Here is a 68004-nt window from a genome sequence, read left to right as displayed (position 1 = left end):
GTGCTGACTCTCACACTGACTCGTGGACCTTCGGGGTGTTTGTGAGGCCTCTCAGAGCCGGTGTGGAGGGCAGGGGCGGGCAGGCAGCTTTGTTTTCTGACCCACACCCTGAGAAAGAGCCTATTTAGCCGGTTAGGGGGAGCCCGTCTGAAGGCGGCCCGGGGTTTGCAGACACCCGGGAGGTAAGCGTTTCTTCCCAATGTTGAATTAGACATCTTTCCTCTTGGTTTCTGGACAGCACACGGGAGGCTGACCGTCTGCCAAGGGTGTTGTGGGCGGGGGGTCGGACGGTGTCCTTCGTACCCTTCCTGTCCAGAAATGCTGTCACTGGTGTTTTGTTTGGCTGCCAAGGGGAGTCCATCTCTCCAATCCTGGAGTCCTGATGTTCAGTGCCGGCTCGTTCCATGTCACTGATGGTTTTGTCATCGGGCTTTGAAGGATGGGGCTGTCTTGTGATCACAGAGATATTTTTATTGTCTTAGGGCCTAACAAATCAGAGATGCCTTCCCTTCGGGGGCCCTCCAGTCACAGCCCACTTTATGGGCCTGAAGTCCCCCTAACACCCGTCGTGCTGTGATGACTTCCCCTTCGTCCTGGGAAACGCACGGGGGGAGCACACCGTGGCTTTGTTTATTGTTCCTAAGTACAGTGCATTAAAATTTATATGCACCTTTCCAAGAGAAGATAAATCATACATATTACGAGAAGGGGTGAAAGCACAGTGATCGTGACATTTCTGAGGGAAGGGTTCTTTGTTTTCCGCTTGCTGCATAACGTGTCTAGCAGAGCAGGCAGGCCTGTCCATTCAGCTCGTCTCAGATGTTGAGTTATGATCAGGAGTCTCCAGCTTGCAGCTCCCGCTACCACGAAGATAATTCAAGGGTGAGAACCCTTCCCCGTTGTGTCTGTGGGGCTTGGCAGGAAGGGCAGGGCATCTCCAGCCAAGATCTGGAAACCACGCATATAGCCATTGATTCCTGGAGGGAAAAAAAGGGGAGAGTAAAATAACTCTTTGATTCTTTCATGCCTGTTGGAGTCTTGAGAATCTCTTGTCTTTGACTTTAGTACCAGGCAGGTGGGCCCAACCTGGGAAGGATTAGATAAGCCTCCTTTCTCCCATCTAAAGGAGGATTAGATTAGATAAATCTAATCTTATCAAATTTAGATTGGCACAAGATGCCAAGACACAGAGACCAGCCAAAAGGACTTGAACTGTCTCTTTTTAAATTGTTTTTTCTTACTGGACACAGTGCTAAGCAATATTCAGGCACTGCCCATACCACCTCTGGCCCTGTGCAGAAGGTGGGATTCTTCAATTGTCCAAATAGTCCTGGAGCCCAGAGCTGGGTGCCCGTTGCCCACAGCAGAGCCATGGAGAGTAAGCGGTGGGCCGTGGGTGCGGGCAGAGCTGGTCTGACCCCGTGTATGCTTTCCCAGGGGCAGAAAATCTGGACCAGCCCCATCAGCCAATGGTAACTTCCTTTGTTATTTAATGACTCCGTGCCTCAGTTTCCTCCTCTGTAAATTGGAGATAAAAATAGACTGTCCTTTCCAGGGATGTTATGAGGATTCCATGAGTTAATAATGCTCTTGGAACAGTTTCTGGGCCAGAGTAAGTACTTAATCAATACTAATTATTCATGATATTATTATTACCTTATTTGGATCACTGAGGAGTAAATTTCTCCCTATACCTTTTTTTTTTTTTTTTTTAGACAATGCGAGCACAAGGGGAAGGGGCCGGGAGGGGCAGAGGGAGAGGGAGAGAGAGAGAATCCCAGAGCAGGCTCCATTCCCAGCACGGAGCCTAATGTGGCGCTCGATCTTACAACCTTGAGATCACGATCTGAGCCAAAATCAAGTGTCTGATGCTTAACTGACTGAGCGACCCAGGCACCCCCTCCCTATACTTTAATAGAAATGTTTAAATATGAAACAACTTGAATTCTGAATGAAGATGAATGGGAAATTCATCTAATGGGAAATTCAAAGATATCTTAAGTGTCTTCCCTTGTTGTAGGTATATAGCCTGTTTTCTGGATTGGGATGCCTAGAGCCTTATATACTTTGCTTAAGAATGATAGATAATGCTCACAAAGTCTCTTAATCCCATGGGCTTCCCATGAGAAGGACACAGGTACATAGTGACAGTGAATCTCAACTCCGTGACGGGTTCTTCCCAAGAGACTCCTGAAATGCTCATTTTGTAGTGGGGATGACTTCCAGCAAGACTGACTATAAAAAGAATTTCCTTTCCCATTGACTTGTATTATAAAATCAGAGATACGATCACATGGAAAAAAATATCCCAACTGCTTTGGCAAAAATGCTTTACTAAGGAAGGAGTAGCTGATGTGCTTGTTTTATTCCACAATGAAATTGTAAGCTCTGTAAGAGAAGGGACTCCTATTTGTAGCTCAGAGAGAGTTAGTACAGGACCTTCGAATGTGGTAGGCACAGGAAATGCTGTTGACGTGCATTGGCCAGGTTTTTATAGCAGAAAGAGAATTTTTGGAAACTTAAAAAGAGCTGTGAAATTCTTTTTGAAATCAGAATATTTAAAAAAATTAGTATATAAAGAGACAAAAGAGAAGTACCTAGATCAGAGGGAAGGAGAGGAGCCTGTCTTGGCCCTGGCTCTCTGACACGGCCCTGGAGGTACCCTTAGTGCTTTAGGGGTACAAGGGTATAGCCTCTGAGATGCTGGGATCCCCATCCCCTGTGATTCAAGATGAGGCTCCTTTGGCCAGGACACCAAGCGACACAACTCAGTTTATACAGCTCATGCCGGCAAAGGGAGGAATAGAACTTGGGCTTGTAACTGTTCTGGAAGACTCCAGGATCGCCCCTCTGCTTTCTCTGTATGACAGGAATTTCTCCTATTTTGATTTACTCGGGAGACTTGTAGGATCAACCTCAACTGGCTCCTTTCATTTCCTAGAAAAGGAAATTGACTACAATACCACCATTAACCAGTAGATGTCACTATGTGCCATGTTATTGTGCAGCCGGTGTTCCACCTGACTGTACTTGAATTTTAGAACTCTGGGTCTGCAGACTCCTGGGAGTCCCTGGATCTCTTGTGGGTGGGGCTGGGGGCTGGAGAGCTCTAGAGAGCTAAGAGAGTTTTCAAAATTGTGTTTTAATCATGCTGAGAAGTTTTAAAGAGTTATTTAACCAGGTATAATGGCAAAACTCTTAGTTTTAATTCATTTTCATCGAAGAAAACGGGTGTCCTTAAACTGAACTAACTCCTGGGATGAGAAGTGGAGTTAGTGGGGCTCAGGGTGGTCCCCACATTCTCTGCCATCAGCAGAGTCCCCCTTCTTTGCTTCACAGAGTAGGCTTTACATGATTACAGAGCGTGGGACAGAACCGGGTTTGAACTCCAGCTCTGTGGCTGGCCGTGTGGTCTGGGGGACCTCGCGCTCAGGTAGCTTTGGATTCTTCAACTGCAACGCAAGGACACTGACTCCACGGTGCTGTGAGGGCGAGGTGAGCCAACAGGTGAAGTGAAAACACAAAGACCGACTGTCATTAAATTAGCTAGGATTATTTCATTCGCTACAGGCATTTTGACACTTGATCCTAGCCGAAAGGCCGAGAAGCGACAGGTTTTTTTTAAAGAGCTAAGATCGTTTGAAAACTACTGAAGAGTCCAAGCTTTCATTCCAAAATGTGGCCACCGGGGCGTAAGAGGTCTGGTTGGGTTCTCTGGTGAAGTGTCACAGTTCCATAACAATACGATGATTTATGCAAAACAAGACATGTTCCCGCTAATCTCTTACAGGTGTGGCCCTCCCTGCGGAGGGTGGGGTGGGGGGGAGGCTGGATATGTCACCATCTGAATTTGTAAAACTAATGAAACACAAAACAATCCTTCACCCGATGATTTACCTGCCCAACTGTTCAGTTTATTTTTAAATTTTATCTTTATTCGTTCTGTTTTCAAAAGTAATCCACAAGTTTGCAAAATTTCAACAAGCTGTGGTCTGGTTGAGGCCGTGAGAACCTCTCCCCCGCCTCCCACCACACTCCCACGGGCGGAGGGGGGACCAAGGAGAGGCCAGAGGATGAGTGCAGCCCTGTGCCCTCAGCGAACCAAAACCATCGCCTAAGCCTAGGCCCCTGATGTGACGGCGTTGCCCCCAGGAAGGGGTGGGCCCACCCCCACCGTCCATCCTCACATGATTCCTTCAGTTCATAGGCAGCCTACCTACCCACCCCTGTTTCCCCTCCACAGCCAAGGTCACTGGGCCCCAGGCTCGCTGTGGATGAGGTTTCTGCCTCCCCACCTGCTGCTCCTGTCTCTGGGGTAAGCTGAGAGCCAAGCCCGAAATCCCTATGGGCAGAGGCTCCCTTAACCCACCAGGAACCCTTCAAGTTCCCAGGGATGGAAGTCGCTTCCCTTGGCAACTGCCCAGTGCCGTTGCTGCTCAGAATCTCCGCAGCATCCCCTGCCCGGGGAGCCCCCCAGAGATATCTCCAGGTCCACCCTCTCTGCCTTCCTGGAAGGAAGCCCTGGAAGACCCCGGGCCATGATCTGCATCTTAGAACCATAAAGACCGGGGTCGAAGGGCACTACAGCCCTGATTCCCAGCCGGCCTGCTGCAGCCTCCAACCCCATGGTGAGCGGGCCCCAGAGGCCTGGCTGTTCCAGATCCTTCTCATGCCCCTGTGGCTCTGAGGCACCTTGCAGACACAGTCCACACAGGGCTAGGTCCCCGTGAGGGTCTCTCTCCAGCAGTTTCCCGGGCTTCTCCTGACCCCCTGGATTGAGGCTATAGAGAAATCCTGGAGACCTCATCGGTTTATCAGGCACAAGAGGATACGGGGGGTCGTTGTAGATGGTCAGTCAATACCCATTAGCTGCTCAGAGACTGCCCAGGCACCTCTCAAACTGTAGTGTGCGTTAGATTGGCTGGGGGTGCTTTACCCCCATAGCTCTACCCCGAAAGACTCTGGCTCAGCAGGGCGAGGACTGTGCATTTTCAGCAAGTACCCCTGGAGACTCTGACTCAGTTGGTTCTGGGACACCCCATGCCAGAGCTGCTCTGAGAGGCTGGGGAGTCCCTGCTGTTTGGGAAGGTGGTTGGGTGGCTCCCAGGCCCGGGGCGGTGGGGGGGTGGTGGTGTGGGCATGGGGTCTGGGAGGAGTTAGCCTTCCCGGGCAGCCTCTTGGGCTCACCTCCAGCGTCACTGCCTTCTCAGCCCGGGCCAAGTGGAAGATTCTTGGCTTAATAGAGAGAAGGTCAGGCTCTCCAACTGAGATGCAGAGAGTCATTTATATTAAATTGCATTAAATTAATCATTTCCCAACTGCCTTGAACTGAGGCCCTTTCCTTCCTCTTATATTGTACCTCCTCTTCAGAGCAGTGAAAGCCTCCTGTATTAGTCGGGGTTCTCCAAAGAAACAGGACAATCGGAGATACACGGATATATGCAGAGATTTGTTACAAGATTCGGCTCATGCGATCATGGAGGCCAAGAAGTCCCCCAGTCTGCTGTCTGCATGCTGGAGAGCCGGGAGGCTGTCGTTCACTCCCTGTCTGAAGGCTGGGAGCGCTATCCACACAGCCGCGCACCCCATCCGCCTGGTCCTTCTGCCTCCAGTGAAGGGGGGATGTTTTCCATCATCAATTGTTTACGAACTGAATACTTCCCATGCCGAATGTATTGACTATAAAAATAGCACCTGACCCTGAGTTGTTCACAATCTTTTCTCAGCCAGGCAGTGCAGGTGCTGAGGCTGATGGGTCAGATTAACGTGCCCTTGGATTAGTTTCCAGTTGGCACTCGCCACGCTAAAGATGTTCTAGCTGCACCCAGAAGTGGGCAACTCTTCTCCAGCAGTGATGCGCCCTCCACACTCCTGCTGTTTGTTCTCTGTGATGGGAGTCTGAGGTCACCCATCAATCCCGATCCCCGAGGCCTCAGCCCTCTCGCCCGTAGGCTGGGGCTGCCCGGCGTGTGCTCTTGCACCCCTGTGCTCTCCTCGAGGGCGCCTGGTAGTGTGGGGGCTCCCTGGCTCCCAGACCTGGGCTTGAGTGCTATTTACTCCACCTCAACGGGACTCATGTCAATTCAACCGAGTCTTAGTTTAGTCTCTCCTGCTAATTAGCCACACTTTCATCTCACATGTATTCTCTTCTAAGTTCACAATACATTAACTACATCTGCAAAGACCCTATTTCTGAATAAGGATGCATTCTGAGGTTCTGGGTTGACAGGAGTTTGGGGGGTGCTACCCCACGCACGGTGCCCTCCCACCAGAGCCTGTACGTCGTCCACACACGTGTCTGATCTCAGCCCGTCTGTTGTCCCTTATATACTTTATCAAGACAAATGGCTGATATAAATATTTTTTGAAAACTAAACATCAAGATTGATAGATTTTATCAAATTTTATCTTAAAATTCATGGGCCATGAATCTGGCCAAATGTCTACAAGTTTGATTGAATACTGCTGAAAGACAGCCCACAGTATAAATCCAAAAAGTAGGTGGCATAAATCCAGGAGAGTCTTCTTCCACATTTTGGGCCTAAGGATCAATGTTGCACATTAGTTAATGGTTGCTTTTTATTCATCTTTGCCTGTGCACATCTTTGAAATGCATATTTTATACTATTTAGGTGTTTATAAACTGTTCTTCCTTAAGTGTATGGGTGAGTGCCAGGGGTGGGGGCGGGGCGGTGTAAAGGAACCTAAGAGGAAGTGAAAGGTATTTACATTTGAGAAGTAAAACTCCGTAACAAAAGAATTTTTTGTTGGTACATTTGATTACTTGAAAATACAAGGTTCATACATAGAAAATTAATATATACTTGTTGCAAAAGACTTGGAAAACCATATCAACAGGAAGAGAAAAGAAAATGCTCTTGTACTCCCAACCATCAGGAGTAACCAGTGTTAATACTTGGGGTGTGCTTTCCAGTCTTTTTTTTGCAACCGTCGTAAATAGTGAATATGTAAATACGAAGGGTAAAGGAAAGAGATCCATGTTGACACACATGCATTCGTAGGATGGCAGCGTCTTCCGCCTTCACGAGGACAATAGAATTCATCTCAAGGAATATTTATTTTAATTTAGAGACATTCCTAACGGTGTGTATAGGGTGTGAATGGTGGGCACCTCCCACCTCTCCTCCCTTCCAGGGCGTGGAAAGAAGAGGCGATGCTGAAAGAGTAACGCATGGCAAGTTTGAGCTGGCAGCTGAAGAGATGGGGACGCCCGAGGGCCCGGCGTGCAGAGTGACAGGGAACAGGGGGCCGGCGGGGGAAAGCTCTGCCAGCATAGAAAACGGTAGAACCTCCAGAGGAGCACGGCTGGTGAGGAATTCCCCATTGCGGGCAACATCTGTTGTTAAATGGGAAGTGGTTCTCTGCCCTGGGCCGTAATGTCTGCCATGACTCAATATTTCAGTAAAAGTGTGCTATTAACAGCACCCTTGGGTTGTGTTGCTTTGGTTGAAATGAAGCACGGAATAAAGTAGAGAGGCAAGAGAGCAAAGGAGCGGGGGCACAGAGGCCGGGGGAGGACCTTGTGGGTAACCAGAGTATACTGGGCATGTAGAATTTTGTGCCATTTTTGTTTAGCAAAAAATGTATCAACAACATAGCCTCACATCACTGGTAGTCTTCCACGTCCCCGTGGCCGCCAGCCTGATATACACAGCACTTTTCAAATACTAGCATTTCTGGTGGGACAGTTGAAGGGGTGGCAGGACTCAGGGCAATACTTGACGAGTTAGCAATAATTACAGTCCAGTTGCAAATGTGGTGGAACAGTGTCTACGGTTTCTCTCCCCCGGAGTCTAGATAGAGACCCTGCGGCTAGGTACATATGTGATGCCGTAATGAGCATCTCTGTACCGGCTGGTTGCCCACATCCCTAATTATTTCCTTTAAAACCCCAGACATGGAGTTACAAGGGTCCGAGGAGCATTTCAGAACGTGGACTAGCATTATCAATTGTCTTTCCCAAAAGTGGTATCAATGTTACTTCAACCAGCCAATTTTCCTTCCCAAGACTGGGTGATGTCCTTAGTTCATTTTCCCCCATAGTGTATAGTTTAAAAATAGCCTTATTTTTATTTTTGTTTTTTGGTCACTACTTGTGAGGTTGGATGCTATTTTGCCCATCAACATTTTACTTCTATGAATTGTCTGTTTCCATCCTTTGCTTATTTTTCCTATTAGGGTGAGCATCTTTTTCTTAATGACTTCCGTCATCTCATAAAATAAGAATGTACCTTGGGGCACCTGGGTGGCCCAGTCGGTCAAGTGTCCAACTTTTGGTTTCGGCTCAGGGCATGATCTCAGGGTATGAGATCAAGCCCTATGTCAGGCTCTGTGCTGAGCGTGGAGCCTGCTTAGGATTCTCTCTCTCCCTCTCTCTTTGCCCCTCCCCACCCTGCTTGCACTCTCTCTCTCTCTCTCTCTCTCAAAAAAATAATAAAAGAATGTACCTCTACTGGTTAATTATTGCATGCACTTTGTCCTGATTTAGCATTTGCCTTTAATTTTAGTTATGGTATTTTGGGACTGAGAGATGTTTTAAATTTTCCTGCAGTCAAAATTGTCTATCTTTTCCTTTATGGATTTGGTGTTATCGTTTAAGAATCTTCCAAACCCAAGATTACAAGTTTTTGTCTAGCTCCTTTATGGTTTCATTTTTTAAATGTTCAACTCTTTAATCCACTGGGAATTTATTTTGATATAAAATATGAAGTGGCGCTTTAGCTTAACTACTCTAAGGGCTAGCTGATGATCTCAGCACCCATTATTAGATAACCAGCTCTCTCCACTGATTGTAAATGCCACCTCTACGTTATGCTGGATTACACTAAATGCTCAGGTGTATGTTGGTCTGTGCCAGAGGCATCCCAATACTCCTTCTCCTCTTCATGTTTAGTAATGGAACTTCCTAATTTAGCTGGGCACGTGGTTCCCCCAAATCAAAACTATGGTCCCCAGCCTCCTTTGCTGGTAAGTATGGTCAGGTAGCTATGGGAGATATAAGGGAATGTTGTATGTAACTTTCAGGACTTGTCCTTAATGACAAGGACCATGCTCTTCTTGATGTCTTTTCCTCCTTTCTGACAAATGTACTGCGATGAAGAGAATTCTCGCAGCCTTCTTGGACCATGAGTACAAGTTACTTGTTGAACATTATTGCAAAATAGAAGTTTCGGTGCCAAAGGATGACTTTCTATCAGCTGTGGATTGTTTACCTTATTTGGTTTTGTTGTTGTTGTTGTTGTTGTTATCTTACATTGTTTAATTGCTTATTCTAGTAAATGAGAGAAAAATAAACTTCCATACTGTTTAAACCATTCTTAGGCTGTTTTATTGGTCATTGCAGATGAACTAAATTCTAACTGATGGGGTTTCTTATTAAGTTCCCTTAGTATCTGCATATTCATGTAACAGCATTATGCCATTTGATTTCAACATTGTAACACATTTGAGCAGGTGACAATGCAGATACCTGTCTTCGAATATTTTCTTGGTGATTCTCATTTGTTATTCTTCGTGTTATACTTTATGATAATTATGTCAATTTGCAAACAAAGAAATTCCCTTGGGGTTTTGATTGAAATTGCATTAAATTTATGAGTTAATATAAGAGGACTGACATTTTTACAATATTGAATTTTATCACTCAGGAATATGATGTGTCTCTCTCAAATCTTTTTTATATTCCTCAATATAGGTTTATAGTATTTCCTTATATCAGTTCTATATACTTTTTATATTTATTATCAAGCATCTTTTTTATTGTTTATATTGTTAACAGAATTTATCCCTGTAAATTCTTACACTAAAACATAGCTGATTTTTGTAAATTCATATTGTGTAAGAGAGCAGACAAAAGTAGATTTAAAGAAAGAACCGCTACTCCTGCCTTCTAGCCCAATGTCGTAATTCATCTTCAGAGTTCATAAACCTGTGTATTTTTTTTTAAAGATTTTATTTATTTATTTGCGAGAGAGAGAGAGAGCACACAAGCACGGGGAGTGGCAGGCAGAGGGAGAAGCAGGCTCCCTGCTCTGGGGCTTGATCCCAGGACCCTGAGATCATGACCCAAGCCAAAAGCAGACGCTCCACAGACTGAGCCACCCAGGCGCCCCCATGGATCTGTGACTTAAGCAAATGCCTCAATGGGCATTTTTGCTTGAGGAAGTCACAGCCTCATATTTGGTTTGGCAAAACTCAAAAAGGCCTGAATGACATTATTATAAAGTGAGAAGAATTTTAAGTGTCAGCAAGCAGGCTGGGAGGTGGGGTGAGGCACCAAGAGCAGGAAGGTGAGAGGAGAGTGAGGGACATCTGGGGACGGAGGAGGACTGGAGGGAAAGAGGCTGAGATGCTCATGTAGACTGGCACCCAAAGTCAAGTTGCTAGTGTAGACTAGTGCCCAGGGTTGATACACTAGTGTAGACTGGCACCCAAAGTCAAGTTGCTAGTGTAGACTAGTGCCCAGGGTTGATACACTAGTGTAGACTGGCACCCAAAGTCAAGTTGCTAGTGTAGACTAGTGCCCAGGGTTGATACACTAGTGTAGACTGGCACCCAAAGATTATGGTCAGTGAGAAAGTCCCCATGTTGAGGAATAAAAGATGCATTTTAACGATAATGATGCTTATATTCAATGTTGTCACCTACACTGTTCTGCAATAAAGAAGTCTCTTTCTTAGTTGCTTTGGCTAACAGTCTGCTCTATACAACAGGTTTGGATTAAGTGTTTTGGTGAAGGAAGGAATAGGGCAGTGTCCAGGGTGGAGCTAAAGGATGATGGAAGAATAAAATTGTCATGAGAGGCGAGTTCAGGGCAAAGACTAAGAATCCAGTGAAATGTAGAAGTCACAGCAAGAGATAGGTAACTGGGAGAAATATAAATTCCTCTGAGAATCTCACTTAATTGGATGCTGGGTTTTCCACATGGGATGTAGGATCAAGCTATTTTGTTTAAATTAATGAGAAAGGTAATTCAAAAAGCCAGAACGACTCAGATACTCTGGTGGCAGAAATCTAGGCTACAACTGTACTTCATTACCTTATTATGTTACTGGTTTTCATTTCTTCTTTGCCTGATATTAAAAGATTAAATATACAAATGAACAACAGTCACATCATATATGACTGTAGCACTCTGACCCACAACCTTTGCAGCAACCAACCAGGGAAGTCCAACCAGAACCTCTGTAACAATCAGCTCAGGAATTGAGGACTTGCTCAATGACAGCCAGCTGCCCCAGTTTCTGCCCATGATTCCAACTCGGGACCAATCAGAGAAAACCAAATAGGCTCCCCAAACCAAACCTATAGGATGCACCTCATTAGCCTGCCCCCAGCCTCCTCATGCCAACAGCCTCCTATCTGAGCACACTTGCACCCTTCCCTGTTTCTGATTTAAAGCCTCCCTGTCCCCGACCTGCCTTTGAGTTTCCACCAAAGCAAGGGAAGGTGGCTAACTCCCCTGGGATAGCAAGCTCTGAGCAAAATAGCCTCTGTTTTCATTTGGGTGGTCTTTGTTTATTTCCACAACATTCTTGGATTTTACAGATAGGCAATTGTGTGAACGGCAATTAAGACTCCCTCCTTCCGGATAGCTGTACATTTATGTCTTTTCCGGTCTTATTGCATGGGGTTGAAACCACCACCACAGTGTCACCTGATGGGGGCAGTAGCTACCACGATTTCTTGCTCTTCACTGTATTGGGAATGTTTCTAAAGTTTTGCCTTTATTTTTATTTGTATTATTTTTTAAAGATTTATTTACTTGAGAGAGAGCGTGCGCTCACGCAGAGGGGAGGGGCAGAGGGAGAGGGAGAGAGAATCTCAAGCAGGCTCTCTGATGAGCGCAGAGCCCAAAAAGGGGCTCGATCCCATGACCCATGAGATCATGACCTGAGTGGAAATCATGAGTCGGACACTCAACAGACTGAGCCATCGAGGCTCCCCTAAAGTTTTGCCTTATATCCCACATTGCCTATTGGTTTGAAATGGATATTCCTTTTCCTATTAAATAAGTATATTTTCAGCTCTAGTTTACATAAGCTTTTCTTTTTTAATATCAGAAAGCAATGTTTATAGTGTCTATTGAGTTAATCTTTTAATTTTTCTCTTTATGGGCAATAACATATTAATAGATATTCTAATTTTGGTCCTTACTGTATTCTTATAAAAATAAACTTACACGATCACAGTGTGTTATTCTCTTAACACACTGCTGCATTTAATTGGCTAATATTTTATTCAGAATTTTTGTATCTATATTCATAAGTCAGGTTGGTCTGTAATTTTCTCTTTTTGGTGCTATTTTAGTCAGACTTTTGACTTGAAATCTATCTTATCCACTATTAATATTGTAGAGTCTACTTACTTTTTCTGCTAGCATTAACAACTGGCTGTTCGTTTGAGCTATATATTTTTCATCATATTAAGGGACTATGTCTAGACCTACCATCTTTGGAAGAGGTAGTTCTTTGGGAATGATTTACAATTTCTCCCATGCTTCTTAGTTTTCTCAGAACTACATTCTTTTGGGTCAATTTTGATAATTGTATTTCCCCATAAATTTGCCATTTTGTTAAGATTTTCAAATAAGCTGGCATAAAGTTTTACATAGAGTTTTTAAAAATTTACTCCGTATATGTGTGGTTATAACTTTTAGTTTAGATCGGTGGCTATTATCCCTAATTTGGTACATTTTGTTTTTCTTTTTTTTTTCTTCCCTCTATAGGTGCAGACTTTCGTTTATTTGTTTGTTTTGGATATTTATTTGGTATACAGTTAGGGTTTCTCCAAGACAAGGATTTGAGTTCAAGCAGGTTTTCTTTTTCTTTTCTTTTCTTTTCTTTTTTTTTTTTAAGTAAACTCTACGCCCAACATGGGGCTTGAACTCCCGACCCTGAGAACAAGGATCACATGTTCTACTGACTGAGCCTGCCAGGCGCCCCTGAGTTCCAGTAGTTTATTTGGTTGGTGCAGGGAAATACTGGAGGGGAACAGGCAGGTGACCCTGGGGAAGGAAAGCAGCCAAAAAAGATGAATTGTTCAGCCAGCCACCACCATGGGGACTGGAACGTGATCCTGGGAACTCTGGGGAGTAGAGCCTGTCTCAGGGGCATCCCACCCGAGGGATGGCGGCGGGGAGTGATTTACACACAACTCTGACAGTTATTGATTGAGGGCTACTGTGCGTGGGTGTGGGGTGTGTTGGGGGCGGCTTAGGCATGTGCGGAAAGGCCTCCCACAGTCTCAGAAAAAGCTGTCGTGTCCTGCAAGAGGATGCAGATCCTGACGCTGGGATTTCTCCAGAAGACACCAAAGGGATTGTGCCCTGGGTGAGAATCTTTGTCACTTCACAGGGCAGTATAACCTTTAGATATATTGTCACAACTGTTGTGTTTAACTTTCTGATGAATTTGTCTGGGTCCCTTGGTGTGGCATAATAAGAAAAAAATATCTGATCTTTGTCCCTGGTTCTTGGCATAAAGCTCCTAAAACCTCTGGATCTCTGCAGCTATGGGGTGATGGGGACATCTTTTGTTACTCATAAGGAGCCCCTTTCAACCACGTGTGTTTACAGTAATGAGATGATCCTAGAAAGCTTCAGGATGGGGGACTGGTCACCAGAAGCCTGGAACCTTCAGCACCTCCAGGCCCCCCACCCCACCCCCAACCTACAGGGAGTTGAGGGGGGTGGCTGGAGATTGAGTCAATCACCAATGGCCAATGACTGACCAATCATGCCTTCATAACAAAACCCCATAAAGCCCCTAAAGGATGGGATTCGGGAAGTTTCTGAGTTGGCAAAAACATCTGTGTGCTGGACAGGTGGCTCCGGGCCATCCCACGGGGACACAGGTTCCCAGATGGCAGGACTCCTCAGGACCTTGCCTCCGGCCGTCTTCATCTGGGTGTTCAGTTGTGAGCTTTACAATAAAAGAGAATCCGAAGCATATTAAAACTTTGAAGAGCTTATTTGTGCAAACATTGTTTGGAAGCGGTAAGAAGCGCTCTGCTGAAGACATACAGAGAAGGTGCAGAAGCATGAACTGGAAGTATGGATCGGCTGTAGCTTCAAGCTTGTTGGCTGTTTGTGTTTGTCCTTAGGCTTTGGTTTCCTAACCTGGAGACATTTATGAGCTTAGATTTGGGTTTGCTCACTAGGCCGCCGAAGGAGTCAGAGCTACCTCAGGCTAACTGCCTTTTTGTCTAGTTAACCAAACCTTAATAAATTGTAATTGCAAATATAGAATTTTCCGGATTCTGGGAGTTTTCTAGCAAATTATGAGACCTGGTTGGGGGCGGGCTTGTGGGAATTCCTGATTTTGCAGCCATGTTGGAGAGAAGTGTGAGTGAGCCGGGAACTGACTCTGAAGGGAGGAGAGAGGAACGGGACTGAGCCCTGCCCCGCGTGGGTCTGGTGCCGGCTCGCGCACTCAGTCTATGGTGCCAGCTCCGTGCACTGAGTCTATGCACCCAGTGTCAGAATCGAGGTGAAGCGTGAGGCGTGGCTGGGGGGGCACCCCACTGGTGCCAGAGAAGCAGAGAATCAGTTGGCGTGAGGACTAAAACCTCATACTTGGCAAAGATGGAAATTTACTTGTATGCGTTTGCTTACATTTAAGAAATACTTGCCATTTAGGCTGTAGACCCGTCCCTGCCCAGCCTCGTTGCTGATGGTGCCACACAGAACCCAGACGTGATTCATGTTGCTTCTTTGCTGCTGCTGATTTTTATTTATTGTAGCTGCTCCTGCTGGGCCTCCTGCTTGGCTCCTGGGGAAGCTGTCTCACTGGACTCCGGCTGCACCCTTCCTAGCCCTTCCCGGGGGCCTGCCCTTGTGTTGGCCCTTGCCTGCGCAAGGGCAGGGGAAGTTGCAGAGCTGGAGGAGGAGGGACGGTTGCGCTTCCTCGGGGAGGAGAGGTGAAAACCACCCTGTAGTCTTTCTCCAGGCTCTCAGTCCCACCTGAGCTTGTCTCACGTAGATGCACCGTTTCCGGCATGTGTTTGGCAGTCTTCTTTGGACATTGGTTAAAGGATAGTTTTTCAAACAGATAAAAGCCCTATTCTCATGCAAATATAAAATAAGCCATGTCAAAAATTTTATTCGTCCAACTCGTGAATTAATATGGGAACCAGTAAGGTGTTCAAATGGGTTCAAAGAACGTGTGAGAAGTAGATATAGTTACACAGATACAGATGCAGTTTAATAAGAAAGTATTAAGTCGAGATGCTGGATTCGGTTCAGAACGGGTTCAAGCGTTTCAGGGCAATAAGCTGCAACCTTCAGGGTTGTGCGCTCCACCTGACAACAGATTATTTATGGGATGAAGAACTTCAAGTTAGCTTCCTAAGTATTGTGAAATGACCCAGTCGATAGGCATCAAGCCCAGCGCCACACTGGGAGACTCTTAGAAATCTCTTTGACCTGAGTTACAGATCATTTTTGTGACATGCTCTTTTTCACTTTTCACTAATTATTTCTGGCCTGGGTGGAGATGGAGGACCTGCCCTAGTCCTTAAATATTCATGCTCTGCTGGGGCCACCTCCTGGGAGACTGTTCTCGTTTCTTTTACTAATGGATTATTGGCAGGCCCCATATTGTCTTGGCTAAACGAGGTGTCTTAAATTACAAAAGAAGCTTCTCCAAAATTTATTACAAATGTCTTATTCATTTAAAAATGCGAACACCAAAGCTCAGATACAGGAGAATTACATGATATACTTGTTTAATGAATAAATGTGAGAATATAGTGAGCCAGAGAGCACTTTGCATAGGAAGGGAGGTTGCACTTGCCATCCCATTCAGGGTTTTTACCGCCGGGAAGGGGATGAGAAGAGACACAGATCTGCTTGCGTCATTAATCTCAGCTTTCTTGTGTGAGTCGCGGTATGCTGAGTGTGACTGTGGTGTGGAAACACACATATATTTTTGAGCCACATGGTCCCTAAATGAAAGCCACCTACTTCAACTGGTACCATAAGTTCCAATCTAGAAGGGAAAAACCTAGCTCTCATGTTGGCTTTCTTAAGGGATTTTCTTGCGTAATTTTAACACTGCATTTCCTCTGCCTCATGCAATGTCTGCAGACGTTGTATTAATTGTTTTCTTGCTGTGTAACAAATTGTCACACATTTAGCAGCATGAGAAACACACGTTCATTAACTCACAGTTCCTGAGGGTCAGGAGCCTGGGCTGGTTCAGCAGAGTCTTCCGCTACAGTTTCCCCAGACAGCGGTTGAGGTATTAGCTGGGCTGTGCTTTCATCTGGGGGCTTGGCTGAGGGCACCTCTGCTTCTGAGCTCATTCAGGTTGTTGGCAGAATCAGTTCCCTTGGGGTCATAGTCTCCATGTCAGCTGGAGGGTATGCTCATTCTTTGCTGTGCGGACTTCCTTCGAACGGCTCTTACTTTGTCAGGCTCTTACTTCCTCTGACCTTAGGAAGGACCTAGGCCTTCTCTTAAGGACTTTCACCTGATTAAGTCAGGCCCACCCAAGACCATCTCTCTTTTTATTAACTCAAAGTCAAATGCTCTGGGACCTTCATTACATCTGCAGAATTCTTTCACCTTTGCCGTGTTCTCTGGCTGGAAGCAGGTCAAAGGTCCTGCTCATGCTCAAGGGGACATCACACAGAGCCTGCACACCAGGGGGCAGGAATCACGGGGGTCACTCTAAGGGTCTGTCTGCCACAGACCTTAACCGTCCCCCCCATTGCAGTCAGGTTCTGGTCACCAAAACCACCACCATGCTAGGTATTCTAGCAGAAAATATTTAATGTAAGAAATGGGTTAAATAGTTATTGGAGGACTAAAAATGCAAACCGACGGGGGGTAGCGAGGTAACAAGGGCAACGGGTTGCAGGCACAGGAAGGCTGAGGTCAGGCTTACCAGGTGGTGAGCTTGGAGGGCCACCGCTGCCATTGCTGGGCCTACCTGCCAGGAGGAGCAAGCCTGGGGAAGAACTGTGCTCTCCTCTGCCTTCCTGCCCCTGTCCAGCATCCCTGCGGGCAGAACCCAACAGTCTCAAGCGGGCAGAGGGGAAACCTGATTTGCAGAGTCGTGCACTCAGCACCACAAAGCAAGCAGGAAAGGGTACGCTTGGAACCTGGAGACAGTACCTTCCTAACCAGCGTGCACCTTCCTTAGGTAAGCCTGCCCAAACCTTGACCCGCAGGAAACCCTGCACGTGGCCTTCTGGTCCAATATGGGCAGCGCCGAGATTTTAGGTGGTCATTGGAAAATACTTCTCCGCCGTGGGCTTGACTTCCGAGCCAGCCATGGGAACATCCGTGGTTAGAAGAAGGAGAAACGGATCTCGGCTTTATCACGACCAGGCTCTGCTGTCAGGCGTGAGGCCCACGATGTTTGCCAGCGTCCCATGAGCCGGGCTTACCCCCTGGGACTGCGCCCCCCCCCCACCGTGTGGGCCCTGCTGGGCGGTTGCACATGTACTCCTGAGGCCCAAGGGCAGGCCGAGAAGCCTGTGAGGGAAGCCCACCAGGAGGAGTGCCTGGAGCAGCCGAGAGAGGCCCGGGGGTCCCCTGTGGGGGCTCCTCTACTCCAGAAAGGGAGGGGCGCAAGAGGAGTTTTCCAGACTGGTAGATTTAGAGATCTATTTGGTCACAACCTGGCTCTGGTTAGAGATCTAGAAACTCAGATTTTTCTTTTTCTAAGTCGGAGGCACTTTTTGTTTTAAATTGTGGTAAAATATCCATAACATAAAGTTTACCATTTTAACCATTTTTAGAAGTGTCCAGCTCAGGGGCATGAGGTCCGTTCACACTGATGCGCGACCCCCTCCACCAGGACCCTCCAGCACTTCCTCATCATCCCAAACTAAAGCTCTGCACCATTAAACAGGAGGCACCGCCCCCAACCTTGAATCTGCTTTCTGTCCTGGCCTTGGACTCTTGGGACCTCATCTAGTGGGTCCTAGAGTAGCCGTCATTTTGCGTCTGGCTTGTTTCACGGAGCCCAATGGCCTCGAGGCTCATCCGTGTTGCAGCAGGTGTCCGAACATCCTCCCTTTTTAAGCCTGGAGACTGTTGCACCGCGTGGACGGACCCCGTTCTGTTCACCTGCCCACGGACATGCGGGTAGCTCCCGCATTTGGCGCCAGTGAATAACGCTGCTCTGCGTATACTCGGAAGGTGGGTGCACTCATATCTGTTTGGAGTCACTGCTTTCGGTTCTTTGGGGTTTAGACCCAGAAGGAGAATTGCTGGATCTGTGCTAATTCTCTGTTTCTTAGAAACACAGACTTTCATGGGGATTGTGAGGGGTGTCCCGCGGTAGGAGCAGGGGGTGAAGTGTGCATCCCCCAGACCAGAAGCCGCCTTCGGGCCCGGGGTGGTGAGGCCCCCCTCCCAGCAGTCTGGGCAGTGGCGGCCGCCCACCTCAGTGCCACAGCCGGGACTGGTCGCGAGAGCCGAGCGGGGCCCGTTTGCCCGGCTCTGTCCTCCGTGGGCGGCGCCCTGTCGTGAGTGGCAGTGAGGCCGCAGGTGCGGGGCTGCGCGTGTGTCTTCAGGGACAGAGTGGACACGCGGGCTGGGAGCTTCTGGCCTCAGGCCGCTCTGGGGGCCAGAGAAGCCGGGAGAGCGAGCGGAGGCCGCAGGTTCCGGAGACTTACCGGTTGTAGGACCCATGCTCCGCCCCCAGACGGGGTTCAACGTCCTCTTGACAAGCATCGCCCAAACCGTGCACTTTCAGCTCTGGGGCAGGCTGGGCGTCAACATTTTGGAGCAGACGGCAGGGATTACAAGAACAGGCGGGCGCGGGGAGTCCAGGCACCGGCTGAACCCCGCCTGAGGCTGGTGCTCGCCGCTCACTGGGTGTCTCAAAGACACGGTGGCGGTTACCGTTTGCCGCTGCCCCGGGCCCGGATCCCACACTGGGTCTGAGGCCACGTGGACTTACTCTCCTGGTCTCGCTGTACTTGGCAGTGAGGAACCACGGGTGCTCCCAGAACGCGGCGTGGTCAGCATCACGGACATACCGAAAAGAAAGAGCAGGTGAGCTGGGGCGGGGGGGGGGGGGGCACCTTCCCTGAATGCGCCTGGCTTTCCTCTGTACCGTGGCCAGCAGGGGCCCGAGACTCCAAGGACACTGCCTAGTGGAAATACAGTGGGAGCCGGACAGAAACCTACATGTTCTAATGGCTACTTTACCATAAGAGTAATGTCAAGGTGACAGGAAACAGGTGAAATTAGTGTTAATAATTTTTTTACTTATCCAATACATCCAAAATATGATCATTTCGATGTGTACTCAATATAGGAATTATTGAGCCATTTTACGTTCTGTTTTTCTTGGTACTGAGTATTTGACATTTGGGTATATTTTACCTGTGGCCTCCCTCAATTCAGACGAGCCCCGTTTCAAGTGCTCAGAGGGTCCGTGTGGCTTGTGGCCCTGTTGCTGTGGGTAGTGTGGCTCTAGCAGACCCCCGCATAATTATAACCATGAGCATTTGTTGAACGGCTGCCATGACGGTATTAATCGCTTAATCCTCATTGACTCCAGAGTAGCGATGCTTCGAGGCGGTTGCCGTCTGCTAAGGATCGCAGCTGTAGCTTTGGTTTGCAGACCCTTTCTTCTGTCTTTAAAGAGCTCCTGGCATAGCATCTTCTGATGCCGGCCTCCTTTGATGGCGACCTCTCTGGAGTCCCTTTTCTCAGGACCCTGTGGTGACATCAGGCCTTTCCAGATCATCCAGGATCATCTCCCCTTTGCAAGATCCTTATTTTAATCACATCTGCAAAGTCTCTTTTTGTCATATACTGTAGCAGTGATAGGTTCTGGGATTAGGACGTGGACACCTTGAGGGGACATTATGCAGCCTGCCTGGAGAGACGGAGGGTCTGGGCGTCTGTTTTCATAATCACAGCAGGGGGGGATTTTGTTCCACCAGATCTGAAGCACCGGCTGCTGCTGGGGGAAGTATGGCCACTCCGGTCCCTCCCGTGGCCCCGGTGGCTTGCCGCTGTGAGTGACTCTGTCGGGGTTTACATGCGTGCCTCCTCCAAGGGAGCTGGAGATTTGTGAGGAGTCCTTATTCCTGCTTTTTGCTCCTCATTTTGGGGGTAGAAGAGGGAGGAGACTGGCCAGCATCATGGACCAGAAGAGGCACCTCTGTGCTCCTAGAAGGGACCTCAAATGTCATCCAACCTGCCCGCCAGCCCTGCCCTGCCACCACCCTGCTCTGCTGTGTCCTCGCCAACCCTGACTTGCAACCGAAGCTTGACCTCTCGAGCAGGTCGTTTCCTTTCTAACAAAGATCTTACAAATGAATTCATTAAAGTCCTTTGGTAGCAAGTAATAGAAACGGACTTGATTTAACTCATGCAAAAAAAAAAAAAAGGGTGGCTAGGAAACATCTCCTTGGGGGGATCTGATCTCTTGCTTTTCCTGGTAACTCGGGGACTCCTTCTCTAGAAAGGGAAACCTCCCTGTCCACCTCTGACCCCCAGCACAGACTCCCACCTGTGATGCTTCAGGCTGTGGTTCCTCAAATACCCACCTGCCATGTGTGCCTGACTCCACGCAAGGGACGAAGAATCACAGACCTGTGATTGCCCCAAGGCAGGTGCTGAGCGGCAGGATGGGTCACTAAGAGAGGAGCCTGGCCGGGGTGCCTGATGCCTGAGCAAGACAGTAGTACGTAAACTGCACTCTCAGTGTTGTTCTTCTGTGTGTGTGTCTCGGGTGGGACGGGTGCTGGGGGGCGGAGAGCAATGTCCCAGGAAGAAGGGATTCCATGGTGCTTCCTGCGGGTGCGCCTGGAATCCTCCTTCTTGCAGGCGGTTAGGGAGGAGTTCTCAGCAGAAGAAGAAACAGGAAGGAACAGCAGACGTGCTGCTGATTCGCCCCAACCCCCTTGGCCTTGGTCTTGCTCCGAGGGTCCCAGTCTTCGCCCCCACCCTTACTTTCCCCTAACTTTCTGCTCCTGCCCCATGCTCCATCCAGACCCGACCATCTGATGTTTCCTGAAGCGTCCTGTGACTTCCCATCTCTGTGCCCTGTTCCTGCTGGTGCCTTACCACACAGTGTATCCCACTTCGGGCCGTCTCCAAATCCCTTCCGGACGGACGCCGGCTGAGCCCTCCGGCTGGGTGGGCTGCCGCCCTGCTTTCAGCTCTCCCGCTCCTGCTCCTCCAGCCCTCGGCTTTGTGTGTCTGTGTGTTTGGTCTTGCGTGGCCAGACTGCCTGGGAATGGGGCCGCCATATGCCATTTTGTCCCCATTTCCAGCCAGCACAGTGCCTCACTTGTGGTAGCATTAAAGAGATCTTTGTTGAGTTGAACTGAAGTAGAAGAAGATGTTATTTTCTCTGGGTCATTCATGGCAAAGAGGCCCACGAGGGGCTCTTCCAGTCAAGAAGGTATTTTTTTGGCGACCATCCTTTGACTCTTAACTCCTGCCCTTTGAAGCTTAGATTGATTTAAAGCCCTTTGCTTTAAATGCTTAAGCACATTTGCCTAAGTGAGCTCACAGCTTCATCTAAGCCTGCTTGCTCAGGGAGATTTACATTTTTCCTGCACATTTACAAACATATGAGAACGGTTTCTAAGCAGAGATATATTGTGGTTTCCTCTTATCTTACTGGCACTATTTGCATGTTAAAAGAAGAACTTGGAGAAGGTAGTGACCAGAAAGAGATCAGAGGGATTTTGTGTGTGCGTGGGGGGAGGGGGAGTGGACCCCAGGGACATGTGATTGGAGGAGCTTCTCTGAACAACTGGGAGGACCCCAGCCTGCAGCCTCTGCGCTCCCTGCGACCCCCCACCCCACTTCTGCAAGGTTTCCTTCTGGCAGCCGTGCCCGGTGAGCCACGGACAAGGAGAACTGAACACGGCCAACCGCAAGTTCAAGGGACGGAAAGCTGCAGCTTCAGGGGACCTGTGTATTTACATCTGGGACTCAGGGGGCGCCTCGTGGTAAATAAGCACAAAGGAATCCCCTATGCCTCAAAACCCAAAGCAACCTGTATTTTCACACCGTCAAATGAAGTACTTTCTGGGAGCAGTTTGGGGAGAAGATGGAGTGGGTGAAGCCCCCCCTTCCTGCAAGAGGAGAGGGCCAGTTACTGCTCAGTCTATGTTTTTGCAAGGAAGCGTTGCCTTCTTAGATAGTAACAGAATTCAGGACTTAGCCAAGTTGGGCCTGGAACCCGACTCTTCAGTGGGGGTGGGGCTCGGGGAGGCAGCTGGACCCCAGAGACCCCACATTCTCTCCGTCCCTGAGGCTCGCCTTCTCTCGGAGGCTCTCTGTGGTTCACGGCCGATGTCTCCCGTGCTGGGCTCTGGGGGACCCTGCTTCCCCTCCAATACATGGCTGACCCCTTCGGACAAGCACGTACTAAAGACTGAGGTAAGCAAAAGGGAAACTTGAAAAAAACAAGAGTACCAGGAAGCTGTCTTACAAGACATGATTTAGGCATCTGTAGCTGCCTCCCTTCTGAGCTCCTGGCCCGTCTGAGTGCCATCCTAGCGTCTGTCAGCCAGGTGACTCCAGGTTGGAGCCGGGCTCCCGAGGGATTCAGAGTCCTTTCCCCCTGCTGAGACTCACCTCATCAGACCTGGTGTGCTGTGTGGAGATCTGCTCTTCCTGCAAAGCTGACACGAGAGTCAGCTCTCCTTTGCTAAGTGCCCACCCCGGCCCCGGGGCTTGTCCTGCTTGCTGCTTCTTAGGGGACAAGGTGGCTGTCATCAGCTTCCTTATCTGTGTGCCTCCCGAGGCCGGGCACACAGATTGTGGGGAGGGGTAGGCCCTGGGGCTGCTCCACCGAGCCCCTGAAGCCAGCTTGGCCAGACGCCGTGCCCACCGTTCCCACGTGTAACCACTCTGTCTGCAGTGATGGAAAGCTGCATGCGTCCTGAATTTCATGTTCCCGCTGTTCCTATGTTTGCCAGTGTTCGCATCCATGCTGACCACCCTGGCTGTTTAGAAATCTCTGTCTGAGGGGCCACTGTCTGGCTGAGGTCTGCATAGCCCTTGACTCTAGATTGGTCAGAGGGTTGGCTCCACCCTACAGAGCTCAGGCTTTGTGCGCATCAGTGCCATGGAATGTCCCAGATCTGGAGGCAGGAGAGGTGGCCTGGGACTGGGAAGGTGACCTTCACCCTGCACCTGGGCACACAAAGGTCACAGATGACCACGGTTCAAGTCCAAGGTGAGTCACCAGCTTCAGGGGCGTTGGGGGGTTGTGGGGGCTAGGGTGCTGCTCAGGGATCTGGTCTCTAGAGGTCAGCAGCCCTCCCTCTGGCTGCCCCTGATGCCGGGCTGACCACAGAGCCCTGAGATGTCCACCATGCTGTCCAAATGCCCTGCCCCCGCGGGGTACATCTGGACCCCGGGGAAGGAGGGGGATGCTCCGGGCCGCGGAGTGGCCCGCCACTCAGTCCCAGAGACCCTGGGCCAGACCCTTCCCTTCTGGGGACCAGATGCCCTATAGGCCCTCTGGCTCTGGCTCAGGATACCCCGAGGGGCTGGGGTGTAGTCATGGGATGAGAGGTGGGTCCTGGGAGACAATGGCAGTGTCTGTCATGGGGCACGGGGCTGTGGCCTGGGATGTGCCCTAGCTTAGACCCCCGCCTCTGGGGACCCAGGGTTCGGGAGTTCCCCCTGAGCCTGGGCCTGTTCCTCCCCAGAGCTGTTCCCGCCTCCAGTGCTGAGTGCTGTCCCTTCTCCCGAGCTCCGTGAGGGGAGCCCACTGACCCTGAGATGCCAGACGGAGCTGCACCCCCAGAGGTCGGCCTCGAGGCTCCTCTTCTCCTTCCACAAAGATGGCCGCACCTTGCAGAACTGGGGCCCCCACTCAGAGCTCTGCCTCCCAGAAGCCCGGGAGGGAGCCTCTGGGCTTTACTGGTGCCAGGCCACCCCTGAGGGTAGCAGGGTCCAGAGACAGAGCCCCCAGCTGGAGGTCGGGCTGCAGGGTGAGTGGCAGAGGCCCCTCCGCAGAGAGGTCCACTCCAGCAACAGGGGAGAGGGAATGTGGCCAGCTCCCAGGAGAGGGCGCCTGCAGGCCCGGGGGGAATGGAGCCAGGTGGCAGGGCTTCCTGCGGGTCTCTCGGTCTCCAGAGTCCCCCCTTTCGCACACAAGACTCCAGCTCCCACCTCACCCTGCTCACGTCTTGTCCAGTGTGTGCCTCCGTGGGGCTCTCCCTCCCTGCCTTTCTGTGTCATGGACTGTCTTCCTCGGCTCAGCTGCCATCCCAAAACACCACAGACCGGGGGGCCGGGGGGGGTGTTCAACAATGAAAATCCGTGTTCTCACGGTCCTGGAGGCTGGAAGTCTGCTATCCAGATGCTAGCGCGGTTGGTCTCATTCAGGGCACTCTTCTGTAGGCCTGGGGGCGGGAGGAGGGATGGACAGAGGGAGGGAACTCTCTGGTACCTCTTCTTATCAGGGTGCTAGTCCCACCATGGGGGACCCACCCTCATGAGCTCCTCTAACCCTGCCTAGCTCCCAGAGGTCGCATCTCCAAGTACCATCTCACTGGGGGGCGAGGCTTCAACAGACGAGTTTGGGGGGCACAAACTCTCAGTACATAGCAAGCCCGTGTGGCCCAAGTGCAGGAGAGAAGTCGCCACCTGGACGCTCGTGAGAGCGACTCTGAGGCTCTGGGCCCTGAGTACCAGCTGTGATCTTGACCCGGCGTCCCTTCTGACGGCTCTGCAAAGCTGCCAAGACTCCCCTTGTACCGCAGCATGCCCACGGCCCCGACTCCGCCTGGGAATCCCTCGGCTGGCACAGACGAGCTGGGGCGAGGCCTCGTCCGCCTCTGTCTGTGTCAGCACGTCTGAGCTTTCCTTGCTCTCCGAGGGCACCGAGAAATGTCCCCCTGCCCCCCACTCAGGGCCAAGCGCAGCCAGCTCGTGGAGGGGCTCAGAGGCTGTGCGCCCAGTGTCCCTGCTTGGAGCCCCTGTCCCTCGTTGCTCCCCAGGGCAGTTATCGTCAGGAGTCCGGTCGCGCCCGGAAGGAGGCGATGTGACAGATTGGCTCATCTCATCTTTCCTTCTCCTCACTTTGCTTGAAAAACGAATGTAACACATTGTGTAGTGAAGGATTCCCTTTACCCGAACAGAGGTCTGGCCTTTGCCGGGGGCTACTGGGTTGATCTTTCGATATGTCATGTTGGATGGGAGTGTCTCTGTTTGCGTGGGGACCTTGGCCACCAGACGGTCTAACAGGGTGATTTGTGATGAGGGCTCAGGGCCACGCGGTATCAAGTCTACCTCCAGAGGGTCTGGACACTAAAGGTCTGAGCCCAGCCTTCGGAGGGGCCAGACGCTGACGGTCGGCCACGTGGGCTGCACATCCTCGAGCTCCGACAGCAATGGGCACCAAGGCTGGCATGAGCTTTTCCATGCGTGTTGTCACGTGGACGCCAGGCGTGTAACCCAGGGAGAGGACAGGTTCGGCTCTTTTCCTGGGCCTACGCACTTCTCCCCTGGGCGGAGTTCAATCTGTCGCCTTTCCCTGTAACAAACCACAGCTGTGAAAGTAAAAGCTTCCAGTGTGTTCTAGGAGTCCTTCTAGCTGATTATTGAAACCACGTGGTTCTAGGAACCCCTGGACCTTGCACTTGGTGGTCTTGGGTAGACCGTGTTCTCTAACTGTACGTGGGGCTAACCTCTTGCACGTGGTCTGCAAAATGCACGCAGGATAAGACACCAATCAGCCCGGAAGATGAGTCAAAGCAAGCAGGGTGGGATGAGGGACTGGAGCCAGGAGCAAGGTCAGGATCCAAGCGGCACGCATTAGTGCTCTGTCCTGGCTGTGGCCGGGCGGCAGGTGTGGCTGTCCCCTGACGGCAGGACTCTGGGAGATCATCGAGGTCCACGCCATCACAGGGCTGCTCAGGGCAACGGCCCTGGGTGGCAGCAGCGAACAGCGTCTTGAGCTCATCTTTTCCACAGCCCCGCGGACTGTTCCTACTTCCACATAGGCTCTGGGCCTTGCAGCAAAGCACTTGGGAGAAGGGCAAGTGGGCAGGGTCCGTGTGTGACGTGGTTTGGCTCTCAGCTTTCGGGACTCGGCCCCTTGCCCCTCCTGCGCACCCTCCCAGCGCACAGTCAGCCTACCTGGACGTCCCTGGCGCCGGGAGCTGTCCCTCCTAGGACCATCCTCCCCACGCTTCTCCTCCTCCCGCAGAGCGGCCTGCTGGCTACCCCCAATCCTTCAGTTCTCCTTATGACCTTCCATTTCCTCTTCTAGGAGACGGGGGCATCCCCGAGGCCTTCCCCGTCCCTCAGCCATTTCCATAGATGGAGAGAAAATGTCTCATTGTTGGTGTTCCGTTACCAGGCTGCTGTCCCCTTGGAGAAGGGAAACCTCTCTGTTCCAGGAGACCGCTTGGCCTCCAAGCCACCTTCGGTGCGCTGGGTCAGGACTCCAGACAGCCCCTCTCTTGCCGAGGAAGGAAGATTTGACCCAGAGGGCGGAGTGACCCCATAGGGTGTCATGAAACCTCTCGAGGGGATCAGCTCTTTGGACAGGGAAGAGGGAGCCTTCCCTGGTGAGAGCTTTTTGTATCTGAGATGAGGAACTGAAACCTTATTCAAGAAAAGTATTTAGTGTGTGTTGGGGGGGCGGTGGAGGGGGGTAGGGGGAGGACCAGGTAGCCCTGGAGAAGGGGAAAATGAGGTTGTCTTCTGAGTCCCAAATTAGTAAATCCATACTTAGTGGATCAGAGATGAGATTTGCAAATTATCCCCAAAGAAACAAATGATCAAATGGAAGTATCTACCTTATTAGAAAAATGAGATGGGATGCTTGTGGACTCATCGCAAGGAGAGTCACAGAGGTGAGCCCTGACCATGGCTTCTGGCTTCTGTCTGGGGCTCTGGCGGCCTAGACGGAGCCTGACAGAAGGAGCGCCATGGAGATGGACTCAGTAGGTCATCACCAAATCGTTGAACCCCAGACCATCTCCTTGCCCCAGACCCCATGCTCCCGGCAGCCTTCTGTTGATAACTCCTCATACTGCCTCTTCGTGTGAGAGACGTCGGGGCAGGGGGGCTGCAGCTGGTGTATAGGATCGAGTGCCCTCAACCACGTGGACTTCTTGCCCCCATCCCCGGTCGTTCCTCTGTCCAGCTCAGTTCTTCTCACTTTATTACTTGATGTTATGTGTTTGTTTGCTTGTTGTCTATTGCTGACCTCCCCCAACCCCACTCAGTGATGTGGCCTCCATGTTTTCCTGCTCACTGCTGCGGTCCCTGTTGAGGGCTGTCCCTGGCGCTCACCGGGAGCTTCATAAATACTTGCAGGATAAGGGGATAATTGTATACATCAGTTCATGACAGCTCTGATAAAATGAGGCTGCCTCCCAGATTCTGATCACTCCTGGGACACGGGAGAGCTGGAGTTTTGAGCCTGTGCTGTGAGAGCTGGGGTCTGATCCATAAGAAAAATACCGTCAGGTACAGACCTGCGTGGGCTCCCCGCCACGGCTTTCTTTTCTCTTCTTTTTTAAAATTTATTTAAATTCAATTAGCCAGCTTATGGTACATCATTAGTTTCAGATGTAGTGTTCAGTAATTTATCAGTTTCATATACTGCCCAGTGCCCATCCCTTCACGTGCCCTCCTGAACGCCCGTCACCCGGTTACCCCATCCCCCCACCAAGGCCCCGGCTTTTCTCTGCACCTTCCCCTTTAAGCGTCTCCAGTCTCGAATACAATGAGCAATAACAAACGAATACACACACAAACTAACAATTCCCTCAACAATGATGACACTTACTGAGCATTTTCTGTGCGCTGGGACATCACCAGGTACAGGTCCGTTACCTCCCGAATTAGTCCAGTCCAGTCCTGTCCGGCCAGCAAGACACCAGGTGACCTGGGTTTGGGCTCAGCTTTGCTTAGGCCTCTGATTCTGGGCCCTCTGGTTTTTGTTTTTGCTTTTTGTGGTTTTCATTTGTAAAATAAGGGGCTGGACAAGACTAGTAGGTTCTAAACTTTTCTTCTCTTGGCAACAGTGCCTTAGTCCCCAACGACTTCTGCTTTGGCCCCCCCGATGTCGGCAGGTAAAGCACGTGTGTCAGGTGCAAGCTCCCGGGCCTCACACCTGCTTCCCGCTGCAGTCCGGGAGATGCGCTCCCAAGGGCCCCGGGGACCCCCCAGGAGGACAGACCAAAAGCCCCAGAGCCCCTCTCATGTTCTAGGAACCCCAGCCCAAGAAGATGGAAGTCTCACCGCCCTACTCATGGGGAAAGTAACCTTTTGTGACACAAGACAAAGACCAACAGCGGGGAACTTCCTCTCTGTTTCAGTGAAACACAAGAGCAGACAGAGGGTGGTGTTCTCAAACTTTAGCGCACAGTGGAACCCCTGGGGGACCTGGAGCAGCAGGTAGATTTGCAGCCCCTCCCTCCACAACCCCCACCCGATTCCCTGGGTCTGGAGTGGGGCCAAGGGAACCAGCACTGTGACCAGCCCCCCTCGGGACTGTGTGTGACTCGACCTGTACACGCTCCAAACCCCGCGTTCTGAGAACGAGAGCACTTGGGAGAGAAGTCGAGGGAAAGGGGGGTGTGGGAACCCACTCTGGGATCCGGGATGCCCGAGAGAGACAAGGAAGGAGTTGCCGGGCTGACCTGGCCCAGGGTGGGGGCACGCCGACGCCCAGCTGGGCTGAGCATCCCGCAGCACCGCCCACTGCCCCCCAGACTGGGGATGATTGGTGCTGCTAGAGAACGTTCCTGAATAAACACATCCATGTGTCCTATATCATAGACTTCCTGTGTATTCTCCTCAGTCGTCAGAGACCCTGGCCAATGACGCGGGGGCTCCGGGTCCTCCTGGTACCAAAGGTACTCGATCTTTCCACTTCACCAGCCGTCAGTGATAGGCACAGCTCACAGGCGCCGACCCTCACGGTGTGCCAGGCTCGGGCCCCGTGCTTTGCAGACTCATTTCCTTTGTCATCTCCTTTCGTTGCCCTGCTGCCCCATGGAGCACGTTTGGTGAGTAGCCCACTCCGCAGATGGAGGAACCCAAGCAGCGTGGCTGCAGGTCATTCTCTTACCCCGGGCCCCCGCCACCCTCCAGATCTGCGGGGCAATTCGTTATCCAGAAAAGCTAAGGGTGGCCCCGGACTCTCAAAGCTTAGCTAGCTCACCGAGTAAGATTTTGCTCCTGTTCTAGAGTAAGCACATAATGTATCCTACAAACAAGTCACTTTCTAAGAGTGAAAAGGGGCATTACTGATAATCAGGCTGGACAACAGGCTTGAACTGGAACAGTCCCCAGAAACCTGGACACAGAGTCACCTCATCTGTTTCAAAGCCCGTCCTTTCTCCCAAAATGCCTGTCTTTGACACACACTCCAACCTCAGTTCCAGCCGATAATGTGACCTCTACTTTGCAGAGAAAATGGAAACCACTAGACAGGACTCCCCTTAACTTCTTGCCACAGACAAATCTCCCTTCATCTCTGACCAGCTTATTATAATAAAAGACCATCTGGCAACCTAAGGCTGGGTCTTCCTGCTGGGCTCTGAATCTGAGTCCCTCTCCTCTTCCGGGGGCAGTGGGGGCCTCGCTCTGTCCACCAGCTCCTTTATGTCTTGCTTCCCCATCCCCACTCCCTGCTCAGCATTTAAATATGTTCAGATCTCTCCCATCTTAAAAAAAAACCAACAGCAGTACAACTTTCCCTCTACCCCACGCTCTCCGTTCCCCTCCAGTGCTGTTTCTCTTGCCTCTAAAAGGTGAATGCTGGAGAGAGGGGCCTTATAAACCCAAGTGGCCCACGAGGCCCAGGGAGCTGACTTCTGCCCCCTCCGCGCCTGCCCAGCTCCTCCACCCCAGTGTCTTGGCCCCACCAGGCGGAATCTGTGTGCTTTCATGGGTGGGTGCTGTTCTCTCCCGCCTCAGGGACCCCGCAAGGGCTGGTCCCTCCTCTGCAGGGAGGGCTGCTGTCGCCTCTGTCCCTAGTGGCCCCTCTGGGTGCACCTTGACTGTCGGCATGCTGTTTCAGAGCTCTCCTGCAGCCTTCCTGGTGTGGCTGAAAAACCAGCCTTTTAACCCTGACATTTAAAACAGAAGGCAAACCCTGTGGGTAGAATAGAATAGAAGACATGCACATCTCCAGTTGATTTGCTTTGGGAGGGAGGTGACTTATTTGGGACTTAGCTGCTGATGGTTCCTCCAGGATCATGGCTTTGCTGTGTGGGTCCCGTCTTTCCAGACCCAAAGAGAAGCCAAGGAGAGAGCCTGATGAAAGGTTTGACCCTATATCGCCACCCCTCCCCTCCGTCAGAGCAGGATCGGCTTCTCCCTGGTTCCTCTTCCCCAAGGTTGTTATAGCAGGAGAACTGGGGTGCAGGGCTTATTTCTCATTAACCTATTTGCCCCTAAAAATCCAGGCGGAAGATCTAAATTTTACTGGCTCAACAACTTTATCATGTACGATAGTATCATAATCTAGGTTCCTCCCAGAGTGGGGCCTTGGACATGGACTTGGGTGGAGGATGTTTTTATGGGAGGTGATCCAGGAAGCCAGCCGGAAAGAATGAGGAACGCAAGCCTGGAACGGGATAAAAGCCAATAAAGGGTGTATCGGTGGCTGGGGTTGCTCGGGGGTCTGCACACTCCCCACATTTCCCGCGGCACTGCGCCAGGGCTGAGTGGCCTTCCGCTGCTTCCCAGAAAGTCCCAGAACGGAAAAGCAGAGGTGCAAACAGGGTGGAGGGGAACCCTTATGGAGCTGTCCAACAGCAGAGCAGAAATCAGCAGGGCCCGGGGCTGCGGGAAGGGAACCCCAAGTGTCTGCTGCATGCAGGATGTTAGCTGGAAGCCTCCCTGCGTGGTTCCGCCAAGGTGTCTAGGAGACAGGTGTCAGCAGATCAACGGGAACAAAGGGGAACCTGTGTCACTGCTCTGGGACCCCTCACCTCGGGTGGGGAGTTCACAGTGGGAGACTGGAAAGAGATGTCTTTGGAAACAGCTGTTATTTTATTGTGAGTCGGCACCACTTCCAACGGAGGGACGCGAGCCAAGTGAGAGGGTGTCAAGGGGAGGACTTGCGGAGGTTTTGACACGTGGGCCTCACGGGGGTGGATCCAAGAGGACAGGGACCTACACCAGGCCTGGGAGAGTGGAAACCATCGTGCACTGAGATCAGAGTCCTTGCAGGCAGGCAGAGTGCAGTGTATGCTGTAGATTTTGGGGTCAAGCGAGGAATATGGCGGGCTACCGAGCACCAGCCATGAGACACAGCCTTGCTTGCTAGGTTTGGTGCCACACAGTGGGGACAGTTGGCCAGAGGTCCAGGGGCTGTGGGAGGACCTTCAAAGGACCAACCCAGAATAGAGATGCATCCACCCTGGGTCAAGGGTAGGAGAGATGGAACCAGGGGAAATCTTAAGAACCCAGAAAACTGCTCCTCTAAAGAAGAGACCATCGTAACCATCTGCCAGACCCACGGAGAGCAAAGCCACTCAACCAGGTGAGAACGATTCCATCACCTCTCCTTCGTGCCCACCCTCCTAGAGACGGGGGACATGAGTTGGGGGAAGGAAGTTCAGGGCAGCAGAGGTGCTGGGGTAAGCTGGGAGTGAGGAGAGAGAATCTTTCCCATTCCCCAGTGTAGGCTTCCAACCTGAGACAGACCCAGGCCGGGGGTAGGGGAGATTGATTTGAATTTAAGTTTGGAATTTTGTATATTACACAAGACAGGAAGTTCTCATTTCTGAACTAAGACAGAAATCAAGACCAGAGTTCTCATTTGGGGCAGGGGAAGACCACCCTACTGAATAAAAGTGAAGGGGTGGGGGGTGCCTGGCTGGCTCAGTTGGCAGAGTATGCGGGACTCTTGATCTCAGGGTTGTGAGTTTGAGCCTCACGTTGGGTGCAGAGATTACTTAAAAATAAAATCTTTGGGACGTCTGGGTGGCTCATTTGGTGAAACCTATGACTTCCATGCAGGTTATGATCTCAGGGTCCTGGGATGGAGCTCCAGGCCACGCTCCCTGCTCAGCGGGGAGCCTGCTTCTCCCTCTCCCTCTGCCCCTCCCACCACTTATGCTCTCTCTCTTTCGCCCTCTCTCAAATAAAAAAGCTTTACAAAATATTTAAAAAAACAAAAATCTTTTTTAAAAAAGGGAAGGGGTGGTGAGAGACAGAAATGGAGTTGAGTTTGGATCACAATCCATGAGCCAGAATGAAAATCAGATTTTCAAAGCATTTGACAATCATCTTCTGAGAAGTCTTTTCTCCACATTGGACTGGGAGGGTGTGTGTGTGTGCATGTGTGTGTGCGTGTGTGTGTGTGTGTGTGTGTGTGTGTGTGTGAAAATTATCTCCTTCTACTCAATAAGCATGAGGCGCTGTTTGTTCCTGTTGATGGAGACAGGTCTAATCAATCTGCACACAGCTCCTTTTGGTGGATCCCCGTGGAGCAGCCGTGGGGTGCCCCTGGGTCTCCTTTCCAGAGAGCTTGTCTTCTGCTGCAGGAGTGTAGTTGACGGACAGCCTCCAGAGCAGCCTCCAGCATTCCCGCTCCTCCCGGGCAGGCCCAGCCGGGACAGCACAGTGAGGGGGTGGGATCTTTGCCCCAGAGCCCCACCAGCTTAGCAACTTGACTTAGCGGAGACTGAGATGATCTGCTTTGCATGCAGGGGGAGTCCCCCTGCCTGACTCTGTTTCCTTCCCTTTTATCTTCTACAGGGCATTCCCCTCCACGAACAGGAAACCTCCTTCACACCCAGCCCCAGCACCTGCTTCTGAGAGACCCCAACTGATAGACTCACGCTTTAGACTCTGGATGTTATGCACGTGACCTTGTTTTCTTTTCTCTCTTTTTTTTTTTGCTTTAATTTTTTTTAATTAGGAAGACTATGTAAGAAAGTTTTCATCCACATTAAAAAAAAAACAAAAAAACACAATCTCTGAGGTTTGCTGCTCCCAAATTGAATTTCCAGAACTGCCCACCTCATTTTCTTCTTCACTTAGCAGATCCTAGTACCCTTGAGGTCATTTCTCCTGGAAGCCTTTCTCCGACCTCCTGACTTCAAATTTGCCAAATCCCCTTGTCCTCGGCTCCCCAGATGAGTCCTTGGGTGAAACTCGTCAAACTTGCAGTTAGTTGTCCACGGTCAGATCTTAGCCCCTGATCACCTCGAAGTCATGATCTAAAGCTCTTGGTCACTGCTAATCCCTCAGAATTTAGGACAGTGCCTGGGCCACGGAAGCTGCTCAGTAAGTATCTGACGGGTGCTGAATCTGATACCCTGAAGACATGAGGTGCTGCCACAGGACCGGGGCTGATAGATCTGCCTCCATCTATCTTGAGGGCTTCACTCTTGCTTCCCGATCACATCACAGACCTGTAGGATTGAGTGTTCGAAAAAAGGTACAGGTTCTCCTGTCTGAGTACCCACCCGATGCGAGAGATGTGGAGACACCCACCGATCCAAGACTGGCCCGTGTTAGCCTGAACACCAGTGACGGAGACCGGTGCCTCCCAAGGCCACCACGGCATCCTGGGCAGCACTCACTGTTGGATCTCCTCCAGCTTTGGTCCACGTCATAGTCTCACAGAACAAGTTAGTCTTTCCATAATATTAACAACCAAGATGGGCTCTCGGGCCCAAAGTGCGTTTTTTTCAAGGGGGTTGTTAAAATTTTTCTTCCTCTGAATAGTCTGTCAAGTGGGAACCTAGCAAGCTTAACATAGGACTACTTCGTTTACTCTTCTATTCCAGAAATACCAACTGGGTGCTACATGTGTCTAGCATGGGGCATACAGAGATGTCCCAAAAGATGGAGTCCATCTGGGGAGACCAAAATGCTTATAAGGTCAAAGGATCATAGCAAGATAGGAAGTGCCAAGTGAGAGCTGACCCAGAGTATGCTGAGGGCCAAGAGCTGCAGGTGGGGGCAGCGGCGGGGTGTCTGGGAACGCAGGAAGCAGGGCATCTAGGAAGGTTTCTCATAGGAAGTGGGATCTGAGCGGTGTTTGATGGACAGGAAGCATGAGTCAGTGGGGCAGCCGGGCAATCAGGCTTAGAGAGAGAACTTCCCAAGATGGACAGGGAGGGGCTTAGTGGGGATGAAGGAAGTTGGAGGCTGCTGGGAGGTGAGAAGCATTTCCCTTCCTAGAGACTGCCAATCAGTCGCTGTCTCTAGCAGCCTCCTGACAGCTTGTCTTCTTCATCGGCTTGGGGGCCGAGCAGGTCAACCTCCTGGGGCACGGGGCTGCTGACATGGGGGCCCTTCTGTGGTCACTCTTGCTCTTGCTGCTCCAGGCAGGTGAGAGAGAGAGAGAGACGGCAGTCCTGGGATGGGAGCATCTCCGTCCCTCTGCTCTCCTGTCCTGCCGCGGTTTGGGCTAGCAAGGGTTGGGGCTGGATGCTTTGGCTCTTCTGGAGTAGAGAGACTAGGGTGTGGCTGCAGTGCAGGGCCAAGAGGTGAGGAAGCCTGGAATATAGAAGGGGGACCAGCCCACTGCAGCCAACGGCGAAGGAAAAATGTGGAGGGTGAGGGCCGGACAGAAGCCAAGCCCTGGTAGGCGCTCAGGTCAGGTGCGGTGGAGAGCCAGAGAGGCAGCTGGGCACGGGATCGGGCACGGGATCGAGCACGGGCCACGGAAGCCGCGCGGTGGAGACCGGTGGGCCCGCATCGGTGCCCCACCGCCAGGCTCAGCAGTCCAGAGACACGAGCTGGGCTGTTTCCGTCTGTTCTTCCTTTTTCTGCAGCCAAAGGGTATTCTGGAGATGATGTGGCTACAGAAGAAGTAGTTGCGGTCTTTCAGGAGTCCATCAGCCTCCCCCTGGAAATACCAGCCGATGAAGAGGTTGAGAACATCATCTGGTCCTCTTACGGAAGGCTTGCCACCGTGGTTCCGGGGAAGGAGACACAGCTGGCTACCGTCATGGTGGCCAACCCTCGATACGAGGGCCGAGTGAGCTTCCTGGACACCAGCTACTCCCTGCACATCAGCAATCTGAGCTGGGAGGACTCAGGGCTATACCAGGCTCAGGTCAACCTGAGGACATCGCAGATCTCCACCATGCAGCATTACAATCTACGTGTCTACCGTGAGTCTAGGCTGGGAACTCTAGCGCTGCTTCTTTCTGGCTCTCCTGAGCTTTGCACGCAAAGGACCGGTGGTCTCGGGACTGAGTTATGGTTTGAGGGGTGGGGACTGGAAGGCCGAACGTCTCCAGCGTGCCCAAGCCCGGTGTCTGAGCTGCGGCCACAGGCGGAGTGACCCACACCAGTGAGGCCCTGGGCATGCGGGCTGTTCCCCTGGACCTTCCCGACGGAGTGGGAGGGGTCCAGAGCTTCGTGTGCAGACCTCCAGGGCCCCTTCTCTCCCACTGAGATTCTGCAACCTGGGGATGGGTGCCACCTCTATTTCCGAGCCTTTTATCGTCCTGTGCCATGGAGGGCTACTAATCAATATCTCCTCTCTACCTGAGCCAGATTTCTCGGTGCCTGTGACACTGACTGATATTTTAACTTGGATCTTGCAGAGACACTGACTAAACTATAAATGCCCCCAGGAGGTGTGATAATATTTTCTGGGATCAAGGAGGCAGAATGGGGTTTGGAGGAAGGTGGGGTGCACAGGTGAGGGGGAGAGAGCAAGGACATGGGGGGCATGTAGAAAAATGCCATAGGTAGCTCTTCTCTGCCTTAGCAGCTGCCCGGGGGACCCTGGCACCAGATTTTATGGTGGCTGGGTTATGTTAGTTTCTGTTTACATGAAGAGACCTTCAGAAGGCACACCCGTCACCCCAGGATTGAGGACCCTAAGAGAACAGACCCGACCCCTGATTAGTTGGAGGGTCTTCATGTCCCTCCTTCATCTAGGACGGCTGTCGGAGCCTCGTGTCACCGTGAACTTTGAGATTGCTCAGGAAGATGGCTGCAATATATCTCTGACCTGTTCTGTGGAGAAGGCAGGCCTGGACGTGACCTACAGCTGGATCTCCTGGGAGGATGGCATGGACACAGTCCACGAGAGCTCTGCCCTCAGCACAACCTGGCGGCCGGGGGACAATGCCCTCTCCTACACCTGCAGGGCCAGCAACCCCGTCAGCAGCATCACCTCCCGCCTCATCCCTGCCGGGCTCTTCTGTGCAGGTACCAGGCTCCCAGGGACACCCCCTGAGCGACTGCAGGCCTCCAAGCTACCACCACCTTCCCCCCATTCTTCCCGGGTGTATACCTGGAACCCAGAACCACAATCCTCCCCATGGGGCCTTGTCCCCTGGACTGGGGCGGGGGCTGGTGCTCCCACCTTCCAAAGGTTCTCGAGTATCTCGCTCAGCTTGAGATTGCTCCTCCCATCTCAGCTCCTGAGCTTCTGTGAGCAGAACACATAGTTCCAGAGACACTGGCAAAGGAATATCAACTGACTGTGAACTTGAGACCCCTCTGTGGGATCTGGGCTGGGTGTCTGCCTCCGTATCTGGACCTCCCGTCCCCCTGGCGAGCCCCTCTCTCCCTCCCTTCTTCTGTCCCAGATCCCGGCTTTCCTTTGAAGAAGGCGACTTACTTCTGCCTCTTGGCCAAAGGACTGCTTCTTCTCTTGCTCATCGTAATTCTGGCTGCGGGGCTCTGGCTCATCCGAGCCCAGAAACGATGCCAAATGCCAAGGATGAGGAAGCTCAAGAGAAACAGACTCTGGCTGAAGAAGAAGGAGAAGCCCCGTCCCAGCCTGGCCTGAGCGCCCCTGGGGACCCCTGTCCTGAGCACTGCTTCTCAGCCCCTGGGGAGTCCTCCCGCACCCCTCCTGGGCACTTCTCCTCCCAGGGGGCAGAGGCGTGGGTGTCCAAAGGGCCATACTCCCCAGGTCGGGGGGCATGATTCTCTGGCAATAAAGTCCTATCAGGCGACGGCCACTCTGGAGCAGCTGCGTTTGGTCCTTCGCTGGGTGACTCACAAGCCTGCTTCCCCGACCTCCCTTCCGTACTAGGTGTCCTTCCCCCAGGCCCCGTGCTTTCCACGCTGCCTCTGCTGGGGAGAGTGAGTCCAAAGCCCCCTTCACGACGGTATTTATTCTGCAATGCCCATCCCATTCCCACCAACACACGTAACATGCACACTTCCAACAACAACGTGAGCGATCCCTGTGACCCGAACTGAGTCTGTGACCCCTAAGCAGGAGAGTTCCAAGCACTGAGCAGCCGCGGAGGGTGGGGGTCTTCCCACGGAGACTCTTTTGCTCTCAGACGCGGCTTCCGCCCTGGCTCGGTGCAGAGGCTGTGTGGCACAGGGACATGTCGAGCGTCCTGGGCCATCCTCTGTCCTCCCTGGGGGCAGAGTCAAGCCCGAGGACCCTCAGTCATCTTCGTTTCTGCCTGACGCTAGGCGCGCTGGGCCTCTGGGGCCGGCCCCAGACGGGTGACAACTTGGCCGGACCGGTAGCTGACGTCTGGACCCCTGACCGCTGTTTGTGGTTAGTATCACTGTCCTGGCCTCTTCTCAAGATTTCCACGTCTCAGACCTTCTCTCTGGACTCCTGTCTTGAGTGCATGCCCACCGCCGCCCCACATACCCATCCCGGGCCAAGGCCCTTACGCTGATCCCCCCGAGCAGCCTGAATCCCTCGCCCAGGCCTGCCTGGTCATCCTCCCCAGATCCGGTCTTGTGGGTGTTATGCATGCCAGGCAGGTGGGGAAGCGTGAGGGGAGGGCACCAGAGGCCACCCAGGTGACAGGACACATGGGTAGTGAGTGAGCTGGAGGGGGTGGTGTAGGACGTGGTGAGAGCCCTGGGCGGGATCGCAGGAGCTCTGGGCTCCTCTCTGCTACTCGCCCGGGACCCTTTGTTCAGCAAACACCCATTCAGGCTCCAATCCCTTTCTACAAGGAGCACTCTCAAGGAGAGGTGGGCATAGGTGGCGCTGAGTGGGCTCTTACAGCGAGGTGGCTATGGAGGTGCAGGAGGGCTGGCTGGTACCCCCTTGGCGTCTCCGCGGAGTCTGAGGGACTAGGGGAGGGCCGGGTGGCAGAAACCATGCCTGACGTTCCTCCTGCTGGCCTTCCCCTCTCTCAGTGAGAAAGACGCTGATCTCCAAAGTTTCTTCCAAGAAAAGGAATACTGGGCTGTGCAGGGGCAGTGGGATGCATGGGGGAATTGTGGGGACCCAGGACACTGCTTTGGGGAAGACAGGACCAGTGGGCCAGGCACTAGGACACCCGGGAGGAGGGTCCTTTCCGGGTTCCAGACGGGAAAGGAAGCAGGGCCAGGAGGCGAGCAGGGGTTTCCTCCATTTCTATGCAGGAGATGGAGCCCCTTGGGGCCTGGGAAGGAGTTGGTGAGGTTGAGAAACCAGTCCCCAAAGAGCTCCTCGGGTGGGCAACAGATCAACTCTACTACTACGCCCTGAGGGCCTGAGCCCTCGTCCCCCAGGAAGGCAGTCCTTGCTGTCCCGAGGCTGATTCTCTGCACCTCTGCCCCGCCCCCTGAGAAGTCCCGCCTTCAAAAAGGCCTGAGGTTCAGGGCCAAGCCCGCAGCCCCGATTCCTCTAGCCCCTGTAATCCGTTTCTGGAGGCTGACTGGGAAGACACGCAGTGCCGCTGGTTTTTCCTGTATCTCAGGGTCGGGGCCACGGAAAATGAGTAAAGAGATGGACGGTCCCTGTGCAGCTGAACCAGGGCTCTCCCCGGGAGCTGGCAAAGTCTTTCTCCCACCATCTCTGAACAGAGAAGGGCTGAGGCCCCAAACTGTCCAGGGGGAACCTGGAAGGGCAAGGCAGAGCCCCTCAGAAGGTGGAATCGCAGCTCAGGGAGGCCCGGGGCCTCTCCCTCTGCAGGAAGCCAGGAAAATGATCACCTGGTAGCACGTTGCAAAGTTTGCCTGTCCTTTGAAATAGGTGGAAGCAAATGGGGGTGGGAGTGGAGTGGGGTGAGGGGGGGAGAGTACTATTTAGGGATCCACTAAGTGTCGGGTACTGGGCTAGCACGGCAGAGGCAGGAAGTACACCGCCTGCCCTCAAGGAAGTCTTCCTGCAGTGTGGGAAGATGTAATTACAACGAGGTGTGACACGGGTGTGACATGGGCTGCGGGTGAAGGTGAGGGCCCCGTGGGAGGAGCCAGACCGTGCCCCGGAGGAAGAAGAGGTGACCACGGTTCTGACCCCAGATTAGCAGGGAGTCCCGGGAAGGGGCGTTCTTGCCTGACAGAAGATGAACGGGAAGAAGACGCTGGTTTGTGGGAGAGCACAGTGAGGGACAGCGAGGCCACGCCCGGCAGGGGACAGAGGCGGAGGTAAGAAGTGGTCTGGAGAGGCCGGGCCCCTTGGACAGACTCAGGGCTGTGGGGACATTCCAGCACGGACAAGACAAGGGCCTCACTCTCCTGGACCTACAGCCTCAGGGGGACAGAAGACAGGCATGCCCACGGCGAGGGGACAGTCTGTGAAAGACCACACTGGGTGATAGGACCAGCGCTCCCAGGGGGCAGCAGTGTCCCTGGAACTGACCACATTGTCTGATCTTCTTGTCAGCAAGTTGAAAATACGTGGGCCGGTTGATACTTGGGTTACATGAAATCCTAGTTGGTTGGTTGAACACACTCTCAGAGAGTTAAAATCACGGATCGAGGACAAATCAGAAGAAAATCTTAATTTTGAGCCTCAGGGACTATTTTTATCAAGTTTCACTTCTGACACAGGTTAACAAGTTTCAGGGCTAGGTTCCTGTTCTTTCCCAAAAGCCCACAAGATACTTCAGAATCAGAGCAAAATGACAATAATAATACAATTCACAAGATAAGCGTTCGGGGGGGGGAAAATGACCATATTGTAAACTTTTAAAAATGGAAAGTTATTCTAAATCCCAAGTTTACAAAAAGTTATTTTAACAACCAAACGAAAAACACTGGAAAGAGCAGAAGTGAACCTTCGGATCAGAGGTGTGCAGATCCCACCCGGGGGGGAGGGAGATCTTCCCTGCTGGCTAGTGGGGGCCACCGGGGAAAGCCTGGCCTGACTTTCGCACAGTGTCCCCTAATCTGTGCTACGAACAGTCTCATTACTGCTAGGTAAGTCCGTTACCTGGTCAAGTAATGCGGGAAGCTGCCACTTTGGGAGACTTTGCTGGAGGGATGCTGGGAGAGACCACACCTCGGCTCCTGCCTCCCCTCCCTCTCCCCCTTTCCTGTCACATTTTCATCTCAGGCTGTGGCAAGAAGCCCCCAGTTGTTTACACCTAGAAGAACTTTCCAGCAGTCTGTCTGTAAGGATGGAATGGATTACTGGGGGGGGGGGGGGGTGAGCTTCCCGGCCCAGGATGTGGGCCGATGGGGCCACCTGGGAAGACGATGTGGCTGGGATCCTGGAGTGGTTCAGTGCGTCTTGCAGGGTCTCTCTTGGAAGAAGTTGAGGCCATGATTCCATGAATCAGATGCCTGGGAGGCTCCTTTGGAGTCATGGGAGTTCAGACTGGGGGGAGGGCAGTGAACCGGGAGGACCTGGACGGGTATGGCTGCTCAAGCCTGCTGGGGAAGGCATGATGAGCCTATATCCCTAAGGGGGCCCCCAGCTCACCAAGGGGAAAGCTCTGGGGGGCAGACGTGCCAGATATCTTCTGGCCTCAACTCTCTAAGGAGGTGGGTTTCATGAAGTCCAGGTTGGCGTGCGTTCAGCTCTGCACAGCCCGAGATGGGAAGGCTGGGGCAAATCCCCATTTTCTCATTGGTAAGGCAGAGCCATGCCTACTTCCCAGGGTCTCCGCCCAGGGGACCTAAGAGCTACAAAGCCTGTAGTCCAGGGTCTGGCACCCTGCAGAGTTCAGGAGGCGATTTTTCCATGCCCCCGCCTCGGGATGCCTCTCGTCCTGCCCCCCTGGGCCTGTTTCGCTGGGTCGCTGGCGCTGGGAGCTGCAGCTGGAGCCACTTGGCAGCCTCGGCCCGGGCGCACGGTCCCCTCGGCACCCTGTGGGAGGCGCCGGGGCAGGACCTGGGAGCTCGCCAGCGCAGACAGGTATTTCCAGTCGGGCCGCAGCAGAAGCGGGTGGGTGGCGGCGGGGGTGCGGCGGGGGAGGCGAGCCCGGGGCCCTCGAGCTGCGCGGATCCCCTGGGGGTCCTGTTGCCGGCTCGGCGGTGGGCCCCGCGGCTCTCCCCGGCCGAGCGCGGACGGCGGGGCTCGCGGGCAGCTGGCCCGGGACGGGCGCGGGCCGGCTCCGGCCACCGGGGGCCCGGGTCCTGCGCGGCCGCCGCCCCGGCTGGCGCCTGGCGCCCGGAGCTCCGCCAGGGGGCGACCCGAGCCCGCGGCCACGCGTCCCGCCCTCCCGAAACTACAACTCCCAGGCCGCTCGGGGGTCGCGGCCGCGCCGCCCCGCCCCGCCGGTCGGCCCCCTCGGCGGCGGGCGGGGCGCGGCGGTCTCCAGGGCGACGCGGGCGCTGGGGCGCCGGGCGGGAGGCTGGCCCGCCCCCTATTGTGTGGCTGCGGGAGCCGGGCCGCGCGGCGCCGGGCAGGTGAGGGCGGGGGCGCGCCGGGGGCAGGGACGGCGGGGCTCGGGAGTCCCGGGGGCGCGGAGCAAGCGGGGGCTGGGGCACCGTGGGATTCTTTGGGTAGCAGAACTAGAGTTCTGGGGAGTGAGTGGGATTTTTGGTGGGCGGGTGGTGGGGGGTTCCCCGAGACCAGGAGGCGTCTGGAGGTAACGCGTGCGCGCGCGCGCGCGCGCGCGCGCGTGTGTGTGTGTGTGTTTGTCCCCGCGCGTGCGCGTCTGTGCATGGGGTGGGTCCTGGGGGGTTCCGAAAGGGAGAGTTCAGGGGTCCGGAGCAGGCGAAGGAGCAGGGAATTGGGGTGGGGTATCAGAGGAGTACTGTGGGCTGCGGCCGGAGAATTTTGGGAGGGAGATTCCAGGGAAAAGTGGGAGGATGGGGATTCTGGAGGAGACAGGAAGGGAGTTCCTTGAAGCGCGGAGGACCTGGTGCAGTTGGAGATCAGGGGTGGAAACTGGGAATTTGGGGGGACTGTGAGAAGTAGGGGTAGCTAGAATCGGAGCACTTGCTGGGGAGACCCGACAGGTGAGGACATGGTGGGGGGGTGTGGGCAGAGGAGTAAGAAGATGTAGGAAAAGCAGAGGAATTCCGGGGGAAACCCGGGAGGGAGCCGGGGTTCCTATTCACTTGGAAATGATGTCAGGGAAGAATGGGAGAGCTGTCTGGGGGCAGGCGGAAGCAAGGGGGAATGTTTGCTGGTGAGTTGTCAGGAGTTCCATACCCGGGGCCCCCAAGTAGAAGCCGGGGTCAGGCTGAGGGACTTGGAGGATGGTTTAGGGCCAGTCCAGGACTGGGAGACCAGGAGTGGGGTGGAGACCACAGAGCAAAGTCCAACTGGGTTTGCGGGGCCCACCCAAGGCAGCTGCACCCCTGCCCCCAGCCCACTGTGATTACCCTAGATGCTCTGGGGCTGGAGCGGCCAGGGTTCCTACCTTCCGTGCCCCAGGGCTTACTCTGTACACCCTAGGGACTCGCAGGCTTTTTGGCTTCTGGGTCTTGCCTCTAGGGTTGGGGAAGGGAAAGCCCGGCAAACCCTGGGCCCCCAGGTCACTGGAGGACAGTGAATGGGAAGCCCTGGGGTGAGGCACCTGGTTCATGGTGGAGGGCTGCCTGGCAGCATCATGAAGGAAAAGTAGTACCAGCCGCCTGCCCCGGGACCTGCCCAGACCTGGAGGATGCTGGGGGGCGGGGGGAGCTTTCCATCAGGTGGGGGAGGCTGCCCCTCTTCTCCCAGTGCCTGACTCACTCACTGCCCAAGCAGTGTTGAGAGCCTGAGTGGAGAAAGAGATGCAAGGTCTCCAGCTTCCAGGGTTCACAGTGACTGGGGAAATGGGCAAGGAATTGTGTGTGGGGGTTCCCTGGGGGCCGCTTTGTGGGGGTTCTGATCCAGGCTTTGCCCTTCACTGGCTCGGTGCCCCTGAGCAAGCCTGCCTGGGATCCTGGGGGGTCCTTATTTGTCACTGTGGGGTGGAGGTGCTGGTACCCGTTCTACCTTGCAATCTTGTTATTAGCAGCAGGACTAAGGAAGGAGCACAGAGAGGAGGCTGAACCACGGGGGCCTCTTCATCTCCCATTTTCCTGACACATCTTTTTCCAAGTGGATAGGAACCCTAGTTCCATCCCAGCTCAGCTTTCTGAGCACTTACGTAACCCCGAGTTTCCCTGGAGTTCCTCTGCCTTTCTTAAGATCTTCCTCCTCCTCTGCCCCACGCTCCCCATGTCCTCACCTGTCAGGTCTCCTCACCCGGTGCTCCCAGGCTCTTCCAGTGCTCCCACCCCGGCCCGGGGGGGCTCTTATTCCTTAGGCTGGCAGGATCTCTAGTCTCTGTGCACCTTCCCTACTCATCTGCTCTCCTCTCTCTTCCTTTGCTCTTCTCCTGGCCTTTCTGTAACTGTGGGGTTTCTTCTAGTCCTGAGTGTTGGCCAACTCTGTATGTTGCCTTGCATTTTGCATTTAGATCTGGTGGTGCTCCAGGGAGGTGTTCATCAGGTGTTATGTGAGCCAAGCCCTAATCGTCCAGAAGAGCGAGAGCTGAAACCTGCCACTGATCAGAAGGCTTTGTGGGGCTTGCTGGGCTGTGGACACCCCTGGGCCCCTCCATCTGGGCCCCCGTGGATAGGAGGGGCCGGGCAAGCAGGCAGCTGGGCTATGGTTTGGTGCCTCAGTGTGGCCATCCTCAGCCTGATCATCAGCCAGGGGGCTGACGGTGAGCTGGACTCCCTGGGCTCAGGAGCTCCCCGCTGGCCTTGGCATGGGGGACATTCCCCAGGAGGGGTAGAGGGGGAATAGGGCTGGTTCTGGAAAAGTTGAGGATTCTCTCATTCGCTTCACTAAGTCCTGGGGAGCCCTCAGAGCCACTGAGGAGCGTCCTCTCCCAGCCCTGACTGGGGTCCCCACTGTCGGCCCCACCACGCAGGTCGAGGGAAGCCTGAGGTGGTGTCAGTGGTGGGCCAGGCTGGCGAGAGTGCGGTGCTGGGCTGTGACCTGCTGCCCCCGGCTGGCCGGCCCCCACTGCATGTCATCGAGTGGCTGCGCTTTGGATTCCTGCTTCCCATCTTCATCCAGTTTGGCCTCTACTCTCCCCGCATCGACCCTGATTATGTGGGTAAGACTTGTCCTCAGGTGGGAGGTTGGGAGGTGCTACCAACCCACCAAAGAAGGTGGGCTGGGGGGTGGAGGGCAAGCCCTCTTCTTTACTTCTCTGCTTCCACCCCCCCCCCCACTGTCTCAAATGCCAGTTGGGAGGTTCTAGGCCTCTCGGGAGTGGGCTGATGGGCAGCAGGGTGGGTGGGTCTGTGACCCATCTGCTTCTCCAGTGGGGGCGCAGTCTGGTCTGAGTACAGAAGAGCATGTGCGTGGGGGAGGGGGGGTTGGTGAGGGCCCGTTTCCCTAAAGATCAGGGAATGGATGGGGCCAGGCTGGGTTCCTGCTTCAGGTGGCTCCTGTCTGGATTTAAACTAGTGTATAGGCCTCCCAGGGGCCACCGCCTCCGCCTCCTGCGCCCCCGCTGGCTGGCTCCCTCCGACAGCTTGGTTTCCTCCTAATCCCAGATGGATCCTTAATCTGAGTGGGTTTTCTCCAGGCCTCAGGGGGCAGTGTGTGGGAGGGCCCAAGGTGGGGGCTGGGGCTCCTGGGCAAGACAGTCCTTCTGCCTTCTTTTTCCGAGGGAAACCCCGGGAAAGGCCACCTGGGCAACGTTGGTGGGGGAGGAGACCCCCACCTTTTCCCTCTTGAGTTTGAATCCTGAGAGCAGCCCTAGGATTGGCTGAGCTCTTCCTGAGAGGCAGGCTGAGCTCAGGCAGGTGCTGCCAAAGGAAGAGTTTATTTTCAAACTGGGGGCAGTTGTTGGCAAACAGCCTGGTGGGAGCATATGTGTCTACACAGGCCCTGTGAGAGCTGATGAAAGCAGGCCCCAATTAGGACAGTGGGGGAAAAACAGCTGTGCCCACCAGCCCTCCCTCCCTGCCTCTGCAGGCTGGCCTGGAGGAGTTTGGGTCCTGGGGCGGAGGCTGGGCCACTACAGAATGTTCCCTGAGTGAGGACGGGGCAGGTGCAGGTGGGGCGGCGGAGGGAGAGGGCTTTTCCTGGAGGATGTGAAACTGTCTCTCTACCCTCTGTCCTGGCTTGGAATTCCTCTGGCCGACAAGCCACTGGGTGGCTGGGAACTTTGTGACCGGAGGGTTTCCTTTCTCTCTGTTGCCCCTTGGAGTCACCCCTGGGGCAGTCACCCCTGGGGCTCTTCCTACCCTGCCCTTTGTGTCCACCACTGCCCCCAGTCTGGAGCTCCTGGTCTGGCCAGCGCTAGTCTGGGGAGTCAGGGCCCTGAGGGGAGGCCCCCTGCACCCATTAACTCTCTTACCACCTCCCAGTGTGGAAGGGGCCTCTCAGCCTTTGTGTAGGGGATGGGGAACTGCGGTTGCTAGGCAACAGGAGGTGGAGGTTGCTAAGGACAATGCTCTCCTGTCATAAGCCCTCTGGGCAAGGGAAGGAGACATGGTCCCAGACTGTGTGTGAGGCCTGTGGCCTAGAATGTGGGAGGGACCCTGCCTGTGACCAAAGCTCCCCATCTTTGAGGACTCCAGAATCCATCTGGTGGAGGAGCCGGGATTTACAGACGAGCACAGAGTAGGAAAGAGCAGTGTGGAACAGGCCGAGACAGCATCCGGGATGAAGGCAGCGACTGTCAGGCACCCAGCACAGAGCCCGCACGGGGTGCCTTCGTGGCCCCAGAGCCCAGAGGGATGGCGGCCTTGGCTTACTTATGCCAGCTCCCCGGGTGGGACCTGCTCTTCTAATCCAGGCGCCGGCTTTGGTCTTTGGTCTTTGACTTCCATGCTGTCTTTCTTGGGAGTTTGAAGGTAGCCCGCGCGGCAGAAAGGCACGGGTTTTCTCTCTGCCCTGAGTTGTGTGGTTCAAAGCACACAACTCTCTGTTCTGTTCAGAACCCCTGCTCTCTCCAGTCATCTCCTGTTGCTACCCTCCCCGTGGTCCCTGGAAGCCCTCAGTATTCCTCTCGCTCTGTGGTCCTTGGAATATCTGGACACGGCAAGCACCGTTTCCTGAACTGTGTGTATGTGAACTTGTACATGTACATGAGTGTGGGTTCTCTGCCTTCCGAGAGCTTGAGAGCAGAGTCTGGGTCTCCTGCTCTCTTTACACACCGCTGCATGTGGGAGGTCTGGAGCCCACCAGGCTCCGGCCCTGCGGGTCCTTTCCTTTAAGTGAAATCTTAGGAGGATTAAATATGGTGCCGGTACTCAATGCCCGTGGTCCAGGTTCAGTGCTCAGTCTCCCTTCTCTCTCCTTCCTTCCTTGTAGAACTTGAGGGTCGCCATCGTGAAAAGTTGCTATCCTGTGGCACTTAGGAGAGCTCGCATGCTGGGCTGTGCAGGGCTCTGTGACGAGGCCGATTAGGGTGATGGAGGAATCCCGGAATCCCAAAGCGGGGCAGAGGGGTGTGATTATGTTAAATATTTACCTGCAAAGTCTAGGCTTATCTCCTGGGTGGGGATTTCAACACCTAGCCCATGAAGCACCTAGTCCACACACATTTTGGAGAATCCACACCCCTGGACCTCATCCTTGGAAGGAAAAAGTCCCTTGCCTAAGGTCACCAGGCCAGCCTGAACGGGATCATTCTCCTCCTCCTCCCTGACAGCACTAGGAGCACTGCAGCCTTCGATTATATTTTGGAAAGATCACCCCGGAGGTAGAAGAGAAGCAGACACACAGCATCAGAATTTCTAGTATTAGGAAGGGCCGATTAGGGGCTCTGTCTGGACGGTTGGTGCGGGCACGTGGAAGGGACTTGTCTTAGAGCTGCACTGGTTTTGTGTAACCCCCAAAATTTAGAAAATCTCATCCGTCCGCATCAAAGGTCAAGGTGTGGTGGACTGATGCTTGTAACAGAAGTAACAGAAGGTAGGCTCAAGGCAGGGAGACGACCTGGCGGACTGTGGAGTAACTGAGGGGAGAGGTGCTATGGGACCACACTAAGGTGAGGATGCTAGAGAAGAAACAGATATTGAGGAGGCAGAATTTCGAAGATTTACTGAACACGTAGGTGTGGGAGGTAACGGATAGGAGTCTAGGTGGTCTCAGGTTTCTGGTAGGGCAGCTTGGTGCCTGGTGGGGCTGGCCACTGCTCGGGGCAGAGGACCTCGAGGATGTGTTACCAGGCAAGGGGCAGGGTCAAGCTTGAGTCCAGCTTCTGATTTCAAACGCTGTGCTCATGCGTTTGTTCAACAATATGTGAGCACCGGCCGAGGCGCCGTGCTCCCTGAGCCCCGGCCCAGCCAGATTTGCCTTCCCTCTCTTACAGAAGAAACTGAAGCTGGCTAACTTGTCCAAGGGAGTCTCTCTGGCTCCCGAGTGCAGGCCTCTGTCACTAGGCTGCCCTGTGGGGACACCCGAAGTGGTGTGGGGGGGGTGTGCTGAGAGATTTGTGGGGGCGGCCTCCGTCTGAGCCTGGTGGTGTGCCGGATGCTGACTGAGGGTGGACATGTGTGTCTGCCCGTGCTGGGCTGTGTGTCTTTGTGGAGCTCCACAGGAGCTCCACCCAGCCGGGGCCTGGGTGCCCTGGGGCGTGAGGGGATGGGGTGAGGAGGCTGCTGACCTTGCTGCCTGGCTGGGCTGGACTCTGGCCACCCTAAGGCGCTTAGGCCGTTGATAATAGCCCTAAGGGATTAGGGGCTTTGGGAGGCGAGGTCTGGGTCCCTGCTCAGGGCCCCAAACACTGCTGAGGTTTCCAGGGACTGTCCTTTGGCAGGAGGAGTACTCTGGGAGCCAGACCTGGCCCCTATAAAGAGTCGTGGGGTGGGGCAGGTCCTGTAAGAATCATGGGGAGACTAAGTGTGGCTCTTAAGCCCCCCTACCCCAACAGCCCTTGAAGCCCCCTGCGGTTCAGTGGAGTGTCTCGTCCACCTGCTGCCACTCTGGGTTTTTCTTTGTCTAAACTGGGTCCCAGCTGCTGAAAGGCAGAGGTGACCCGGGGCTGAATGGAGGGATCTGCCCTCAGTGACCCCAACCCCACTGTGTCTCTCCGGGCCAGGCCCCACTTGATCAGGGTAACTGGAGGAGACTGGGCCTGTTCTTGAGCTCTGAGAATACCCAGCATGACCAGGGCCTTGGGGCTCCTTTCCCAGGGCGAATCCGGCTGCAGAAGGGGGCATCTCTCCAGATCGAGGGGCTCCGAGTGGAAGACCAGGGCTGGTACGAGTGCCGAGTGCTCTTCCTGGACCGGCACAGCCCTGAGGACGACTCGGCTAACGGCTCCTGGGTGCACCTCACAGTGAACTGTATGAAGCTGGGGGCAGGTGGCGGAGAAGGGGGAGGGCAGCATGATGGGGACCTGTGCCTGGGGGGGGTGTGGTCCCCATGCCCCACCCTTGCTGACACCCCCTTGTTTGCTAGCTCACTGTCTGCCTCTTTCCCCTCCCACCCCCACGCCGGCCCTTCCAGTTCTTCAGTCTAAGTCCCAGCTGCCTGCTAGGCTCGGTTCCCGTCTTCCCTGTTCCCGCCTCTCTGGCCAGGAGAGGGGAACGGGACGGGCGTCTTGGGGCCTGGAGTGAGACACAGCTCACTTATGTACATAGCATGGTGTTTTCTCAAAACACCTCTTAACCCAGTACCTCATCAATTCTCTCTCAGCCCTAAGAAGGAAGGGAGGTCCTAATCATTCCTGTTTCATTGTGGAGACTGGATCATGCCACGGATAGGGGCAAAGCAGAGTCTCCCAGAGCAGGGCCAGAGGCCACTAGCTCCCCCTGCCCAGCCCCCGGCCCGTGTGTGGCCCCTGTTGCCAACTCTCCAGGCCTGTGCAGAGATGGGCTGGCGCATTCCTCGCTTGGCCCCGAGTGCAGCAGGGTGGGCCTGGGCTGGTGGGCTGACCTGCTGCCCTGGCCCTCGGACCCTGCTCTTTGGACGGATATCTGGTACCCCCTGGTGCCTCTCTCTCTGCAGCACCCCCTCAATTCCTGGAGACGCCTCCCCAGGTGCTGGAAGTTCGGGAACTGGAGGCTGTGACCCTGCGTTGTGTGGCCCGCGGCAGCCCACAGCCCCATGTGACTTGGAAGCTCCGAGGACAGGACCTTGGCCAGGGCCAGGGTCAGGTGCAAGTGAGTCCTGGGCTAGGCAGGGGGAGTAGTTAGAGTGTGAGGGGCAGGTGGAGGCCCGGGGGCCCGGGGAGGGGGGCGGCTGGAGGACAGGGGCAAAGGCCATGCTGGGAGACTGGCTGGAGGAGGGGCTCTGCATTGGCTTCCTGGGCCTGGCGTGCTGCCTCCCTCTGCCGGCCAGCCTCGGGAGTGCAGGGTCTGAGGCCGGCCCGAGGGAAGGGGCGGGAGGGGAGGGGAGGCATGTGAGACCTTCCTCGTCCCCTCCTACCCTAGGTGCAGAATGGGACGCTGTGGATCCGACGGGTGGAGCGAGGCAGCTCCGGAGTCTACACCTGCCAAGCCTCCAGCACCGAGGGCAGCACCTCCCACGCCACCCAGCTGCTGGTGCTAGGTGCTGTCCGGGGGCAGGGCTGGGAATTGGGCCTGTGACCTGTGTGACCTGTGGCTGGGGGGGATGCACACAGTAGGTGTGGGGAGGGGTGTGTGGAGAGAGAGGGAGCTCCCAAAGCAGGCTGGTGCTCCAAAACCAGCATCTTAATTTTAAAAGGATCAGTGAATGGACAAGTAGATATTTAGCGCCCAGCAGTGTGGTGTGTGAGACCCTCCCGACCCCCAATTTCCTCGTCTATATATAAGGAGGTTCAGATCTGCATTTTAGGACTATTACAAGAATTTAACCGAGCACAGTGATCAGCACGTAGTAATTCCTGCCCAAGTCCTTCTGAGGAAAGCTGAGCCCAGGGCCTGGACTCTGCTGCGGGGGAAGTCAGAGGAGCGAGCCAAGTGTCGCTCTCCTTGGTACTGGGGGCAGGCCTGCTGCCTAACTGGTACGGGCGAAGTTGGCTGGCGGCCCGAAGGCCCCAAGGAGCCTTGCCTACCCTGCTGACCTTGGGCAGCGCTCCTTACTTCTCTGCCTCTGAGCCTTCAATTTCTTCATCTGTGAAGGGGAGACAGGAATTCCTCCCACAGAAGGCGCCAGTGAGGATTAAAAGAGATGGTGAGGCAGCGTGCTTACGCCAGCTCGGATCGCTACCTCTTAGGACTGATGCTGGCACAGCGGGGCCCAGGGAGGGGCGCGGGCGGTGGAGCAGCAGATGGGAGAGACTATGTGGCCTGGCCAGGCCCTGTGGGAAGAGCGTTCCGGACAGGGTTCAGAGAGCAGAGGCCGGGCAGTGGGAATGAGGCTGGCACGGGGCAGAGCCCGCTGCCCATACTGACCTGAAAGAGTCTCTAATGGTTGGCCAGGCCGGGAGCGGTTGTGAGTTCTTGAGCAGGAGCGTTCTGTGGCCAAAGGGGGCATTTCTGCATGAATGGCCACTGGAGTGGCAGAGATGGGGGAGCCAGGGTCAGGGCTTGCTGCAGTATCTTGGGGTAAGGTATTGGGTATCCGCAGTAGGGTAGGACGCACAGAGGTGACTTCAGATGTGACAGATGAGGGATGTAAAGGGTAAGTGAGCAGAGAATAAAACCGATCCCCCCCCCAACACACACACATGCACACACACTGCATGCATGTGTGCACGCACACACAGCTTCTGAGCAGGGGAATCTGGGTGAATGGTGGTGTTCCTGGAGGGAAGGGGAGCGGGCCTGGGGAGAGAAGGAACTTTTCTCACGTACAGGGTTAGGGCCCGTTGCAGCTCCCCAAGGCCCTGTAACAGCCCCTTCTGTATCCCGAGGGCAGATCCGGGAAGAACTGCAGAAGTGACCTCAGGGTTCCGGGAGGGCTGTGGGCTGAGGCCCCTCTCTCCTCTTGTGCTCCCCCACAGGTCCCCCAGTCATCGTGGTGCCCCCCAAGAACAGCACGGTCAATGCCTCCCAGGATATTTCCTTGGCCTGCCGGGCTGAGGCGTACCCCACTAACCTCACCTATAGCTGGTTCCAGGACAGCATCAATGTATTCCACATTAGGTGGGGCTCTGGGCTGGGTGGGGGGACTGGCAGGCAGCCTTTGAGGAGCCCCTCAGCTGAGCAAGCCTGGAGCCCGGCCCATACATGCCATTTTGCAGCCGCCTGCAGCCCCGAGTGCGGATCCTGGTGGACGGCAGCCTGCGCCTGCAGGCCACCCAGCCCGATGACACGGGCCGCTACACCTGTGTGCCCAGCAACGGTCTCCTGCGCCCGCCCTCGGCCTCCGCCTACCTCACGGTGCTCTGTAAGCCTGACCCAGTTCCCTCCCCAGCCTGCTCCCCCTCCCCTGGGCCAGGCCGAGCTCCTGCCCTCCAATCTGCCACTGCTTCCCCCACGCCCCCCCCCCCAGACCCAGCCCTGGTGACAGCGATGCCTCCTGAGACACCCCTGCCCATAGGCATGCGGGGGGTGATCCGGTGCCCGGTCCGTGCCAACCCCCCACTGCTCTTTGTCAGCTGGACCAAGGATGGGCAGGCCCTACAGCTGGATAAGGTAGGGGCCTCGGGCCGGGGGACGGAAGGGCTTAGATTGATGTTCTCGTCAGGACAGCTGGGCTGGAGTTAGCTCCGTGGAATTCAGGTCGGCCACTAGGGATACACTTCTTCCCCGGGGCTGTGTGGGCTGTTCGGAGAGTGGGAGCACCACATCCGTCCTTAAGGAGGGTACAGCCTGGATGGGGTAGGACAGCACACTCTGCTGGAAGGCCAGGGCTGGTTGAGGACAGATCAGCAGCAGCTTCTGGGACTTCGGTGATGGGCCTTGCGTGGTGCACAGACATTCCAGGCGGAAACCAGGGCCCCGAGGCAGGAAATGGTGCAGTCTGTGTAGGCCGTGACGAGCCCTCGAGTTGGGGGGGGCGTCACAGTGCCTGTGGGGACCTGAGGCTACTGAGAAAGCTCGAGGGGCAGGTGGGGGCCAAAAGGGAGCACTGTGGATGCCAAGTGACTGTTCCCTCGTTCCCGGGCAGTCTTTGTTTGTCTTCAAAGAGTACACATTCCGTGTGGGCGACCACCCGTCCTTGAATCCCAGTGCCCCTGGGGGCTTCCGCAGGAGGACTCAGTACATTTTTGTTGAATGTTACAAAAAAAAGTCCGCAGGCAGTTGGAGCCCGTGAAGTTGTCTGAGCAGAGGTGTGATAGCTTTGGAGCTTGTTGAGTCTGTCAGCAAGTGGAGGACAGAGTGGACGCAGGGAGAGGGGTTCAGAGGCTGTTGAGACAGTCTGGGGAGAGGTGAGGAGGTCATGGGGGTGGACGGGCTTGACGCCTAGACAAACGCCTTCCCAGAGGACCACGCTGGTGAGCGTTTGGATGGGGAAGTGAGGAGTCAGGAGTCTGTGCTTAGTAGGGACAGTGAGGCCCTTAACACAGAGATAGGGAAAGGAAGGGCTTTGGGGTGGAAGATGCTGACTTTCATCATGGAATGCTGGAAAGACAGGTGGGGGATACCCCAGGCAGGCAAGGAGCCCCCTACCAGGGCTCAGCTCCAGGGGGCGCCCCGGGAAAGAGAAGTGAAGGCCTGGAGTTCAGAGAGAGGTCCGGCCTGGAGGAGGAGTCCTCTGCAGGGAGGTGCCTTTCTCCTCCCTCTCCCGCCCCTGCCCAGCTGCTTTGAATAGTGGCCATCTCCTCTCCGCTTCCCTCCAGCTCCCTGGCTGGTCCCAGGGCCCGGAGGGCTCACTGATCATTGCCTTGGGGAATGAGGATGCTCTGGGAGAATACTCCTGCACACCCTACAACAGTCTCGGTACCGCAGGGCCCTCCCCGGTGACCCGCGTGCTGCTCAAGGTGAGGCTGTGGCCGGGCCAGCAGCACTGGGCCGGGTGGCTGGGGATGCGCCCTGGCTGGCGCCGGCTGACCAGGGGGTGGGGCGGTCAGCGTGGGGAGGGGCTTCCGAGTCTGTTTCCCACGGTGGGCACAGCCGTAGCTACCAGACGCCGTCCCCGAGGTTTCTGCAGAGATGGTGCTGGGAGGTGGGATGGGAGGCACACACATCCCCAAAGTAAGATCCCCCGCTGGTCCAGCTCACTAACCTTGGCCTCTCTGGAGGGGGAGGGGGAGGGGTGAGTAGCAGAGGGGAGGGTGAAAGTTCTGTGGAGGTTTATACGTCCCCAGAGAGGCCTCCCAGCCCCCAAGTCCTTGTGCAGCCCCCCGTTTCCCTTCAGCCCTGCGCGGAGCAGAGACTACAGGTAGGGAGATGGGGCCTGAGATGGGGTATGACCGGAGCCCCCCCAAGAGAGGAGTGTGGTCCTTAGATAGGGTGAGAGGCCCCTCCCGATGCCAGATCTGGCTTGCAGGCTCCCCCAGCTTTTCTAGAACGGCCCAAGGAAGAATATTTCCAGGAAGTAGGGCGGGAGCTACTCATCCCCTGCTCAGCCCAAGGAGACCCCCCTCCTGCTATCTCTTGGGCCAAGGTAAGGCTCCCGACCCTGCTCTGCCTGCATTCACGCCCACGACGCCCCTGCTTCTCCCTGCCCCTGGTCATTCTGTGGGAAGGAGGGGGCGGTCAGGGGCAGGGTGGGGAGGACACTGGAGCTGCCCTTGGTGAGGGGTGGCTGCGTGTGTCCTCAGGGCTGACCAGTGGTTCCGTAGGTGGGCCAGGGGCTGCAGGGCCAGGCCCAGGTAGACAGCAACAGTAGCCTCATCCTGCGGCCACTGACCAAGGAGGCCCATGGCCGCTGGGAGTGCACCGCCAGCAACGCTGTGGCCCGAGTGGCCACCTCCACTCAAGTCTACGTGCTGGGTTAGTGGCTGGAGGGCCGGCCGGGGCCAGAGGAAACCGTGTGGGACAGGAGATGGGGGGCGGTTATTTTTGGAGGTCCAGGTGGGCATGGTGGTTGAGGGAAGCTGGGATGATAGGTAGAGGTCAGAGGCCCTGGGACTCCCCTTAGCTCTTCACCTTCCCTCAGGGCCCTGACCATCATCCCTCCCTCAATTCCCCCTCCCCAGGCACCAGCCCCCACGTTGTCACCAATGTGTCCGTGGTGCCTTTGCCCAAGGGTGCCAATGTCTCCTGGGAGCCTGGCTTTGATGGTGGCTATCTGCAGAGATTCAGTGTCTGGTATACCCCACTGTGAGTGACCTGCCCCTGCCATTCCTGTTTCCCCCCATTCCATCTGACCCTCTGCCCTTTCCCCCACCCCTCCAGCCCAGCCCTTGCCCTAACTCTGCCCTATTTCTAGGGGATCTGAGGTGTTCAGGGCCCAGGTCCTGAGACCCCGGAAGGCTGAGGAGAGGGGACGGGTCAGATCTCTGGACTCCAAAGCTTCCTGGCCCTTCTAGTTCATGAGGTGCCCCCATTTCCTCATGTGCTCCAGGGCCAAGCGTCCTGACCGAACCCACCACGACTGGGTGTCCCTGGCAGTGCCTGTGGGGGCTGCTTACCTCCTCGTGCCAGGGCTGCAGCCCCATACCCAGTACCAGTTCAGCGTCCTAGCTCAGAACAAGCTAGGGAGTGGGCCCTTCAGCGAGATCGTCTTGTCTGCCCCTGAAGGTGAGAGACCTCTGCCCTGAGAGCAGCTGACAGGGTGGGAAAGGGCTGGTAGGGAAAACCCAGACGTGGGACGAGCTGGGTGGGAGGGGTCAGAGGTGCTGGGCAGCTTGGGGTCCACAGGTGTTTGTGGAACAAGATTCAGATTCGTCTTTAGGGGCTCTGGGAGAATGGTTGGGTATGGAGGTGGGGGCAGGGGTGGTGGTGAGAGAGGGGTTGGAGGGCTGGCATGTGGGGAATGGTCAGGGAACAGGGGAAGGGCGCTGGGAGCCCTGTCTCCATCATGCCTGCCTGTCCTGTTCAGGGCTTCCCACCACACCAGCTGCCCCCAGGCTTCCGCCGACTGAGATGCCACCTCCCCTGTCACCTCCCCGAGGCCTGGTGGCAGTGAGGACACCCCGGGGGGTGCTCCTGCACTGGGATCCCCCGGAACTGGTCCCTGAGACGCTGGACGGCTATGTCCTGGAGGGACGGCAAGGCTCCCAGGGCTGGGAGGTGCTAGACCGGGCCGTGGCAGGCACGGAAATGCAGCTTCTGGTGCCAGGACTCATCAAGGTGTGTGGGGGAGGCAGGCACAGGGAGCCTCCTCCTCTCGGCCGTCCAGGCCCCAGCTCCAGCCCCCAAACCTCAGACTCCCACCCCAACCTCCCGACTGCAGTCTTTCTGAATGGGGCTGGGGTGGGCGGCGCTGGCCCCTGACCCCCTTCCTGGACCCCCACCCCCAGGACGTTCTGTACGAGTTCCGCCTTGTGGCCCTCGCGGGTAGCTATGTCAGCGATCCCAGCAACACGGCCAACGTCTCCACTTCCGGTGAGAACCGGGCGGGAGGGCAGAGCGCTGGGCACGGGGGAGGGGGGGGCTCCGAGCCCACTGTCGCGGGCACCGACCCCCTACCCCCCTCGTGGCCCCTCGCCCAGGCCTGGAGGTCTACCCCTCGCGCACACAGCTGCCCGGCCTCCTGCCCCAGCCGGTCCTGGCCGGCGTGGTGGGCGGGGTCTGCTTCCTGGGCGTGGCTGTCCTCGTGAGCATCCTGGCCGCCTGCCTGACCAACCGGCGCAGGGCAGCCCGCCGCCGCCGCAAGCGCCTCCGCCAAGGTAGGCCCCTGAGGCCGCGCCCACGGCAGGGCCCCGCCCTCCCTAGACCCCGCCCGCCGGGGGGGGTGGAAGGCCCCACCGCCAAGCCCCTCCGCGCGCGGCCAGGTGCGTCCTGTCCGCCGGCACCGTCTCGGGGCGGGAGGGCTTGCCAGCGGGCGATGGCTGAGCCTCAGCGTCTGGGGCCCTGGAGGGCCTGAGTTTTGCCGGTGTCCTCTCTGGTTCTCCTGCCCGAACAGATGCGCCCCTTATCTTCTCTCCGCCCGGGAAGTCAGCTCCACAGTAAGTCCCTCCACCTGCCCTCTGCGCCCACGATCTCGGCTTCGGTGGTGGTGCCTTGGGGTGGGCTGGGAGGGGCGGAACAGAAGTGAGAACGAGGTGAGGGTGGGAGTGCAGAGGCCCCAGCTTGGGGCCTGTCCACTGTTGCCTCTCCCTTTCCTCCACCTCTCCACCACGTGAGTCCTTGTCTCTGGTACCCTCCCTAGCTCTGCTCTGTTGTGCAGCAAATGTCTCAAGGCCTGATGCTGGTTCCTGGGAGGGGGACTGGCCCCCTGCCACAGAGGCTGATCCCCTGTCCTTCCCCAGCTCCGCTCCGGGCTCGGGCAGCCCCGATAGTGTGGCGAAGCTGAAGCTCCAGGGTTCCTCAGTCCCCAGCCTGCGCCAGAGTCTGCTCTGGGGGGAGCCTGCTGGCCCCCCCAGCCCCACTCGGGATCCTCTGCCTAGTCGGGGGCCCTTACCCCTGGAGCCCATTTGCCGGGGACCGGATGGCCGCTTTGTGATGGGACCCAACGTGGGGAGCCCCCAAGAAAGGTCAGGCTCTGAGCGAGCTGAACCTCGGACCCCGGCCCAGCACCAGGCCAGGTCCTATGACTGCAGCAGCAGCCCCAGTGGGATGCCCCAGCCCCTCTGCATTGCAGACATCAGCCCTGTGGGGCCCCCTCCCGCAGCCCCACCTAGTCCTCTGCCTGGGCCAGGACCTTTGCTCCAGTACCTGAGCCTGCCCTTCTTCCGGGAGATGAATGTGGATGGGGACTGGCCCCCTTTTGAGGAGCCTGCTCCTGCTCCACCCCCAGATTACATGGATACCCGGCCCTGCCCCACCTCCTCTCTCCTTCACCCCCTGGACTCCGACACGGTGTCCCCCAGGGCAGCGCTTCCTGGGGCAGTGATGGGGGCCAGGGCCAACCCAGAGCCCCTGTACACAGCACTGGCTGACTGGACGCTGAGGGACCGGCTGCTGCCAAGCCTTCTCCCTGCCGCCCCTCGGGGCAGCCTCACCAGCCAGAGCAGCGGGCGGGGCAGTGCCTCGTTCCTTCGGCCCCCCTCTACGGCCCCCTCTGCAGGAGGCAGCTACCTCAGCCCTGCTCCGGGAGACACCAGCAGCTGGGCCAGTGGCCCTGAGAGGTGGCCCCGGAGGGAGCATGTGGTGACAGTCAGCAAGAGGTGAGGACAGTCCCTGCTCATCCCTGCCCGGGCTCCAGGTTCTGCCCAGACTTCCCCTGATGCCCTGTGCCTTCCGGGCTCCACCCCCACCCTGGGACCAGGAGAACTTGTCTCCTGTTAGAAGCTTCTGCTGAGGTCCAGGGATCTTCAGGGGACTTACGGCCCCACCTGAGCTTGGGGACTCTGGGCTGGGGCTTTTTTGGTCACCTTCAGTTCCTCCACCCAATACGGGACATTTGTCCCTTTTAACAGGAGGAACACGTCTGTGGATGAGAACTACGAGTGGGACTCCGAGTTCCCCGGGGACGTGGAATTGCTGGAGACCCTGCACCTGGGCTTGGCTGGCCCTCGCACCCGAGCTGAAGCCGAGCCAGAGCTAGGTGCGCGAGCCCTCCAGAGAGGCCGTGTGGCCTTGCTGCTCCACGTTTTGCCCGTCTGGTCCCAGTCGGGCCCCGTGCCCCAGGCTTGCGCGCGCTCCCGGGCCTCATCTGCATCGGCTGGGCCTGGGCGGCTTCGTGGTGCCAGCGATCCTCAGACCTCTCCCTGTCCTTGTGCTGCCCTCCCCTTGCAGATGTGAAGACTCTGGAGGAGGGCGGCTTCCCGAGTGTGGCCCACGCTTCAGGCCCTGAAGCCCGCTGCGCTGCCCTCCGGGAGGAGTTCTTGGCTTTCCGGCGCCGCCGAGATGCCACTAGGGCTCGGTTATTGGTCTACAGACAGCCAGCCCCCCACCCTGAACAGGCCACTCTGCTGTGAAGGCTGGGTGACGGCGCCCAGGCCCTGCACGTGAGGGCCCAACAAGACCCAGCTCCGGCCTGGGACGCTGCTTTTGCCCCTTTGGTGCCCAGGCATAGCCCCTGATGGTGGGCAGGGGTGGGCTTGGTATGAGATGTCTGTGCTGGGCCCCTAGAGCCTGGGGACTGGAACAGGGATCTTAGGTCTGCCCGTGTGCGTGTGTGTGTGTGTGTGTGTGTGTGTTGATAGTGATGGTGTTTGTGGTGTGGGTGAGGTTTTTTACAGGTGAATAAAGAAAGTCTGAAAAATGTTTCTGTGTGTCTTCTGCCTTTGAATCTGAGAGGGAGGTAGGAAAATCCCTGAACCCTTAAAAAGGAGGGGACTCTTCCTGAATGAACAGAGGTTCATTCAACATCCTTGTAGAAAGCATTTATTGAGTGCCTACTGAGGTCAGCTACTAAGACCAGCCATTGAGTTAGATGCTGAGAAAACAAAGTTCACTAAGTCAAGCCTTTGCCCTTGGCAAGTTCCTTCTAGTCCGTGAAGCAGGCAAAGGGACAGTTACAGTGTGATGTGGTAAGTTCTGTGATAAAGCTATGTGTTGCATATTGTGGTCTCACAAAGGAAAGCGTCAGCAATGAGTGCTTACAGCATGCGCTGGGACAGCGCTACCTATGGGGGGTCTTCATGGAGTGGGGGTAACAGCAATAGTGAGCAGCCGAGCCCCCACTTGTGCCAGGGATGACTTTAAGCTCCTTACACCTTACATTTTCCACCACTCTGAGGTAGGTAGAATGCCTGGCTCCATTTTCTAGACTGGGGAACTGAAGCATAGAGGCTTTAGGAATTTGTCCAGAGGTCACACAGCGGGTATGGAGTAGGGTAGGTCAGAAGTTGGTCAAAAGAGGGAAAGCACCCCAGGCAGAAGGCACAGAGGAGTGCAAACACTTGGTCTCCTGGGGACTCAGTTGGTACTGGATTGTAAGATTGGGGAAGAGGGGATGGTGAGGTGGACAGTGGACACTGGTGGTTGATGTCCTTGGAAACCAAGCTAAACCATAGCTTCTACCAAACAGGAAGAACCCCACTGTCTGATGAAGGCAGGGACTCCGCCCGAGGGGCAGAGCTCAGGAGAAACCTGAAGAGGGGTGCTCCTTCCACCCCTAAACTATGCTCCTCTCCACCCTCAGACACTGAACCGCCAACCTCCTTCTCCCCTGAGGCCTCCTCCCTGACCTGGCATCTCTGAACCCCGGGTCCCAATGCTGATCACACCCCTTGGGCCCTGGGCAAAGAGTGACCTCACTGTGAGTTCCTGCCCAGGCCTGAAGAAGGCGAGAACAGGAGCACGTGCGTGCGGGTACTGCCCTGGCCTGCAGCCCTAGCTCAGTCACACCCTAGTCACTTGGGGGGCGGGGAGGGTCTTCCTGTGCTTCCGTTTACCTAACCACCCTTTTTAAATCAAGAGGCCTCATCTCGCATAAACACGACCATGGTCTTGAGCTAACCTTCCAGGCAAAAAGCTTCCCACCAAGGCGTAAGTTTAAGAGCTCCGGGGTGGAGGCCGAGGTTCTCACGGGTGGAGACCAGTACTGTGGCCCGGACTCCACAGATCCTTTCGCCCAGGCGCCCGCCCCCCGCCCCCCTCCCCAAAGCTCTGCCCTTCGCTCCCGCGCTGTGGCGCCTTTAAAGCCTCTGGGCGCTCGCCCCGCCCCGGGTCCGCCCCGTCCAAGGCGGGATCCCGCTGAAAACCCCCCGGCCCGGGCCGGGCGCGCCACTCGGCCCGCAGCCGCTGCCAGGAGTGTGCCGCACCGGCCCGCCAACGGTGAGCGGGGGGAGGGCGGGGGGCGCGCCCCCAGGAAGCGGGAGGCCAGCGCTGGCGACTTGCTCCCCGGCTGGGGCGAGGGTCCGGCGACCGCTCTGCTCGCCCCGTGCTGTCGGGTCCTGTCCCCAAGCCCCGACCCGGCATTGCTGGGCGATGAGGTCAGCCGAGGTTGCGGGAGCACGGACGGGGCGTCCATCCAGAGCGGGGGTCGGGGGGGGGGGACTCGGCCTTCGGGGGAGAGGATCGGCGGGCGTCGGGGCTTGGCTTGGCGTGCCCCGAGGGCGGGCGCGCCCTCGGAGCTTCCCCGCGACCCTCACTTCCGGGTCCCAGGAGCACGTGCGGGAGATGCCCGCGTTCCGCGGCCCCGAGGCCGCCCTTTCCGTTCCCCTTCCCGCCGCTGTCCCGCTGGCGAGTCGGGGTCACGGGCTGGGGAGGACAGTCCCCCGACCTCGGGCTCCGGGGGCTGCCGCCCGCGCTGGCGGGCGGTGTGGGGAGGGGGCTGCTTGCGGGCGATCCTGTCCCCGCGCCCGCCGGGGCCCCCACCCCGCGCCCCCTACTGCTGGGAAAGCCGGCGGGGGCTGCGGGCGGGCGGGCTGCCCAGACCACTGCGTCACCCCAGCGGCGGGCGGTGGGTGACTCATCCGCCTGTAACGGCCCAGGGTGTGGCGAGGCGGGGCGGCGGGGCCGGACCTGCAGGACCGGAAGTGGACGGCCGCCTTCCCGGCCCTGCAGGCCCCCTGGAGCCTCCTGGAGCCCGTGCCCGGGGAGTTCTGGGGCAGCCTGGCATCTGGGAGCAGAAAGCGTGGCGGGATTGGAGGGTGGGGGTGGGGGTGGTGGAAGTCCCGGGTACGGGGAGCCCTGTGGCTTGGCTGGGCTCTCCCTAGTTCTGACTCCAGAGCACCAGACGGAGGGACAGCTCCCCCTCTCCAGCGCCCCTCCCGATTTCTCCTTCCTCGTCCCGCGCGCGGGGAGACCTACAACCGCAGAGGAGGCCGGGGTAGCGTGGGGCTGCGGGGCCCGGCCCTGCGGGAGGCTACCGGTAGTCTTTGTCCGACTGCAGCCCCCCTCCAGCGCCCCAGCCCTCCTCTGCCCCCTGGATTGGCCTCGAATCCTTCCTTCGCCTCAGCCCTTCTCGCTCCGGGATTTTTAGGCAGCGGGCTCTCTAACTGCGAGCACACCCTCCGTTCGCAGAGCATTTCTTCTCCTGAACTATTCTTGAGCCCGCTTCTCTACCCCCAAACTTGTAACTTCCCACGCCTTCAAACGCCCTCAGCCTCCGCCGCTGCCCCCCAGAGGGATCCCTCGCACCTGCCTGCACCTGGGAACTGCCGGGGGTGGGGGGGTTGCTTTTTCCACGGAGGCCGCCTCTGGCCCCGGTGCACGGAGCCTCTTCACCACGGCATGTGTGTTGAGTGCGTGTTTCTTCCCGGTGCCCCCACCCTGCCGGGTTCCTGTGTTTGGTACACAGAAGCCATGGCAACGGCCCCACCTCACCCCTCCTCCCGCAAGCCTTGCGACTTCCTGTTTGTGCCGCTTCAGCTTTCTCTTCTGCTCGCTGACTTGATGGTGAGGGGCTGCCCCCCGGGTGGCTCCTCGGTCACAGGTGTCCACCCCCTTGCCCTGCCTGCCCCCTCTGCACTTCACTTCGGGGGCAGGGGCCCCCACTGGCTCCTTCAGAATAGCCCTAAGCCCGAATCTGACTTGGGAAGGTCCCCTGCGAACTGTGTGCACAATGAATGGAGAGTCTCTTTGTCTTCCCCTGTGACACATCCCGGGGCCCTAGCCACCCCAGCCACCCCAGCCACCCCAGCCGGGGACCCTTGCCCTTGACATCTGCGTGGGGCGGGGCTCGGTGAGCGTCCTGCTCAGGGTCTGGGGGAGGCCTTCCCCCTTCCCGGACCATTGTAACCTTGTGGATGGGGGTGAGGGCTCCAACGGCTGCAGGCAGCTCTGGCTTGGGTAACCCCCCCCCCAACTCCCCACCAAGTGGTTCAGCTTTTGTCTTCTCTTCGGATCCCCAGCCCTGGGCATCTCCTACACAGCTCCCCACCCCAGCAGGCACCTGGCCCTCTTCCCTTCCTTTGAGGGACGGCTGCAGAAGGTCCCCTGGGTGTCACGAGGGTGGGCCACCCCAGCTCCAGCACACCAGCCACCGCCAGTCAGCTTGCGCCTGAGAAAACCCTGCAGGCAAGCTGGCCAGGCCTCCCCTTCCCGGATCTCTGCCCCACAGCTCTGGCACCTCTGGGCTCCAGGGCAGTGGCCCCCAAGTGGAGCCGAGATACTGCAGCTGGAGGCTGTGACACGGCCAGCTGTGTCCAGGCTCCAGAGTGGGGGCAGGGCCCCCAGCATCCTCCCGGAGCCCGGAGCTGGAGCTGGGAGGCCAAGTCTGTTCTGCCCCTGGGGGGGGGGGGCGCTTCAGACTTGCTCTCCCCTACTGACCCTGGTGTCTGGGTTCATGATTCTTCTGCCCTTTCTCTCCCTGGGCCATCATGATCCCTTGGCCTTAGGCCACGTGGCTCCAAGGAGACACAGCCCTGGGACCCAGGGGATCCTAGTGAAGCTGCTTCCAGAAGAGAGGTCTGGACATTGGGTTGGGAAAAGGGGGCTTACTGGTGGCTTCCGCCCCGTCCTCCCCCTTTCCCCCCAGGTGTCCCAGCCATGCCCCTGTGTGTCAGGGGCCCCGGGCTGAGATGGAGCGAGTGGTGGCTGAGCTGCTGGGCCTGGGCTGGCAGGAGAGAATCTTGTCCCCCTTGCTCTGCAGGCCTCGGCTGCTCTCTGCTTGCCCTCCGCCAGCCGAGAGTGTGTGCGCCTGGTGGTGTGGGTCAAGGCCCAGACCGACATTTATCTGGGCCAGTCTTCAGGCTGGGGGAAGTGAGGGTGGGCTGCTCTTAATGAGGCATAAAAATAACTGATTTAGGGGGAGGATCGCTGCCGGAAATGTGCTGCTGGATAAGCAGGCGTAGAAAGAAGCCGCGCTGTCGGAGTGTGGGGGAGGGGACCGGCCTGAGACCAAAGGCTGAGAGCAGGAGAGGTTTGAGGCGGCTCTGCCCCACGCCTGGCTCGTCTGCTGAGCCCCGAGGCCCACGGAGGGGGTGGCAGGATTGTGGAACCTGGGGTGTTTGGCAGAGAGCGAGACAGAGTGACTTCATCCCTTCCGTCTGACCTGGCCTGGAGCCAGGTGTGGGCTGTAGGAGTGTCTCCCCTCGCTCTCCTTGCACACAGGTGCCTGTTCTGGGGGATCCCCCTGTCTGAGCGGCAGACAGCTAGCTGGATCTCACAGTGGAAAGGGAAGCTCATCTGCAGAGGGGTGGGGACAGGGAGTGAGGTCCTGTCCCTTCTGTGGCCCTGGCTCCCCCCCCCCCCCAGCATGGGTAGCACTCCTGGGACTTGTCAACAGGGTCCCGGAAGCGGGACGGAGGCAGTGAGGTAGGAGGTGGGGACAGACTGCCCCTGGGCCGGCGGTCTGGAAACCACCCACTTCTTCCCAACACAGGTTCTCAACTGAAGTTAAATCCTCCCGTGTGTTTCCCCAACTCTCCCTCCCCTCCAAAGTTTCCCTAAAAATACCACCTACACTCCTGGGTTAGTTCCCTATTCCTGCTATAACAAATTAGTACAAATTTAGTGACTTAAAGCCACACACATTTCACATGGTGCAGTTGTAGAGACCTCAGCAGAGGTTAAAATCCTCAGCAGGGCTGCCTTCCTTCTTGTGGAGTTTAGGGGAGAACCCCTTTCCTTGCCTTTTCCAGCCTCTGGAGGCACCTGCATGGCTCTCCCCTGACTCTGCTTTCTTCTTGCTTCTCCCGCTCTGACTTGCCTGCCTCCCTCCCTCGCTTGTAAAGCCCCTCGCTGTGAGGACGCTGGGCCCTCTTGGATGATCCGGCATACTCTCCCTGTGTCAAGACCCTTCGTTCTGCCCCATCTGCAAAGGCCTTTTTTGCTATGTAACATTTCACAGGCTCTGGGGCTTAGGATGTAGACACCTTTGGGCGGCACCATTATTCTGCCTACCATAGCTTCTGGAAGGGGAGGTAGGATTGGTTTTGATTGCCTGGTTTCTCATGGGAAGTTCCTTTTGTCTGCGGAAATCTTTTAAGGGCCTACTCAGACCTCCTCTTCCAGGAAGCCTTCCGGGGTGCTTCTGCCCACACTCTTCTCTGCGTTTCTGTGACCTAGGGTCTGACTGCCGACTTGTACAGTAGTCACCATGGACAAGCCTTACCCTTTCCTGGGTGCTCTCTTTGTCTCTCTGTTGGCATTCTAGGACCAAGAACTTTTTTCTCTTCCACAGTCGCCAGCACAGAGAGTGGGTGCTCAGTTAAACCCAGAGGCTAACTGAGGGTGGGTGTGTCTAGTTCTCTAGCTCCTGGAAGAAGTTTCCCTAGCCCCGTTTTCCTCCTCTCCCCCAATCCTCCTCCTTCCCAGGGCTGGGGTTAGAATGACCAGTTGGCCTTTGCTAAAGCTAACCACCCCAAATGAGGGGCTGAACCCCCAGACTTGGCCTCATTTACCCCATATTCTATTCCGGTGGGTTTTCTATTTCATTCTAGTAGTGGGGCCATTCAAATGAAGCCTAATGGCAGGACTCAGTAACAGTCTGCCTGTTGTAGGGGTGGGAGAACCCAGAGATGGCCTGTATGGACCCTTAACCCCAGAGCTCTGAGCAGTGTTATTTCAGCCCGTGCTCCGGAGTCAGGGTGAGAGTCCCCTCATTTGACAGTGGGTCCCACCCTGGGGATGTGGAGTCCCTGCAGGCTGCAGCGTACTGACTGCGGGCCTGGCCGTGTCCTCTCCCCAGAGCTCCACAGCCACCCGCTGCCCTTGGGAATGGCCAACAGGGGACCTGCCTACGGCCTGAGCCGGGAGGTGCAGCAGAAGATCGAGAAACAGTACGACGCGGACCTGGAGCAGATCCTGATCCAGTGGATCACCACCCAGTGCCGCAAGGATGTGGGCCGGCCCCAGCCTGGGCGCGAGAACTTCCAGAACTGGCTTAAGGATGGCACGGTGAGAGCTGAGCACTTCTGACCGGAAGCGCAGGGAGCGGGGGGTGGGGGGGGGCCGGGGGGCCCTGGACTTGTTCTGCTTCTTCCTTCTGAGCCTGGGTATCTATCCCGCAGAGGACTCACAGAGTGAAAGGGGAGGCCCTGGGGGACACAAGGAGGAATAGCTCCAAGGAAAGAACCATGGGAGGCTGTGTTCTAGAACACTCTGGGCTACACCAAAACAAATGATGTAATATATGGTGATTAACATAACAATAAAAAATTAAAAAGAATAGAACACTCTGGGCTCGGGCAGGAAGGGGCCCGGGGCTCACTCCAGGTAGAGTAGGAGCTGCCTTCAGGCAGGACAGGAACCTCGGGGGCTCACTGTCTCCGGGGCCAGCATGGCCTCACCTCTGCACACCTGCTGCCCTCACCCAGGTGCTGTGTGAGCTCATCAATGGGCTGTACCCCGAGGGACAGGCCCCAGTGAAGAAGATCCAGGCCTCCACTATGGCCTTCAAGCAGATGGAGCAGATCTCTCAGTTCCTGCAGGCAGCCGAGCGCTATGGCATCAACACCACTGACATCTTCCAGACTGTGGACCTCTGGGAAGGTGGGTCAGGGCCAGGGCACTGTCACCCAGAAGACCAGAGACCCGGCCGGACCATCTTGCCCAGGAGGAGGGGGCAGGTTTCTGGCACCCTGAGGACAAAGAGCGGTTGTGTGTGTGTATTTCACGGAGGAAGGGGCCGTGTCGGGGGGTGGGGTGGAGGAGGGTATGAGGACAGAGGGAATTAGGAAGCCAGGCTTGCTGACCTAAGTGGTAGAGGTGGGACCCTGGCCCCCAGGACCCCAGTGCTGCCGAGGCCAACACACCCCCTCCCCCTTCCCAGGAAAGAACATGGCCTGTGTGCAGAGGACGCTGATGAACCTGGGTGGACTGGCGGTAGCCCGGGATGATGGGCTCTTCTCTGGGGATCCCAACTGGTTTCCTAAGTGAGTATGGCAGGGTGGCCCAGGCCTGTCCCCGTCCCAAGCAAACGGTCCCGCACAAAGCACTTTCCCGTCCCTCATCTCCCTGAGTCCTCGCAACTCTCTTGGGCTGGCAAGGGACTGTCCCTTTTGAGACACGAAGAGGTGGCTTGAGAGAGCTCAAGGCCTCTCAAGGGCAGAGAGGACACTGGCACCCGAGTCCCCAGCGAAGCCTTGCCCGGTCCGGGGAAGACACGTCCTGGGGCAGCCTCCAGCCTCTTCCTCACCAGCGCCCCCTTCCCACGCAGGAAGTCTAAGGAGAACCCTCGGAACTTCTCGGACAACCAGCTGCAAGAGGGCAAGAACGTCATTGGGTTGCAGATGGGCACCAACCGGGGGGCGTCCCAGGCCGGCATGACCGGCTACGGGACGCCCCGCCAGATCCTCTGATCCCACCCCAGCCCTGTCCCTGCCTTCCCACGAATGGTTAATATATATGTGTATATTTTTTAGCAGTGACATTCCCTGAGAGCCCCCGGGGCTCTCAGACTCCCCTCGGCCGGGGTGGGGGCCTGGCCTGGCCGGCCTTCTCTGGGGGCGCCCGATGGCAGGCTCTCCCCCGTGCTTACTAATACATTCCCTTCTTTGAACCCACCCAAACTGGACCAACGGGCCTCTTTTCTCCTGGGACCAAAATTTGGGGGCCTTGCCACCCCCTACCCTCATACCTCTTCTCTTTCCCTTTGGCTTCTTTTCCCCCTGAGCTCTGCCCTCAATCCATTCCTTGGCTGGGGCTCAGGGACCCTGCCTTCTGGCCTTGCTTCCACAAGTATGCCTCGCCCCTAGCTGTGGCTGCAGGACTTAATTTATAGGGAGAGGCCTGTGGCAACCGCCACCCCAGCCACAGCCGGGCTGTGCTCACCGCACATCAAGGCAGCCTGCGCCTGGCAGGGGCTCTCTCAGCTTCCCATTTTCCATTTCCCTTGCTGTGGCTAAGGAGTGGGGGTGAGGGGACAGGGCGGGAGGGCTGCCCACCATGGGCTGGGGCTCAAAAAACCTGAGTTTGCTGATTTCAATAAATCTCTTGTCTTTTTTGGATGGTCTCTGGCTGTGTCTGGGGCCATGAGCCCTCCACTGGGAAGGGAGGAATGTGGGGGGCAGTTCCGTGACTGGTGGTGCGGGAGAGAGGGCTTTCAGATGAAAGGCTGCAGTCCTCACACCCATTTTCCGAGTTCCTTCCCTCTCCTCTTCCTCCCCGGCTTTAAGGGAGCGGGGGGTGGGTTGAGGACAGTTGCCGCTGGGCCAGGGGCCGTAATGCAGGAGATGTGGGCAGAGTCCACACACCAGCCTAGGACTTGGGCATCCCACCTGGTGCTCCTGGTCGGGCCCCTCTCCCAGCCAGAACAGCTTCTTCGCCGCGGCAGGAGGGTGGGGCTGGCTGCTGGCCCTGCCCTGAGTCCTGGCCAGTCTCGGCGGGAGGCCCCTCGGGCTGGCCTGGGGCAAGGTGGCCCCTGTTGGAGTTGGCCACACCAGCTTGGGGCCCAGGGGCCAGGGGCCAGGGGGGCAGTGGTGGGGAGGAATTGCCAGGCTGCGAGGGAGCAGGAGGGAGTTGGTGGTGGTGGCTGGAGGGAGGAGGCCCTGTTGAGGGATCCCACGCCCTTGGGAGTGCAGAGGAGAGAACTTGACTTCTGGGCAGGTGGCCTTGTACCAAGAAAATCAATTTTGGGGTCAGGTTGTCCAGAGCTCGCCCTGACCGAGGCATGAATGTTGCCCCCCTCATTTCCAACTCCTAGGTGTCACCTTGACTCCATGGCCTCCCCATCAGACCCTGGGAGGACTGGACAGACCCTGGACCAGCCCCCCACACCAAGTTCCCCCCTACCCTCTTTCTACTTCAGCGCCTGTTTCCTTAGGAGGGCAGAGCCCCAGCGTCGTGCCTGAGGGGGACAGATTAGGACCGGGTTGCCAACCAGAGAGCTTTAATTCTCTCTTCTCCCCCTGCCTCACTGTGGCTCCCTCTGCCAAGGAGCACCTACCGTGCCGGGCTGTCTGTGGAAGGTCAGCTGGAAGGCCCAGCGGGGATCTTGGGGGATCCTGACGTGACCCCACAGGAGGGATGGAATTGGCTGCCCTCCCTCGGGCTGGGGCACAGATAAAATAGGCTGGTGCCTCTATGCAAATTCCCACGGGTTAGCTGTCATTCTGCCCCGTTATCTCTGGCTCTGGGAGGCTTGCGGGACACCGGAGAGGGAGAGTGATGTCATTGCACAGAAAACCTTGAATTCACTAATTGTTATACGAGAACACTGAACCATTTGCACCCTTCCCTCATTTAACCATTTGCAGCTACAGATTGCAGGCCATGTGCCTCACAACTTTCTGAGACACTCAGCTTGTTCCAGAGCCTAGACTGAGACCCCCCTGGCTTCCCCCAGTGGATTCCCACAG

At 56.0% G+C, this 68004-nt stretch overlaps 3 protein-coding genes across 4 annotated transcripts; all 3 read left to right on the top strand.

Moving 5' to 3' along the window:
- The first annotated feature begins 34122 nt into the window (after positions 1 to 34122).
- Positions 34123 to 36892, top strand: SLAMF9 (SLAM family member 9). The gene is made up of 4 exons (XM_028090973.2): positions 34123 to 34285; positions 34732 to 35073; positions 35852 to 36124; positions 36508 to 36892. The coding sequence occupies exons 1-4, from the start codon at positions 34240 to 34242 to the stop codon at positions 36708 to 36710; spliced, it is 864 nt and encodes a 287-aa protein (XP_027946774.2). The 5' UTR covers positions 34123 to 34239; the 3' UTR covers positions 36711 to 36892.
- A 2260-nt stretch (positions 36893 to 39152) lies between these two features.
- IGSF9 (immunoglobulin superfamily member 9) lies at positions 39153 to 58080 on the top strand. Of its 2 annotated transcripts, XM_028090872.2 has the most exons (21): positions 39153 to 39256; positions 43453 to 43701; positions 43912 to 44100; positions 48140 to 48292; positions 48957 to 49111; positions 49382 to 49499; positions 50878 to 51019; positions 51118 to 51263; positions 51369 to 51511; positions 52660 to 52800; positions 53310 to 53426; positions 53605 to 53755; positions 53962 to 54085; positions 54330 to 54505; positions 54807 to 55057; positions 55228 to 55312; positions 55420 to 55596; positions 55833 to 55875; positions 56179 to 57036; positions 57289 to 57416; positions 57608 to 58080. In XM_028090872.2, the coding sequence occupies exons 2-21, from the start codon at positions 43644 to 43646 to the stop codon at positions 57787 to 57789; spliced, it is 3537 nt and encodes a 1178-aa protein (XP_027946673.2). In that variant the 5' UTR covers positions 39153 to 39256; positions 43453 to 43643; the 3' UTR covers positions 57790 to 58080. The 2 variants fall into 2 exon arrangements, with proteins under 2 accessions (XP_027946673.2, XP_087873090.1); XM_088016964.1 differs by lacking the exon at positions 39153 to 39256 and having other exon boundaries at positions 43442 to 43701; positions 49382 to 49517; positions 50848 to 51019.
- Positions 58081 to 59516: 1436 nt separating this feature from the next.
- Positions 59517 to 66652, top strand: TAGLN2 (transgelin 2). Its single transcript, XM_028090871.2, has 5 exons — positions 59517 to 59593; positions 64395 to 64603; positions 65023 to 65197; positions 65478 to 65580; positions 65865 to 66652. The coding sequence occupies exons 2-5, from the start codon at positions 64424 to 64426 to the stop codon at positions 66004 to 66006; spliced, it is 600 nt and encodes a 199-aa protein (XP_027946672.1). The 5' UTR covers positions 59517 to 59593; positions 64395 to 64423; the 3' UTR covers positions 66007 to 66652.
- The last annotated feature ends 1352 nt before the right edge of the window (positions 66653 to 68004 follow it).

Source organism: Eumetopias jubatus, unplaced genomic scaffold, assembly GCF_037043125.1.
Source record: "Eumetopias jubatus isolate StellerSeaLion01/CBP00866 unplaced genomic scaffold, mEumJub1_p1.0 scaffold_12, whole genome shotgun sequence".
NCBI lineage: Eukaryota > Metazoa > Chordata > Mammalia > Carnivora > Otariidae > Eumetopias > Eumetopias jubatus.
The sequence above is the reverse complement of the archived record's forward strand: the minus strand, read 5'-3'. Positions and strand labels throughout refer to the sequence as shown.

Excerpts from the sequence above, each read along its gene's own strand:
- IGSF9 (XM_088016964.1), top strand. The coding sequence starts at position 43,644 with ATGGTTTGGTGCCTCAGTGTGGCCATCCTCAGCCTGATCATCAGCCAG. Across the intron at positions 53,756-53,961 it reads CACTCAAGTCTACGTGCTGG|GCACCAGCCCCCACGTTGTC; the intron begins GTTAGTGGCTGG and ends CCCCCTCCCCAG. Across the intron at positions 55,313-55,419 it reads GGCCAACGTCTCCACTTCCG|GCCTGGAGGTCTACCCCTCG; the intron begins GTGAGAACCGGG and ends CCCCTCGCCCAG.
- TAGLN2 (XM_028090871.2), top strand. The coding sequence starts at position 64,424 with ATGGCCAACAGGGGACCTGCCTACGGCCTGAGCCGGGAGGTGCAGCAG. Across the intron at positions 65,198-65,477 it reads GACTGTGGACCTCTGGGAAG|GAAAGAACATGGCCTGTGTG; the intron begins GTGGGTCAGGGC and ends CCCCCTTCCCAG. Across the intron at positions 65,581-65,864 it reads GATCCCAACTGGTTTCCTAA|GAAGTCTAAGGAGAACCCTC; the intron begins GTGAGTATGGCA and ends CTTCCCACGCAG.
- SLAMF9 (XM_028090973.2), top strand. The coding sequence starts at position 34,240 with ATGGGGGCCCTTCTGTGGTCACTCTTGCTCTTGCTGCTCCAGGCAG. Across the intron at positions 34,286-34,731 it reads GCTCTTGCTGCTCCAGGCAG|CCAAAGGGTATTCTGGAGAT; the intron begins GTGAGAGAGAGA and ends CTTTTTCTGCAG. Across the intron at positions 36,125-36,507 it reads TGCCGGGCTCTTCTGTGCAG|ATCCCGGCTTTCCTTTGAAG; the intron begins GTACCAGGCTCC and ends CTTCTGTCCCAG.